Here is a 72,089-nt window from a genome sequence, read left to right as displayed (position 1 = left end):
TTGCTGGCCAGAGTCTTCACCAATTCATTGTGAAGCTCCACACCGAAATTGTGGCTTCTCTCTATCCTTCCTCTCATTGTTTCACCCCAAATTTCATGGTATCAGAGCCTACCGCTTCTTAAAGACCTGCCATCTCACCTTTCAACATCACTCAAACCTTCTACCGCAAATACAGGACGTTGAAGTAGTTTGGAGCAGTCTCAAAGCTCCCAGTCTGCGGTTTAGGGGAAGCAGCATCTTACACTGTATTTTTGAGGTTTTATTAATGGAGTAAGAAGTTTCTAAGAAAGCTTCTCCTTTTGGTTGAGGATTTCTGGGTCTGCAACTTCTGGTCTTTGAGGTTTAGTATTTTTTTTTGGATTTTGATATGTTGAGTTGGCAAGAGAGTTTGTCCAGTTCCCCTTCTTGCGATATACCCTGTTTATGGAAATTTCTTTGCATGACTGAAGCAGATTTTTTAGACCAGAAGTTGCTCACTTCTTTTCGGTGGACTGGGAGTTCAGTCAGTGCCTTTGATCATTCTGGGGAAGAATTTTTTTTTCTGAGGTTGATAAGCTGTCTTGGATTGATTTGCTGTCTCTGAATCCTTCTCTTTGCTGTTTACGAGCTGGTTAGATCTATCAAGGCTATGGAAAATTCTGTTTAAGGGTTACCTATTCCAATTGAAGTGTGTTTTGTGTTAGGGTGGGGTTCCTCTTTCTTTTTCTTTTTTTGGGTGGGTGGGTGGGGGGGGGCATCTTGTAATTTCGGGTAGATCAGTCCCCGAGTTAAGAATTTCTTCCTCTCTATTTTGGGTAGTCTCTTGTTCTGTTAGGGCAGCAGCTGTATTATTGTTCTTGTACTGACTGAACTAATGGGAGAAACTACATCTAGTAAGAATGATAACAAGTGATAGGATCCCAATATGTCAACCAGTTGAACACCGAAAACCACTCTTTACTCAAACACACAGCATTTGAATTCATAAACAAGATTTAAAGAGAGAATGTAAATGACCAATCCATTAACTCAGCGACTGGACTAGATTACAAGACACCCAAATCTGAATACACTTTACAAAATGCCCCAAGGGTCTTCCCCTTGCCGCAAGCAAGCTTGCCCCAAATAAACACTCAACTAATTCCCCACCCCCACCCCCTTCATATCCCTTTCTTCCCCTTAATATAACCTTGACATAATCCTAACAAAGCAATATCCTATCAAACTACTTCCCATGCAGGTGAGAATAAGATTTCTTTCCATGTATGGAACTGATCCTCATATTCCTTTCTTCCCCTTAATATAACCTTGGCATAATCCTAACAAAGCACTATCCAAACAAACTCCTTCCCATATAGGTGAGAATGAGATTTCTTTCCATGTATGGACTTGATCCCTACCACACCTTCTTATTTTACCCCTAGTGTGTACGCCCATTATGGAATAATATCATAACAACAGTGTCATGATTGAAATTGTTTCCTCTCCCTCGGTTGACTGAAAAGAAACAGGAAGGGGTACCAAACTTTCATCAATGGAGGGCTACAGTAAAACTAGTTCTCACTGGACATGGACAGCTAGATCACTTAGACTAAACTAGCACCTAAGGATGATGATAATTGGGCATCTATCGATGCCCGCATACTTGGACAGATGTTAAATTCTATGGCAGACAATATTATTGATTTGGTTGCCCACTTATGTTGTAAAGGACTTATGGGAGTATCTGAATGTATTATACTCCAATTCATTGTGAAAGCTCCACTTTAAAATCATGGCTTCTCTGTTTCCTTCCTCTCACTATTTCACCCCAAAATTTCAAGGAGCAGGAGAAGTACAACATAGCAAAGCTTCCAGCCACCACAAAAGAAGTCCAATCAATATTATCAATTAAGATGTTGTTACCTAATCAGATACCAAACCATATCACCTTACCAGGTTTCACTGAGGACGTATCACTGCCAAGCCAGAACAGTCAGAAATCTGTCTAGTTTCGAATTGACTGTAATGTACAATTTTATGCTAAAAGTAGAACTTAGGTGCATCTTTCAAGACTTTTGAAAGGGCAATAGGATTTGCAAAAGCTGTAACCTTGCTGCTTACCCCCCCCCCCCAAAAAAAAAAAATAAATAAATAAATAAATAGACAGACAATATATACCGCCAACAGAAGCAATATCATTGCCGGTAAAGACAACAAGAATAGACCATTCATCAGATGCATTCTTTTTTGGAAGAAAACTCCAATCGTAAATCAACTAAACCTACAAAATAGGACACACCTCCTTTACATTTTTCAGCTGACTGCAAAATCATAGGAACAATACACATGAGAAGATGGTATTGAAATTTGCATTTCGTCTTGTCGGTTAAAAAAGGAAAGAATGAACAAGAGGACGGGACTCAGCACAACAGTAAGTTTGCAGTGATTTGAGTCAAGAATCAGTGATGTGGGGGTGAGGTTGTGCACACTATGACCCTCCCAAGACCCCAGCATGGCCATAGCCTTGTTCATTAGCACGCCAAGAAAATTAAAGAACAAGAAGTAAGGGGCAGTTAAGGAAAAGGAGCTTGCCTGCAAAGGGGGGAAAATTATATGTATTAGCATGGAAAGAAAGAGAGAACAAAATAAGGTATTTGAGGAGGGGACAACAGGATCTGACTATCCAGAAATTCAGGCCCTTATCCAATCTGCTACATACATTCTGGAAAAAAATATAAGCCCGCAAATGGCCTCTGCCAGGTCATTAGATTCTGTGTGTTAGACAAATTGTATCTATGCCCTTGTGAGACAGCAAGAAAAAGAAACGAGACTAACTCTCTACAGCTCTTATAGGTATCCTTATACAGAAAGACATAACGCAACCACATATACATGTCAAGAAGAGAGTGGCTAATCTTGAGGCTGCTGGGCAATCGAAAAACATATACAAGTAAGCTTCCAATTCAGGAGGCTAAAAGCAATATTTAGAACTCTACAAACATAAGAGGCACAAGCATTCTGCTGAAAAGCTACACCAAGGAAATAATGCATCAATTCTGGAGTTTCCATTTTCCATTTGGCATCTAGGATAGCATTTTACTTTATCGTACCTTCTCAGTGCAGCTCTTCCATTTCCATAGCGACAATAAGCTCATCAGGGTAATTAACGTTACTTGTGTCGGCTGGCACCCAAATCTCATCATCAGCTGGAAAATTGTATCTCTCACCAATAGCTCTAAGAAGCTGGTAAACTTCAAACATTGTAGGTCTTTCCTTTGGAGTTGGCAGGACACAATTGCGTCCAACTTTAAGGAACTGGAAAAGCTCACCATCAAAACCCTTCCTAATCAAGGATTTATCAATGGCATCCTGGAGATTAGAGTTATTGGACAGCTGAGTAACCCACTCTGCCAAATTCCCTTTGAAGCTTTCAGGGGCATTAGCAACGTGGGTAGGTTTCTCACCGGTGATCAACTCAAGAAGAACAGTTCCAAAACTGTAAACATCCCCCTTAGGAGTAGCAACCAGTGTCCGCGGGTACTCTGGGGCAACATAGCCCAAGTCCCCAAACTCTCCATTCACAAAGGTACTCAAGTGAGTATCAATTGGATTCATGAGTCTTGCTAACCCAAAATCAGATATTTTTGGCTCAAAGTCCTCATCCAATAAAATGCATTTTGAGCTTATGTTCCGATGTATAATGCGGGGATTACAACTATGATGCAGCCACGCTAGACCTCTGGCAGCCCCTATCGCAATTCTGAGCCTTAGAGGCCACTCCATAGCTCTCTCCTCAGGTCCCACAGCATGTAGACGATCGTAAAGGGTCCCATTTGACATATACTTATAAACCAAAAGCTTCTCTTTCTTTGCCACACAAAAACCCATGAGGGGAACCAAGTTACGTTGTTTTACATTCCCCAGAGTTGTCATCTCAGAAATAAACTCTTTCTCGGAACGTTGAGAGTCTTGCAACCTCTTAACCATTAGAGTAGAGCCATCTGGTAGTATTGCCTTGTACATCGTCCCTGTTCTTCCTGAGCCAATGATATTTTCTTTATTGAAATTGTCAGTAGCTTTCATCAGATCACTCAACCTCATCTTTGAAAGTGACCTCTCAAACATGGAAACCTGGAAAAAACACAACTTCCCCTTCAGCCCTTTGTAGCACAAGTATCTCTAGAAAAAGGAACGGTGGGGGGGGATCTAATATGCATGTTAGAGTGGAGGTATGCTGAAAAACAGTAATCTTTACAGGATCTTAAACAAGAATTACTAGATGAGCTTACCTTGATGCCTTTGATTCCCTTTAGAGTCTTGGCCCACTTGTTTCCATGAGGATCATCATCCTTCTTCTTAATGGACACCTTACGTGACCAGAAGTAAAGAATAACTCCAACAACAAAAAAGGTAACTGTCACGCCACCAACTATCGATCCAGCAGCTACTGCAGTATTCGATTTACTTTGAGGTGCCTTGCAAACATCCAAAGGTTTCCCACAGAGTCCTGGATTATTTGCATAGCTATCTGCTGTAATTGTAGCATTGAGAAATGTGGGAACTTGCCCAGACAATAGATTATTTGTAACAGTAAATGTCTTTATCCGAGTGAGCTGGCCAAGTTGAAGGGGGATCTGACCAGTAAGTTGGTTGTTGTCAAGTTTGATGACATTCAGATAGGTACAGTTTGCCAGACTCAGAGGGATCTCACCGGTGAAATTATTCGAAGAGAGATCAAGAGTTGTCACATATGGAAGCCTTTTAGAGATGTCCGATGGAATTGATCCGCTTAAATTGTTGGTGGAAAGATCTAAACCTGTCAAGCTAGTGCAGTTTTCAATACCCCGAGGGAACGAGCCCCTCAAACCCATGTCTGAGAGCCTGATGTTTAAGACTCTATTCTCATCAGGGTGCCAGCACTCGATGCCAGTAAATTTACAGATGTAACCCTCTGTATTATTGTTAAAAAGCCATGACGAGCTTAGGTAGCCCAGAGGATCTTCAAGCGAAGCTTTTATGGTCTTCAAGCAATAAATATCAGTAGCAGTACCATAGCATGTGCTGATACTCAAAAAGAAGCAAACAGATACATGAAGAAGCACTGCCAGAGCTCTTTTATTCATGGTCACTTGTATGATTAACCCCTTTGTTTCCACAAAATTCCAAACACTGAAACTAGCTTCACTTGAACTCAATTTCCATCACCCATCAGAATCAACGATGATAAAACTACAACAGCAGATGAAAAATAGCAGAATATAATTATAATCAAAGATATTCTGTAATTCACCCAAATTCACCCAAAACTGATAGCAGAAACGCCTGAACTGCAAAAACCCTAATCAACCCCCAAAAAATAATAAATAAATGACCAGCAAAGAACTTGAAATTCTACAGACTAAATCAAAGGCTATCCAGATGAAAAGGGAAAGGGTAACTACAGTCAAGCAAATATATAGATGAAATCAACCAGTTCACTGGATTTCAATCAGAATTAGAGACGATGATGAAAGCAGCAAGGCTCCAGAAACTGCCTTTTTCAGACCGACCAGACCTCTTAAACCCAACCCGATTCTCGTACTTAAAAAACCCACGAGAATTAACAAAAATTCAGACAAACCCAGATGAAGAAATCGAGAAATTCAAGTAAAATAAAACAGAGTAGTTTAAGAACTGACCTTTTATCGCTATGCCAATCCATATCAGAACTCAGCTAGAAACAGCAGACTTCATAACCCAAAACCTAAAGCTAAAGTCTTCGAATCTGCAAGGAAACATCGCTCATAGTCACGTAGACTTTCTGGGATCCATCTTTCCAACCACCCAAAGACCCCAAAAATCTAGAAGACAAGTCTTCTTCGGAAAATTCAAAGCTTGCTAGTAATAGCAGTAAATACCAAAAGGCAGGCAATTACCGTGAAATGGAAAACAATTGGACAAATGCAAATTTAATATAAAAACAACGATCCCACTCGTTTCAGCTACTTCTTTTATAAACTAGTTGGACTGTTTAGAGCTTTGAACGAAGACTAAGATTCGGGTCAATCACGTCATGCCATTTTTTTCTGGGTAAGCAAAAAAACGACTGGCTGTAAGACGAGTGCTTGACCGTCTAGCTCAGCAGTGACTATCATTTCAATTCAAGAGTTCACACTCCTCCCCTGCTTTCAGATTTATATTCACACTTGTGTGTGGAAATGCTTCTCCATGGGACCCAAATCAAAAGCTAGCCGTGCTCAAAACTCTCATCAGAGTAAACAACAAGTCAGGTCTTCAGCAAGGGACCCCTCATCAACCGGCTTATCAATGTTGTTTAACTTCAGATTATCAAAGCATCCCATTTGATTAGGTAAGGTTGATGGTGATCTATCATTTTGGCTACTGGGTACGTAATATGTTCTACACTGATTAAATAATGTCTTTAGATTTTGACCTTGACTGAGAATAAAAGAAAATCTTATTGGTGGAAAAAATTTATTTATAGAAAAACCCAAACTTGAGTTTTGACTATTATTATTAGTTAAATATAGAAGTGGGATAAATGTTAAGTTTTCAAGAATCTTTAACATATTCATGTCGGATTCTTACCCAGAAAAAGGGAAAAGCATTTAAGTTCTTCATGATTAACAAGATTTTCTCAAAACTCTAATCACTAAATTCAAAGATTTCAGTATGCAGGTGCAGGTGTGAAACCGAAAAAGAAATGAAATTGTTTCGGGCATTACATATGAACATATTGAAAGGGTCATCGTTTTTTCTCAAAATTCTAATAACTAGTTCAAATATCTCAATATGCATGGGTGACAGGGAAAATATCCATTTATATGACAACTCAAACTAGTATATTGATTATTAGTTTAAATTGGATCAATGTTAAATTATCATGAATCTTATTAGATTCTTTTGACCGAACAACTTACATTCCATTTAAGTTCTTTCATGATCAACATGATTTTCTCAAAACCCTAGTAAGTAGTAACTAAATTCAAAGATCCCAGTATGCATGTGCTGAAGCAAAAAAAATATTATTTCGGAGAAAACATCTTCTATTGTGCACATCTCTCTGCTATAGATACCAAATAATAGACTGAAAAGGCAAAAACATCTTCCGATTTTTTTCACTCTAGTATTATGTATATACATCCTGAGATGGTCGTCATAAAACAAATTCTTTCTTGGCTGGGATAGAGATGAGATAAACTTCAAGAGTATCACTCTTATTAGATTTTTTTTTTTTTGGGGGGGGGGCTAAATCTACGAAGTCATGGTTAGTTATTCATTTTTTAAGGATAAGAACAATTGTAAGCAAGATGAATATTATGGAGAAATGGGAAATGTCAAGTAAGTAGACAACCAATAAATTCTCCATCAAGGGAGAAAGAGTGTTAGTTATTTTCCATAAAGAAATGAGGAAATGCTGGAGAGGATTTGGTCTCCGCATGGGAAACTTCCATCATAAAAGTTTCTTCTTTTCTTTTTCTTTTATAGTAGAAAATGACGTTCATTCAATAAGGCCATTTAGTCTTAAAAGGAATGGTGAGTGTCCTGTAGGCTAAGGAATGGGTAATCTCATTTCTATCACAAGAAATAGAAGAGAAATTTGAAACTGATCCTTTGAGGACCTCAATATCAAAGAGGACCCCAGCAATTGGAATTTGGGTGGGGGGTGGTGCATATGAGGGTCATTCTTCTTAGAAGTACCTATCTTGAGAGAAAATGAAGATTAATTGGAATTTCCTTAGAATGGAACTTGTCATCAAGTTTCAAAATCTGAGAACTAATTCCAAATGATATCCTCTGCTTCCAAAGTGTTGTCTAAAGTAGGAAGTCCACACCAATGATTGAGAACCCCCCCCCCCCCCTTCCTCCTGTTGCATATACGTTCATCAAGCATTGCTTGTGGACGAGGAAGCAAGATTTCATCTCTCATTACTGGCAAGGAATGTTGAGGTTCAAAACCTTCACCCAATTTCTTTTTAAAAAAAAAACATGAAATACTGGGTGAATTCGAGAATCAGCAAGTAGTTACAACTTCTAAGCAATTCGTCCAATTCTTTGCACAACTTGAAATGGTCCGTAAAATCACGGGGAAAGTTTAATTTTCCACCTGATGAGATAGTACGCTGCCGGTAGGGTTGGAGTTCTCAAGATTTCATCTCTTATTACTTTGCATTGGGCCTAGAGTTATCTATGACACGTGCCAAATCTCATGTCAAACGGTGATGTGAGAGAGTGGTGACTTATACACCCAACCATGGCTTGACAGGACTTTACCCAACAACTGCAAAGAACCCAATAGATTGTCTCTTGTTGAGGGAGAGTGACTGAGACCGCTTAAAGGAGATTGGTGTTTTACTTAATGTGTGTCTACCATAGAGACTTTATAATAGAGTTAGGAGTATAACATCATAATTATGCATTTATTATGTAATGTCATTACTTACATCATCACCTTATGAATATGATGTGGAAATTGTGATCGAATGCATGACATAAATGTTTAGTTGACATCACTGAGTTCTGTGGAACACATTTCTTTATATGTGTATGTTTCTTCAGATTTTTCTACAAGTTATGAGGACCCCACTCCAATGGAGGATCCGTTGCTGGTAGATTATTATGAGGGTACAATTGGAGAAAAGTAGACGCGCATGACGCTTCATGCTCATGTCAAGATTAATTCCGCTGCAAACAAATTACTCTTTTCTTTCAAACTCTAATATCTTTTTGGATTAACTTTAGTTAATGAATGATTGTAAACTTAATATTTCAAATTTCATGGTTGGTATTTAAACTTGATTTACTCTTGTCCTTGGATTTATGCTATATCCTATGTTTGTATGGAATTGTCACTGAACCTTTTATCTGTAGTGTATCACCCCCATGGGTATTTTGGTATGACCAGATCCAGCTGGGTGGGGTGTGACAATTAGAGATTATCTAACAAGGGTTGTGATAGTTTACCCCTTGTGTGAGAGTGATGCAAATGGAGTGAATGCACGAAGTGCATGATTTGCAACACCAATGACCTTTCAACAATCTTCTATTGCCTCAAACTTTGCTCTAGTGAACTTGCTTTAACACCTTGGTATGTTCTTTAAGGGTGAAGTGAGGGTGAGAGGCAAAATACAATTGATTCCTTGCAATTTGAAAGATTGTGAGTAGTTGGGGAGTATATGATCAATTGGTAAGGTTGATGTTCTCAAATGAGGGTGATTGGGCTTATAAAGATGTCATTCAATTGCCTAGTCAACCTCCCAACCTCCCAATGGCTAAAATTGGGAGTGAAATTTTAGTCCAGACACGCCTTCTAATCAAACAAAGCTCTGTCACTCAAAAACTAGCTATTAAAAAATTTGTCATTAGAGCATTTTTAACTAGATGAGATTGCTTTCTGAATCAAACGGCATGGCATGCTTTCTAGTTAGACAGCTCTTCGTCCACTCATAAAAAAATCCAACTAAGCCTCTATGACCAGACGGATTGCTGGATAGGGCCAGACAGCTCTTCGTTTGCAACCCTGAACTGGGATTCAAAGGAATTTAGGTTATCCTAACCAACCCAACCAACCCTATGTCAACACACATTCTCTTAACATGTCCTAGGTCATTTTAATGACATGATACACATGGTTTTGATGCAAATGAGTGCGATTACATTTGTATGTGCAAGGAGGTGTCCCAAACCCTAATTGACTAAGTCTTCTTGCTTGAGCTTGAGTTGATATTCATTGATGTTCTTGAGTTTTCTTGCACTTCATTCTTCATATTCATCTTGACTTAGATAACTTCATATTTATCTTGGCTTGGTCTTGGGCCTTGATTTGGGCTTGGACATCTGGTGTTGAATTAGATTTGGTCCACTTGCTCTCATATTGAGCTAGACATGCAAAACTCAATATAGCCATTAGTAATTCATGTTTGTTATCATCAAAATTAACGGAGGCTGATGTGGCAATGCTGACATGGCATTTTCCAACTTGTGCACATTTAAGAGGCAACCCTTTAGGTTCTTCAAAAACCTCTTGAAAATGATCCAATTATTTCTATAATTTTAGTGGTGGGGCCACTTTCAAATTTGTAGTTTGAGGAGTCCCAATTGCACATAACTGAAGCAATGCACTCGTGTTTAGGATTATTCATATCATGGTGGATATGTTAACCATCAACCAACTTGTTGGCTGGCTTGCTAGACCCATAAGAGCTATCTCCTTCCCATCAAATTTGAATGTCATTGGCAGCTTAGCAAAATCCCACAAAATCGGGCCAAGAGTCCGCAACCATTGTGCCCCAAGGACTATTTCATATCCACATAGGAAGGATATATAAAAATCAACATGAAATTGGACTCCTTGCACGCATAATTTCATGTTGTTATATATACATGCACTAGTTATCTTTTCTCCAAATGCCACTGTAACTTAAAACGACTTCTTGTTGTGGGATTTAATCCCACATTTTTCACCAGATTATTGTTCATGAAGTTATGGGAACTACTGGTGTCCACCAATATTCTACCTATCACATTGCCTAAATTCCCGTTACTCGCACAATTTCTGGTAGTTGGTAACCACGTATGGCATGCAAAGAAATCTCAGCAACTTCATGTTCTTCAAATGATGGGTTTGTCTTTTGATCTACATCTTCCTCCATGTCATGTCATAGTTCCCTTCAATAAGAAACAATTTTTTACAATGATGACTATGTACATATTTTTCATTACAATTACAGCATAATCCATTGAATCGTCTTTCCTGCATCTCAATAGTGGTGAATCAACAAATCGGCTAGGTTTTAGATTTTGAGAGTGGTTCCTTAGTAGGTAGTAGATTTCTCTTAATGCCCCAAGAAACACTAGTACATCATACGGATTAATTGTGGGCTTTTTAAACCACGCCAATCCAATAGCAAAAGAGACAGTACTTGGACATCTCGAAAGAACATCAACCTTGATAAATAACTAATTTGTCATTCATTTGACAATGAAATTGTGAAATCCCTAGAATCTTAACCCGATAACCCATCATTTCAAGTCCAAGAACACGGAGTGCCAATAGAAGGCAGTTGTGGGCTATTCGAGTTGAGACCATGGATTAAGGAGTTGAACCCATGGATACAAATGATGAAGGAGATAACCCGGTCACCCCAAATTTCTTTAGGAGGAGAGATAAAGCAAACCCATATGGTTTAAGAAGGAGGATTTGGCATGCACGGAAATTGAGGTTGGAAGACCTTAATGCCTTGGTAAATGTTGTCATTGAGTGAAACAAGTCTAGGAGAGTCTCTCGACCAAAGCTTGACGGAAACCGTTTTAGGATGAGAAAGCTAGAGAGGGCAATCTCTCAGAGGCCATTGGTTGAATTGACTAACCACCTCCTACCCAGAAAAAGGACATTTTCAAGATTTCCACTTTGGAAGCCTTTTTTTTTTTTTTTTTTTTTTTGTTGAACTCATAAATGAATTGTTTATCATTGTTGGAGGGTGAGAGCTTAAAGGGAGTGGAGAGAAATGGAGTTGGTGAAATCTTCAACAATTTGGGCTTACCAAAGTGCAAATCAAGTGCTTGAAGGCATAGCAAGGTAAGAAAACCCTCATTCTTACTTTTCCATTAACTTTTGTTGATGAATTTGTGGTGGCAAATGACATTGATGGTGGTGGTTGTGGCAATTTTTAGAAATTTGTTGTTATTTGATGTTTATCTTTATGTTTTCTAACTCCATTGAGTGGTGGATTGTATCAATCTCCCCATTTGAATTTGTTTTCCCATCTAAGAGATGCTCACAGGAAGCCTTTCTATTAACAAATTGAGATGAATGCAAAGGAACTTAGTTGGGTTGTTTAGGGTGTGTTTTTGGGGCATTGGTATTGTTCTATTGCAACTGTAAAACCTCAAAAGTTAGGAGTCCGAAATGGAGCAGGGGGCGATGGACCGGCCCTGGTAGGCCAACCAACCAGCTGCTCTCTGGTTCAATCGAGTAGTAATGTTCGATGCTTATTTTATTTGATCATCCCAAATGTTAACTCCTATATTATCCTATAATGGCTAGCTCTGGGGTGATCGTTTGGCTCCTTAATTAGGCACAATTTGATTTCTTTAGGGAGTGCTAACGCCTTGAGATGTAAGGGATACAATGTCAAGTAATTGCATATTTAATTTAATTCATGTTCTATCTCATGTTATTGTGCTTGCTTGAGTGTGTTCTTATGATTGATGTTGTAGGGTATGCATGCATGGGTGGCAACATAGTTTACCTATCACACCCCACCCAGCCGGATCCGGTCATACCAGAATACTCGTGGGGGTGATACACCACAAAGATCTAGGTTCAATGACAATTTCACATAATAGATGATATAGCAAAATCAAACGGACAAGAATAAATGAAGTTTCAAATATAAAATTATCAAAACCGAAAGAATGATTACAATCATCCATTACTTCAAATCAAAAGGTATAACATCAAAGTTTTGAAAAGAAAATAGGATAGTTTTAAGACAAATTTATGCATGGGTTCCCTTAGTGAAGCTTAAACTATTGTTAAGTGCTCTTGGTACAAAAATTACATATAGATACCAAACCAGCTAATCCCTTCTCAAACTGTAAACCTTATTCAAATGTGGAAGGACCAAACTACCCCCTAAAAATTGAAATGATTTTGTAAAATGAGTAAAATACCCTCACCCAAGCCCCCATATTCCTCCGCACCCATCTACCCTGCCAGAATCACCCACCAATTTTATTTAAAAAAAAAAAAAAAAAACCCACTACCCCACTGTTCATCCTGGATTTTTGGGACCTGTAAGAAAGGTTTCTCCACGATTGAAGAAAGAATAATTCCATCTTTATTTTGGAGAGCTCATCTGGGGGATTTCCTCACACGGATTTTTGGTTTCTTCCGATGATTGGGTGTATGGGTTCCTTCCATCATTGGGTGCAAATCCGTGGCTATTAGAAATTACAACACTACTGTTCCTCTAATTCTAATATCTAACCAACAATCAAGGTGAATGTTAGCGTTTGGAAGGGATGGAGACTCCGAAAAACAGCCTGGATCCTTATAAGAATCTTTAAGCAGCAATAGTATTTCAAAAATATGAGGAATGCAATTCTCTGCTACAAATTCTCTATTGCTACAACTGTTTGATGCCCTAATTTCTATTTTCGCTTTCCTTTTCCTCATGATATCTATATATTTTATGGTATATTTTGTGAAACTTAGCTTTCTTGTATTTGCTAGATTGGGGGCAATTTTTCAGTTGTGGTTAAATTATTAAATCAAATGGGCATACTTCCACCCATTCTTTAAATGTGATTCAGATGAAAACCTTTTATCTGCTTTTAGTGATGGATTTGATAAATTATGGACTCGCAATGGATGTTTCATTTTCGTTTTTACGCAATGATGACAATTGTTCCTTTCATCAATCCATCTCAAGAACTTGGGATCTGGATTTTTTATGGAAATCAATAGGTAATTTCAAGCGTTACTCTCACTAGTAGCCTTCAATAGCAGCTTGGGTCGCCGGTTGCTAACTAGAGACAGAGGTAATGGTGGTGGAAGTCAGCTCGCATAGTTGAAGGGTTGATAGCATAGGCAAGGGTCTAAAGGGTATTTTAGACATATCATATTTAGTAAATAAGTTAGGGGTATTTTGGTCCTTCCATATTGAAAATTAGAATGAGGTTAATGGTTTGAGATGGTGTTAATTAATTTGGAATCCAGACTTTATTTTTTACACTAAGAGACCAAAGTTTAGGCCTCACTAAAACGACTTATGCATAAATTTTTCTAATTTCAAAGAAATGACAATTATGATGATTATAGTATATTATAAATTAACTAAAAAAAAACAGAATCTAATTTTATGAGAATCCAAAAAATATATATTTTTTTCTAATTTTTTTAATTTAAAAAAGAAGGAAAAATTGCCAACCTTAAATTAATGGGGTTAATGAATGCAATAATTAAATATAGAAGCAAATGGTCAAAATTGACTTTATAAAAAATAAAAAATAAAAAATGTTTGGATTAACATTTTGTGAACTCTGGAGGTGAAAATTAGGTAATTCCAAAAAAAAAAAAGCATAAAAAAAAATCAAAATTGATAATTTTCTAATTAAAAGAGAGGGTAGAATTCTCAATTTCAAATTAATGGCATCAATGAATACGATAATTAAATACAAAAGTAAAATGATACATTTGACCTCATCAAAAAAAAAGTCTAAATTGTTCATTTGTAATAAATTATGGGTAGTTTTATTCTTTATAGGTAGGAATTATGATGATTTGTCCAATAAAAGATTTACCACAAAAATAAATGGACAAAATTAGCCTTAGAATAAAATTAAATATTTATTTGAAATTATTATAAATGGAGAAGACCCATTAAGACAACGAAGAAAAATTAGACAAGATGAATCGAACTCTTCTACTGAATTATATGCATGACGTATTTATAGTAGAAATAACATATTATCTGATATGAAAATATCATAGTTTACAAAAAAATACAATATATGATTCTTGCATAGAATACGATGTTCTTGATATGTACGGAAAAATTGTTGTGATCTCAATTAATATGGGAATGTAGATCGCCAATATTGCACGCTGAGGTGGCTGATATCTTCATTTGGAAGTTACATCTTTTAGTATCATGTCTTTTGGGGTGATGGATATCTACAAATAAATATTATTTATAACATTCTCCTTTGGATGTTCATTAATAGATAATATGCTTTGTTAAAATCTTATTAAGAAAAAAAACTTATGTGAAAAAATCTTAGTGGAGGAAAATAAATTATATATTTATAAATAATATGTATTACAAGCTACCTCCTTAAAGACCTTACCAAAAAAATCCAGTGGGATAAAACTTAGGTAAAGGGAAAAAGAGTGCAAGACATATTTACTTTCCTTAATGATAACATTATTGAGTATTTTTGAGTATGCAAATTCCAATCTCATACACCAGTTCTTCAAAATTTGAAATAAATAATGTCTCAGTAAATAAATTTGTCAAATTATCACTCATTTGATGTATTCTCTCTCAGTCGAACTATAATGCAATATTATTTTCATATAATATTGTTGAAACCATTTTTTCTCCATCTTCATTTGCTCTGATGAGTAGCAAAGGCAGCATTGTTTTTTAACTACACACTCAACATCAACTGTGGGAGCAAGTAAAGATTGGGAAATGCCATTGGAGAAGTTGGGATTAGCCATCAAGGAATGTGAAACTGCAATGGCTGGAATTACCCCCAAAGCACTACTTGGAGTACTCACAATGAGGAAGACGAAGACTTGCCAGTGATCCGAAAGAAAGGGGGAACTGGAATTCAAATTGGCTTTGAATAGAGTAATTGAGTTTTCACGGGTGCAAGTTTCAACTAGGGTAAAAATGGATATTTTATCTTAATCTTTAAATCAATAGATGACACACGACAACTTCTCATCACTCATTGGGCACTCTTTGAGAGATTTCCTTCAAAAAGAGGAGCCAAACCCAAGTCTTGTAGGTAAAAAGAATAGGATCATTTTGTCAAATGAAAATTTCTCCACAACTTGTGTATGTACTGTTATATAGTTGTATGATGTATGATATGATTTCCAACAATATTTTGTATTATTTTTTCTATTATAGATTCCTCATATACACAGCCTAATTTAGAAAAGTCATTGGCACATATTAGAAAGCTAGTTGTATATAATTCATGGATCAATGAAAATTTCGAGATTTGAATCCAATTTGGGTTTTTTTTTTTTCTCGGTTTTTTCTAATCAATACTCGATGGAAACCAACACATTTAATAACATTTTGTAACTATGTAGTTATGGTTAAGGATTCAAATCCTCTTAGGACCCAGGGTGAAGTCACTATATATTTAAATTAGATTATATGTAAAAAGTTATCACACTCAGAATGTAGTCAATGTAACACATTTAATAACACTTTGTAACTACATGAGGAGGTTTTTTTTTTTTTGGTAATAGGCAAGGTGCGAAATTTCGCCTGGTTCGCTGGGTTCACCACCCAACGAACCTGGAGATATGGCGAAATCTCGCCTAAATATTGGCGAGATTTCATCCCCATTTCGGGGTGTTTTTAGTCATTTTGCACCTAAATTTGGTATCTACACCAATTTGAGATCAATATTTAATAATTTTAAATTATTTCCTATAAATTCTTCCATGTAAATAATCCTTTTTAGTTACATTTAACATGTTATCTTTTGAGATCTAAATCATTCGAATATAAATGGAAAGGTAACCCGTTGATCTTGAAGATTCTATTACAAAATCCATTCTTATTTTAATTGTTTCCATAAATTATTTCATGTATATACGATTCCCTAAGGCCTGTTTGGTTACATGAGTTTGGAGATTTCAAATATCCAGAGAATTCAAATCTATAAATTTCAAATCTATGGAGTCATAATTTATAAAATTAACTATTTGGTTAACCGAATATGCGGAATGAAATATGTGGATTCATTTGTGATTTTTATGAATGTGCAGATGTTTAGCGTTTTTATAGTATCTCCGGATTTCATCCCATACCTATAAATCTAAAGATTCACGTTTTTAGTGTAATAAGATGAATCTCTAGATTTCATGAATCTACAGATTTTCACAACCAAACAGGTATAAATCTCGCATTCATGAATCCAGAGACTTGATCTCTGGATTCATGTAACCAAACAAGAAACTATATTTGGTACGTTGCCTTTTAAGGCCTAAATCACTATGATATAATTAATAAGATTGCTCATTAATTTTAAAGATTTTACTACAAAATGTTTGCTTAAATTGAATTATTTCCATAAATTATTTTATGTAGATTTTCCTTCTTATACACATTTGGCACATTGCCTTTTGAGTTTTGAATCATTGGGACAAAATTGATAAGATTGTCCATTGATCTTAAAGATTTTCCTATAGAATCGTAAGAGAAATCACTCAAAATAGCCACAATATCAAAAAATTGAGATTTTGTCGATAAATCGGCTATATTTGCGATATATAGCCTAAATTTGCGAAATATTACAGAAATTTCGGCTATATTTTGCAAAACCGAAGTTCGGTTTAGGTTTTGGTTCACCATGAAGTGAAACCACCAAATTCGACAATATTTCACCGAATTTCGGAAATATGTCTTACCTTGGTAATAGATGAGTCTTTGTTTGTTGCTGGATATCTTTTGTTAGACTCTTGGATTCCATTACGCCATTTTCTAGATTCAACAATTATGAATGTAAAGCTAGAAAAGATCATAACTGTTAAATCTCGAAAATACCACATTTTGTGATTTAAAAGACATGTGCAAGATACCAACCCAACAAGAAGAGAAATTGTTATTCCATAAATAATAAATAAAAAAAAAAGACTAAAAAAAAATTTGTAGTATAGGACCACATATAAAGGATTTATTTTTATTTATTAAAAATTCGCAAAATGCAATCTATAAATGGATGTGTGAGATCCATTGGTGCGGTGGTTCAGTGACTTCAGTCATTGGAGAGGAAACTGTACCGATCTTTGCATATTTATTCCCAATCCAATAAAAAGTCACGTGTAGTTGGCGGGAAGATTATCTACTCGCCGACAACGGTCGCGTGTAGCGCGCAAAGTGACAAACGAAAAAGGAAAAAAAAAATTGAAAGATCGTAAAAAGCTACCAAAAAGAACTCAGTGGGAGCTGCAATCCATTTGCAGATTCATTTCCTTTTCAGTTTTACAAAGTTTTCAGATCATCTGCACTACTCTACAACTTCTTTTTGCTTCTTCTCTTTCCTTTTTTTCAAGATTTTGCAGGATTTAGGATTATCAGATTCAATGCACTGTACTAGCTACGGTTCAAACTCTGTCACTTTTCGTGGGTCATTAAATTTCAGAGGCATTTATTTCTTTTAGAACGGTTTCTGAATGGAGAAAGATATATTACAGCGACAGGGCTAACTGGAGTTAGTTTACAAGAATCAGAACCAGTTACCATGGTTATGGCAGAAAGGAGATGAGTTGGATAGAGGATCTTTAACAATGGGCATTCATTTCTTCAGCAAAAAGGCTGCAGAGAAGAACCCTATTCTTAATTTTCATCCTATAGATAGAGAGAACTTCAATTAGAGATTTTCCAAATGCTTTTCCTTTGTTTTGACGCCAAATTTTAGTTGCTTGCTCTTTGTTCTTTTTCTTATTGTTGATTGCAAGGGGCTGTTTCAGATATGAATTCTTAAACTTCCCCATTAATAATCTTTTCCATTTTTTGCCTTCAACGCTAAAGCTGGCATTGTAATGTACCTTCCTTTTTCTGGTGCATTTACTTCTTCGGATTCTCCATATTACATATATAGAAACCAGAAGAACTTACCGTTAGATAAACGCAATATCTTGAGGTCCTGTATCTAGGAGCTTCTGCCAAAGCCTCTAAGTTGGACTTCCAAGTTAAATTTTGATAGGGTTTGCTGTAAAACGATAATGGCAGCCAGATTCTTCTTTCTGGGTTTTTTCTTTGTATGTCTTGCTGTAGTTTGCAATTCTATTGAGGAATTGAATCTATGGCCAGTGCCAAAATCAGTGACCCATGGGAACCAAATTCTTTATATGAGCAAGGATTTCGGACTAAGATTTGAAGGAAGTAAATATACTGATGCTTCTGGTATACTGAAAGATGGATTTTCAAGATTTCTTGATATTGTTGTAGCAGCTCATGTTCTTGAAAATAATACATTGCACTTGGACCCATCTGCACTGCTTCAAGGAATCAGCATGGTTATTTCTTCATCTGATGATGAGGTATTATTAGACAAGATGCAGGTCCATGCTTAAATTACATATTTGATTTTTCTAATTGGTGGATCATTGATTCATTTGTCATTTTTTGTTTCAGTTTGTTGTTTTTGCTTTAAAGAAGTTGATGTTCATTTAGGAAAGGATATGAAATCTTCACAATATTTTAGGAACAAATTTTCCATTGACGTTCTGTTTATAATATGAAAAGCTGGTGTCAGATCCTTCTAACTGAAGATGGTTTAGATTCTGAAATTCACCAGAAGACTCAAGTGCATTTTTGTTGAAAGTGAATAAGGTATCTGGAAAAAGAGAGTGCTTTAATTTCAGTGGTGAGTGGAAACATTAGTTTTATTCAGATCAGATTCATCATACATAGTTCTCTATATGTAGGCAGTCTCTGGTCTCATGAACTGTAAGGAACATTATTTAACAAAATCTTATTGGTCTGCATTTGAGATTTTATTTAACAAAATTTTATTGTTGTGTGTTTGAAATTTTTTGTTAATGAATATGGATTTTGATGTTCAGCTAAGAAATTTGCTTTTGTTTTACTGGAACTTTTCTGCTCTTTGGTCTCTAAAATATAATTTAGTACCTAGTTTATAAATTGTAAAATTAATGAATTCGTGTCAAATATTTCAACTGAGATGAAGTTTTCATTAAGTACATTTGGAATATCAGCATGAGCCATTTGTAGTACTTATCAAGGATCTTTATTTTATAATGGTGGATGATAATTATGAACTGTGAGGGTGGTTTGATCCTAGACGTTCACAATATACCTCTTCCTAGAAACTTCTCTTTTTCTTCTTTTGGACGGAGGTGGGTTGGCGAAGAGAGGGTAAGGGAGGCAGAGCTAATTGTAACACAAAGCAGTGTAAAAATAACCAGTAAATAAAAGGGAAGAAGCAAAGAGAAGAGAATATCAATTTGGTAGAGAGAAAAGAGTTAGCCACCCTAAACAGACTAGACTAGCATAGGTCCAGTTAGACACATCAGCCGTCATTAGTGGCAACAGAGAGAAACATCCATTGGTTTGTTTTTGAGGGATTAACTCTTCCATATACTGCCCAAGTATTGTGTTATCTGGTTATTATGATTCTGGTCAATTGAAGGTGTGTTGATCCTTTCAGCCTACCTTCTCCATCATTGCTGGTTTACTGGTTGTTATTGCCTTGATATTGTGACACCCTTTAACCAGCAGCACTCTCTGGTCCTAAATTGTGTCCATTCATACCCCAAAATAGCTTGGTTTCCAGACTGTCACATTTAAATTGTTGTTCACTTTATACTTGAATAACTTCTTCAACAGAAATTATTTTATTTGGAAATTGCTTAAAGAATCTATGAGATGCTTCCATCTCCCTTTATTTTTTTAGGAAATTTGCGGTTTGTTTAGTTGAACTTATGTTTTTAGCCATATTTTACAGCAGAAATGGCTCTTAGGGAAACATAAATTTTCTTTTGGGATGAATAAACGTAATATATTTTTTTGGTAGAAGAGAATCATGCAGTTAAAATGGTTTGAAACTGAATTACATTCCATATGGACAAGAAAAAAATAAGAAAATAAATGGTTGATATTCGTCTACAGGATTTATAAAAAAATTTCATTTTTGGATAATAATAATGAATGGAGTTTTGTGAAAAACCGGAGATGGTTTGAATATTGAAATTTTAAAGCACATTCTCTCTCATGAAAATTGAGCAGACATGTTGTGTAATTCCATTGGTACTTCCCTTAAGTTCACAAATTACAAGCCTTTATTAGCTTCTATCTTAGCAAATGCACTTTATTGGGTTTTAAGTGACTTCCTGTGTTTGTACTTGTCAGTATAAATTGCCATAATCTGCATGTTGATTTTTGTTTTGCAGTTACAGTTTGGGGTTGATGAATCATACAAGTTGTCAATTGCTGGAACTGGGAGTGTGAAATATGTGCATCTTGAGGTGGGTGTGAACAATATTTTATTACACTTTCTGACCAAATAGAGGTATAATAATACTACTTGATGCAAAGTATCTTCATGGTAAGCCCTTTATTTTCTGTAGTTCTTCTGAAATACTATTCCAAAACCATTCATTGAGTTTTCTGGTGTTCAAATGCTAGAAAATGGAAAGAAACTGTTTGGAAATTTTTGAATATCTATATAAATGGAAGATCCATGGAGTGAACTATGAATTTTGAAGGGACTGGTTTTGGTAGAAGTATGTTGTTATTTATATATCCCTTTATCAGTTCTCATAATAGTACCACTTTTGAATCTCATTAAGGTTTATTTCTATCCATTTGTGCATACACACAAAGTTGATTATATATACCTCTATGTCCATCCTTCCATCATAAGTTGGCTCTACCAAAAGTGCAGGGTCTTGCATGTGATGAGTGGAAGTAGTTCTTACACTGCATATATTGATCACCTATTGGGATAGCAATCACATGACTGATTCTTCTTAATAAAATGTTCTAAGAGAGAGCTGAAACTCTCTCTTTGGATGTTCCATAACTAGTGGTCCAATAGTTAGTTATCTTTTAGTTATCTTGGTGGACACTTGCTGTTGATAGATCAGGTCAGAGTTCTTAAAATTCTTTAAACAAAGACCCAATTGGAACCACAAGCCCGATGCAACCTGGAACCAGAATTACTAGAAAGACAAGAAAGAGAATGTGATTCCAGCTTAGAGAAAAATTGCAGTTATGGAAGAAAGGAGCACCCAAAGAGTCTGTGAACATCAGAGTGAATCAAAGCAAAGAAGACTAAGGAATCACAGAAACCAGCCACTCAGGATCACACTTCAAGAAAGATTGTAGGTTCAAGAAGAAAAATTCTGAAATGGTGCACCTAGCTGAAGACAATGTCTTCTAACTATGATCACATAAGCAAATTTGTTGAAAAGCCGAAGGATTGGGTATTGGATACTAATCCTACAAGACACGTTTGTGGTCGTGTCAAGATGTTTTCCAACTATATGGGTACAGATGATGAAAAAATATATTTGAGAAATTCCTGAAGTGCCTTATCATGGGAAAATGGTAAGGTGACTTTGAAACTCACTTTGAGGAAGACAATGTCTTTATTGACATTCTCCGTTTGTCAGATATTAGGTGGAATTTAGTTTCAGTCCCTTTGCTTAATGAAGTAGGAATGAAATTGGTTTTTTTTAAAAGTGATTAGGCAGCTATCACGAAAACAATGTATTTGTGGGAAAAGGATATCATAGTTGGGGGGTTATTTGTACTTAGAGTTGCAAATGTTGTAATTGAGCAAACTAGTACTTCTTCCACTTATGATGTTGTCTCCACTAATTATTTTGATTTGTGGCATGGTAGGTTGGGCTATGGTAGTATGAAATGTATCACCAAACTATGAAAGTAAGGCATGATCAGTAAGAAGGTGAAATCCTTTATGGATAGATGTAAAACTTGTGTAGAGGTAACGAAAATGTCTCACAAGAGTACGGATAAAAAGCACAATCTTCTCGGAAGTAATCCATAGTAACGTAAGTGATTATAAGTCATATGAGTCTAAGGGAAAAACAATTATGTTGTAGTGTTCACAGATGACCACTCTAGATATACCATGATATATTTACTCAAATCAAAGGATGAGGCCACAAAGACATTTATATCTTACAAAATGGAAGTTGAAATCAACTTAGCGAGAAGGTTAAAAGACTTAGAACCGGTAGAGGGATGTTGCATCCGTACTTGCAAGTGCACGAGATCACCTAAGTAATAGAGAGTAAGAGGGATATTGTTCCCACGAGGATAAAAAAGAGTCAAATTATTTACCAACTTAAAAAACACTTATAATTATATAGTGATAAAAGCTGAGAATTAACTACTGATTAAATTAATAGAATCACAAAGGAAAATACTAAGCAAATCAATTAATGAAAAATAGTAGAGTTTCGATTTCACCAAACATGATATAGATTATTGATCTATTCCCCCCCTCTTATATAACCAATTTAATCTCTACTTTTGTTGACGAGATTCCCTAATTTAGATTACCTCATTTGTTATGCTTGAGGATTCCTAACATATTAAACCTCCTACCAATTATGATTAGAGGTTCAATTTAAAATATCGCATTAAACACAAGAACTCATAGATAACTCGAACAAACCATCTAAAATGTTACACTTTAGATGTAATTTGTCATTCTTCAATCCTAGGTCTAGCATGCTTTTCTTATTGTTACATGATCGAAAAACACCACAAGATTCATGAATATTGGCCAGACATTCAGACATTATGAACAAAATTGAAGAAAACAAGAGGGAGAACTGTATTATATGAAAGGGGAATAAAATCAATAATTATCTCATGTAAGGATCCATCTAGCCCTAGCAATAAAAGTTTAAAACATCATGAAATAAGCATCCTCTGCAATTCTCTAAGGCCCAAAAGCGTTCTCTATTGCTGGAGTATTCTCCCCTTTTATAGAGTGATTTCTTAGATTACATGGGATATGAATTCTGACATAGTTTGAAACAAACTCTGAGTTCCTAATTTGACTCAACCAAGAAATTTGTTTGTTTAGGTGGCGTAGAAATCGCATTGATTTCAATAGCTCAAATGCATAATCCCACCGTTGGTTTTAAAGATCAAGAAGTCGTGAGCTCCCCTCAAAAAATCAGCTTGATTGGACGTCAGATGACCATCCGATGAAGGACTTGATTGAAACTGGATAGAGCACACCCAAAAATGAGATTCTTCCTTTTTCCTTCTCTGAATAGGATTCCCCCCCCCCCTTTCCCTTTTTTGATCAATCTTCAAACTCCACTAATTGCTCCAAGCAAATCCTTGTTGTTGAAGGAGTCAAACGTTGTTCTAATATACCACTTGATATGTGGGGGGAAGCTATATTAATGCCTTAATGGCATGTTATCTATTAAATATATTTCCACATAACAAGATTGGTATGTTTCCATTTGAGAAATGGTTTGGAAAAAACCAAATTTAGTACATTTATGAGTTTGGGCTCTTTTGGCTAAGGTATTTACTAGATTCCATGAAAAGGAAATTAGGTGAAAAACCATATGATTTTGTGTTTTAGGGGTATGCCATTCATGGCAATTAAATCCGTGGATGTTGTTATTGGGACAAATAGTATCATCAAATCAAGGACATTGAGTTCTTTGAAAAGATATTCCTTTGAATTTGCCTTACCTACGAGCAAGGAGAGTCAATTGAGTAATGGGGAAATGGAGTCAAATGAAAGGACTATTAATTAAGAATTGGGTAATAATGATGTATTTTAACCAAGAATGAGCAAGTGACTCCAAAAGTGATTAGTCACTTAATCGTTCTAAGGCTAGTCTAGTAACCAAGGAGCTCAGGAAAAAGTCCAACATTGATTATTTTGACACAGTTTCTCTGATATCTAGAATTGCCTCGATAAGAGTTATTTTAACAATGACGTCAATGTATAACTTGGCCATCCATTAGATGGATATAAAAACCATGGTTCAAGATCTCGTCTCGAGCGAGATCTCGGTTGAGATATGATCTTTTTTTTTGCCAACTCGATGGCCCATCTCAGTGGGTTTTAAGGTCCAGGTTGGGCTCAAACTTGGTAGGTTGCCTAATTTAGGCCTTTTGAACACATTGGTGGCCTTGTATTTATGAGAAAACAATCCTAATTATGAGTTCTAAGTCTACTCTAAGTGTGAGACCGAAATGCTGTAGGATTGGGGAATGCAAGGTTATACAACATGTAATATAGAACCTCTGAGGCATATAAATGAAAAGCAAGTGTATCAAATACATCAAATAACTTAAATGTCATCAAAATTCCATCCATATGAGTATCACAATCTTGACTCTTGAGATAGAATAATAAAATTATACAACCATTAGAAGTTCAATATAAGTCATAACTCATAAGTTGACAAGCATAGAATGATTGATCTTCCTTTGGTGTTGTAGATGTGCTAAGAATAATCACAAGTGAAAAACCAGCTGAAATCCACAAAAAATGGGGCAAAAATTGAGAGTTCTAGCGAGATACAACGAGATTTGGGGAAAGATTGAAGAGATATGGTGAGATATGGAGAGATCTTGAGCAAGATGTGGGAATCTTGCCCATGATCTCGTCTTGCCCTTCATCTCATCTCGCCTTCTTAAAAAAGCAAGATAGCTTGTGAGATCTAAACCCGTGATAAAAACTGCCATTCAAATTAGGAATTTAGAAGAGGAAATATAGATAAAGCAACCAGAAGGTTGCATTGTTGGGTGATGCTTTTACAGCTTCATATAAGCATATGAAATAAGAATAGTGCAATACTAAAATGTGAAGGCCCTAATTTGAATTGAAGATCATGATGTTGATGTATAACCTAGTGAACCAACAATTGAGATCAGGTTAAGTCACACCTTTGGTGCAGCCTTAAGGTAATTAACGCCTTCTACTACCAAGGGTTGTCCACTCTACCACCTATACTAGAAAATGAAGTAGTTATCGTGTTACCTCTAAGGAGCCAAAAGCTTCAACCACAACACCTCTAAACTTACACAAGCTAAAAGAAATTAGAAGAAAAAAGTGAAACTTTGTTTGCAAGAAGTGAGTAAAGATAAGTATGTATTCTTGTGCTTCTGCAAGGAATGGCATTGGGATTAAATAGAACCAAGACCAAGCATTCCATCCCTTGACTTCCTCAAGGAAAAAGTTTGACTAAAGGCTAATTTAATAGGAGAATTAACATTATGGTAGTGAATTGGGAATTAATCCCAATCAATCACCTTGACTCACCATCCCATTAATGGAGATTTAACCCGATGGCAATGTATTAGGAGTCAAATCCATTCAATTGTGTTGACCCACCCCTCCACTCATGGTAATGGCCACGAATGGCCATGTGAAGGCTCATAGGAATTTAGATTTAACAATGTTAAACCATGGCTTAAATTGAAGTTGATCTTATAAATTCCATTCAATAACTTAGCCAACTTTATAACCCATAATCAAGGCCATTTTAGGGTCCTTGTCCTGAATTAGGCCGAAACTCATGGTAAATCTTAAACATATGTTTAATCCACACCCAAAGAACTACTCTAAAATATGCTATTTGAAAAAAAAAATAAAAATCAAATTTGGGGGTAAATTTCACCTTACTTGAAGAACTCCTTCAAATGACCTTGATTGATCTTGTTTTCTTGATTTAATGTGCTAAACCTTGCTTAAGAGTGTTGCAGGTGAAGATCCAATGAGAATTAGGCAAAGAAATTGGGAAAAATGAATGTTGGAAGCTCATTGGTGAGATAAGAGGCGAGAGGCGCAAGACAGAGTCGTAACGAGACTGGATCTCACCTTGACTCAATCGGCTTTTGTTAATCAAAAACTCAGTTGAACCAAGATACCAGGTAGTATCGAGATCTCACTCGAGTTCTATACATTTTTTGGTATTGCGTAGGATCTTGACTCGCCAGGCCAAAAAATCAAGATCTTTAAGTGCCTGAGTTCTAGCTCGGTGATGTGCATTGCTTGGAAATGTGCAATCCATATCCCCAAGCCAAGTACACCCTCACCTTCTTTCCGACTCAATCACAACTTCTTGGTCGAGGTCCCCCCTCCTTTGTCTTCTATGGTTCCGTCATCTAGTCCGATGTGCCCACCCGTATCACCCACAGGTTATGCGGGCTTGATCTCTTGGGTTCCTTCCTACGCATTGATGTTGGGTTAGAGATCTGGGTGGAATATTACACTAATAATGCCTTTTTATATTTCTTAACTCTCCAACCCTACCCCTACCTCTTGTTATATAACTGTTCGCCTCCCTAATGGCCTCACATTAATTGTCATCACTGAGGTTCAAATTTTCTTGGTCCTGATTTTTATCCTACAGTATGTTCTCTATGTTCCATTTTTTCAATATAATTTGAGTCCCATGAGTAAACTAAAGACCTCTTTGAACAATGGTGTTATTCTTTTCTTTTCATGTTCCACATGTCAATGCAGAAGCTGATTGCGTGGGAACAATGTGTAATGGACTATATCATCTACCTTCTTCTTCTCTAACTTCTGTACTTTAAGAAATGGCTTCTCCTGCAGTTCATGGTTATCTGCTTCACTTTGGCACATGCTCCTTGGGCATCCCTCGCTTAGCTGTTTTTCCGTCTATCTTCTTTTATTTCTGATGCTACGATGCATCTTGTAGCCCCTTCCTATTGTGATTTTTACCATTTAGCTATGAAACATGTCTGGCCTTTCCTCTTCAAACTGTTTATTGCACCAAACCGCTCACATTTCATTGTGTATCTGGGGGTTATCATACTGCTTCTCATTCTGGTGCCCATTAATTTTTGACATTAGTAGTAGACCACTATGTTTTAAGTGTTTGGACGTACTTAGTGTGCCATAAGTTTGTTTTAGTATTGCATTTAATTCAACCACTTTATTCCATTGCTCTTACTAAGTTTGCTACTCGCATCCAATGGATATGCACTGATAATGTAATAGAATTTGCTCCTAAACTCCTGCAGAAACTTTTTTCAACGAAGCTTGCATTACCCACCCTCCTTAGGATACCCCCCCCCCACAACAAAAAAAAAAAAAAAAAAGAAGAAGAAATGGCATGGCCAAACATAAACATAACCATCTTCCTGAAGTCGGTCATTTCTTCTGTTTTCCAGCCAATTTGTCAATTCAGTTTTAGGGCTAATGTATCTTAATAGATGCATATCTTATCACCTGCCTTCCCACTCTTCTTCCTGATGACAAGACCCTTTTGAACTCCTTTTTGGCAAGCCACCCAATTAACAGCTTATCATATTTGGTTCTCTTCGTTATGCTCACAATTGTGCTCCTGGTTGTACCAAATTTGAACATCCTGATATTCATTGTGTTTTTGTTGGTCTACTCTTATGATCAGAAGGGCTATAGGTCATTTGAGCTTTAGTCCTAATATTCATGTATGCAGATGTTGCCTTCCATGAATGGATCTCCAAAGGGTTGATGCTACTGCCCAGGGAGTAGAGGATGGGTAAATGCCCTCATGAAATGAGAGATCCTAGAGTAAAAAATGGAGTGAGGTTAGGTCATACAAGCAATTAGGAATTACGGAAATGCAACAAATTGAAGGGGATCAAACCTAGTACGATTAGAAGCATGGTTGTGTGTGTAACAAATATCAGAAAATTGGACCATGCCAATAGCTGGATCAATTGGATGATTCCTAGCTTGTTTAGAACATAGAGAATAGTGGATGAATGACAATGGTGCTGCTGATCCGTCAGTAGAGATAGCTGCCATCCTTTGGGATATCTCTAAGCTTAAGCAATTTTTTTATTCTATCGTTTTTAAATTTGTTCTTAGGAATGCCAAAAGAGTGGCTGACTCCTTATCTCGGTTTGCCCTTTCGATTGAGCTTCTGAAAGCCTGGTCATCGTCCAACTCTTGGCTTCTGAATCTTTGTAATTCAGATGTCAATGTTTGTAATAGCTCAATTTCTCAATGAATTTACCTTTTACCCCCCCCCCCCCAAAAAAAAAAAAAAAAAAAAAGGAAAAAAAAGGGTCTAGAGTGATGGAATATGGAGTGAAGAATGAAGACCTGCTGCTGCTGTAACAATAGAACCCAAACAAAAGTTCAATCTGGAGTAGCCAGTAGTATCCTTTCTTCAAATTAGTTAGTACTGTATGAAATTATAACGAATAAAGATGAGCTGTAATAATAGATCCCAAACAAAAGTCCCTTCTGAATTTCAATTTACAGCAAGGTTCAGACCTGCAAATTACCAAACCCTAGACCCTTCGCCCTGCCCTAACCTTATAGACCTTATTCTCAACCCTATAATCACCCTATTCAGACCTAGATCTACAACCGCAGGTTTCTGAAACCTTAATTTACTGCTGGTCCACTTGAATAAGATCCTGAAGGCTGGCCCTCAGTTTGAGGGTTGCACCAAGTGGTATTAGAGCTACGGATGAATCAGAAGTAGCCAACACCATGGATGCAGCCACAGACACTTACAGAGAAGAATTCAAGTACCCCAAAGATGAAAGAGTAATGTGACCAAAACTTTCCCATGAATGTTGTGACCAAAGTACTGGTGGCCAAACAGAAGAAGAAACCGGAGGAGGAATTGCATCTTATATACTAGACTCAAATCAGTTGATCATACAGCCAAGTTAATCGTTGATAGTATAGTAGTTTGAGTGTAGTGTTTGAGGATTTGTATAAAGGTCTATCTTAAAATTAAGAAGCATCCCCAACCCTATAGATTGTCTCTCCTGAACAGTTACAGGTTGGAAGTGTCACAAAGATGTCTTGTGCCCATCAGCTTCAGTTCCTACTTTTAGGAGTTCTAGTGTGATCTATAGTTCCTATGAGGTTGTCTGGCATTATACTAGGGAGACCATGGTTATATGATAATGATGTTGCCTTCATGGGTTGGGAGAATACTTGTAAATTTATCCATAAAGGTCAGAAAATTGTCCTCCTATCCCTGAACCTACCAGAGGAGATTATGAAGTGACAGGCCTTCAGAACAAATCAGCAGGTTTCCAGCCCTAGGTAGCAGCTTCTGGTGCATCCACCAAAGGAATCTGAATGACCCAGTCAAGAAGTTCAACCTAAAGTCAAGTCCATGAAGTTTAAGGAAGAGTTGATGCCTGAAGTTCTATTCAAGGAAATTTTGTAGGTAGAACTGTAGAAGACAGCACCACAAGTACCTATACAAGCAATGCTGAAACAGTGGAAAACAAAGAGTGGATGCCCAAAGAGCTTGAAGTAACACCCTAGGGGCTGCCCGAAGAAGTATTGCCCCTACCTGAAGTTCATCATGCCCTTCACGTAGAAGAAAAGGAAGTTGTTGCCAGAAACTCTTGAAGTCACACCGTAAGAGTTAACTGATCCAACCTCAATTCCGTGTGACACTAAGCCTACCCTTGGTCTCGAAGAATTTGTTGGAGGAATCACATGAGACAAGATCAAAGAAAGCAAGGCTAACACAGTGAAAGAGAAGGAAGCAATTAAGAGCACTCCCCTAGAAGCATTGGAAGGTCAAGATGCTGTTCTTGAAAAAATAGTGTATTGAGAGGAAGAAAAACAAGGCTGGAGATGGTAATATAGAAGTTCATGAGGGCATGGCAAGAGAACAGTTCGGGCAGAAGTGGTGGAAAAAGAAGACCCCAGGGGCATGACTATTGACCTTGAGTCTGAGCATGTCAAGTACATCATGTCCCCTAGTTGTTTGAAAAGAAGGTCCCTAGACTTTGAAAAATTCTTCCTACTTTGTCAGAGTTTTCCTAGGACTGGTACAAGCTGCAGTACACATGTTTTCTCCAGTCTCGATAACACTACAAAATTCAAGGTTGATTTTTTCTGAAGAAGGGGAGAGCTGATGTAACTGAGGAGGCCCCTGCCCTTTTTTCGTGCAGCCCTACTGGAAAGATGAACTTGAGTGGGGGGAAATCGGTCATTTTGCCTGTATTTAGTGGTCCTACTGGGTCCTATTGGATGCAGAGTACTCTTAGAAGTCCATCTACTCTTGTTTTGAATTTGAGTTAGTCTTTGGTTAGTTATGGAAGAGTCCCAGTCAGGCTAGGAGTCCTAATGACAGAGGGATCTCCTTACTTGCACTCCACTTCCTGCAAATAGTCTAGATCTACTCTTGTTTTGTAATTTGAGTCATCCTAGAATGAATTATGTGAGAGTCCTTAGTAGAGTGGGAGTCCCAAGTCAAGTAGAAGTCCCTCTCTATTTGGATTTCTAAGCTGGATTCCTTCTTAATTTTAATTTACAGCTTCTACTTGTTTAGGAGTTTTTAGACACAGTTTCCTTTCTAGTTGTCTTATGAGTTGAGTCCTAGACTCCTAGTCCAAGTAGACTTCTTTATTTTGTTGATTCCTAGTACAATTTTCTTCGATGTAAAAGAATATAAACATAGCTCCATGTAAAAGGCAGTTGATGATTATTAAATAAAGCTGAGAATTTTAGGAGACTATTTGGGTCGTGGTTGTCCTTAAGGAGGAGAAACCTGTGCTGTTGTATTGTGTTTGAATTTCTGCAAATATTAAAGTTTTTCAGCCCTATTCTCTTCTACAAGCAAGCACAAGGAAGCATTCAAGCCCTGCGGCACCTCTAATTAGTGATCTTCTTCAGCAGCTCTTCAATCTTCTTCAACAGATATCAAGTGAGCAATTCTTCATCCAAACCTTAGAAACACTAACCTACACTTCTCATAACTTTCAATCTACTAGACAAAACCCTAATTCCTTTTAGGATCACTCTCTTACACCCCTCCTAGACCTTCAACCCTAACCCTACTCCTAGCCACTCTTAATTGAGGAAACCCTAGTTTATCAAACGCTGGAATCCCTGAATTTGAATCCGAATTTAGTGACAACAGAATTCAGAATTCCTTAAAACCTAACTCTAAGCTTGCTGGCCCTCAATTTGGGGGTTACATCAGATGGTTCACTTAGACCTTTTTGCATCCAATATTGGGGGTGAATTATGTTATAAGGAAAATGCCTGTCTTTGTGCTACTTCGAGTTTTAAGTCCAAAACTAGTTTACCAATAGAGGGCTCCTGTGAGAGTAATGATCATGTAGGGAAAATACGGAATAAGGAAACAAGAAGAGTATGGCTTGGTATACCAACAAAGCTAGGTAAGAGTTTCACCACCTTTGTTGCACCCATTCACCACAAGGCTGTTGCATCATTGAAAGACACAATAGTTGAATGCCAAAACTGTTGCAAGTTTCTCCTTCACCTGAACTCATTAAAGTATAAACTTGTGGTACAAGAGAAGGGCAATATCATCAAAATTAGGAACTTCTCTGCTGCTAATGGTTTAGCATAAAATGAAAATTAAAAACATAGAACTTTTTGAAAATTGGAATAACCAAATATGCGAGTTTAAATGTGGAGCAAAGTGAGCCTACATAATCAGTCAAAAGAAACTCCAAAGAGCACTATTAGCTGCACAAAGGCATATTTTGGACTCTTTATAGGCTTTAAGTTATAACCTTCAAATGGGGCCAGATGTGGCCCTAGGTTAACTCTACTCATTAGCTATCGTGGGCTTGTTATAATTTAGTTATTGGGTCTAACGACTTGCCCGACTGGGTTGGTTCTTTCTCAATCTATGCTGCCCTTGTACTGCATTGGTGTAAAAAGGGCGTACCCAGTACATGTGGCTCCTCCACAGTGAGTTCTGGGAGGGTCATAATGCGTGCCCCTTACCCCCTATTTCTGCAGGCTGGCTGTTTCTAGTCTTGAACACATACTACATGGTCACAATGGAGTCACATTTACTGTCACACCAGGGCCTGTCTTCATATTGCATCAGTGTGACTCCTGAAAATATTTTTTGGTGGTTTCCTATTTGTTTGTCTTCTTATGTGGGCTGCAATTTTGTGGTGCCAAGTCTTAATGGTTTAATGTAGACTAATGGTGATCCAGAAAAATCCAGCTAGAGACCAGTATAAAAGTCTGTGGAACAGAATATAAGTAATGGAACTAACAACTCATAGATAAAGTGAGCTTAAGCTGCATACCCAGTTTGTGAGATTCCCACTACTGCAGTGTCCGCTTAGGGCATAACATACACAACTCTGCTCCTGCTTGAACCCATGGCTAGTTGGTAACAGCAGAGTATCCTTACTGTTTCACCAAAGCTCTCCAATGAACAAAACTCTTGAATCTAATACAGAATATTATATAGAAAAATGATAGCACCAATCCATGGAAAAAAATGGATTCTTCCATTAAGGAATCTACCTTAGTATCCAGTTGAAAGTTGAATCCGCATTGCAAACAAAAGAATCCACTTACCAAATGTTCATAGGTGTGATTTTACGGATTTCAAATCCATTTTCATGAATCCGATGTTTAATATCCGTTAGGTTACTTTTGTTAAAAGATTTGGTCAGAATAAATAATCACATGAGTTATGAATTTTACCTAAAGTTGGAAGTATATGGATTTCATGGTTTGTGGTTAGATCCATGGATTCCTTGAATTGGAAAAAAAAAAGAAAAAAAACACCCTTCAATCACATAATCATAGTAATTTCCAAGATGAATAAGTTCATAGGATCAAAGTAACCAAATAGTTAACTTTGATGAACTATGATCCTATGGATTTTGATTCCTTGAATTTGAAATTGGAATCAACACAAGCATCACTGGAATTAAGTAACCCAACGCAGTATCAGAAAACTTGAAGTGATGCGAATAAACTTATCGTCGACTTCAATTTATAATGGAGCTAACCTGAGAAAGGATAACATCAGAACTGATTGCAAATAACTTATACTCCAGTTCCACCATCCCCCCCCCCCCACACCCCTGTGCAAATAATACTAATAACAGTAGCGACAGTCCCTTTTTTGTTTTTAGTTATGAAAGACTGATTCTAGTTATAGAGAATATATAGAGCTACTGTAGATGACTAACATCAGGCCTAGCTAAAGATAAAATAATAAATAAGAACTGTAATAGAAAGAACCATACAGCCTACTTTGTTAACATCCTGTATGTATCTTAAGCTCATTTAAGTGACCTATTACAATAAAAACCTTTCAAATTGGAAGGCCTAAAGTGTATGTAAATTGTAAACCCCACCCAAGCCTTATTTTTTCTAAAACAAACCCACTTCTGTGATTTATTTGTGTCAAGGTTACTTTTAGTGATGGTTGTGTATGATCATGGAACAAAATTCTTTCAAAATTTCCCCTTTTTGGAAGCTCAAAACAAAACTATGGTGGACCAAAAAAAAGTCCTAGGTTTCAATCAAAACCTAGGAAACTCCAAGGAAACCATGCGAAACTTGGGAAATTCCGAGAAGGGTTCGACCCGGCTGGACTAGACGGGTTAATGACTTAAAATCCTTTTATTTGCACGAAACTTCGCACTTCGCACTTCGCAGAGTTTCGTGCACAAAACAAAGGCAGAAGGTGAATTGGGAAACCTCATTTTGCCCCCATTTTCGACTCTGCTGAGATCACTTTAGCTCATTTCAAGCACTTTAATGCACTCCTTTCTTAATTTTGGCTCTTCTTGGTGGATATTTCAAGGGCTTTGAAGCTTTGTTGCAAGTTAACTTGAGTTTCCCCAAATTTTTTATTTTATTTGCTTCATTGTCACATGATGATAGATTCTTTTGAAAATTTTTCCATGGCTAGATTTACAAATTTATGTTGTTGGATTTGATTTTTGAAGTGTGCTTCCATTTTTTTATTTTTCTTATTTTAAAAATACGTAAAAATTTACTTTTTTTTTATTATTGTTTCATGCTCAAATGATGTCGAATTGAATTAAAATTAATGTGTTGTCTCTAGTAGCTAGATTTACAAATGTTTGTCTTTGGATTTGATTTTTGAAGTGTTCTACTATTTTTCCTAATTTTTCATGTTTAATAATTACTAATAATTAATATTTGAATTATACAAAGTATTTTTAACTAGGAAAAAAATTCCTAGTGTTTTAGGAATACCTTAGTTTATAAGTAATGTGTGTTTAGGCTAAAATTAGAGTGGTGTTTTTGTGTTTTGATAATGACTATTATGTATGTTTGTGTCGACTGTCGAGCACCCACTTTTGAGTCATAAATAACTATGTTGAACAATGCTTGGTAGCATGGGAGGCCTCTGATAGATGACCCGAAGAAGTTATAGTGTAAAATGCATGTGTCAATGTGTTTGTTATACTCCAATTAGTTTATATGCAGAGTCCCACCCCAAAATACTCCCTAAAACCTGTCGAAACTTGTAGGAAAAAGTCCCAAGTTTCCATGAAATTTCCTAGGTTTCGATCTAAGTTTCACATTTTCATAGGGTTGAAACTTGAGTTTCCCTTTAATTTTTTTCTGTGTATGATACTTAATTGTTGGCGTTGCTGTGTCTACAGAGTTTGCCATGATGTTACTGTATCCCTATATCAGTCCCTTTCAGGCCCTGCTAGGTCATTTGGTGCCTTATGCAATCAACCATGGTTTCTGGTTGATCTGATTGTTTGTTGGGTCTGAATGTCTTAACATGTCTAAGTTATTATTCTGGGTTTTCCCTTATGAATTCTAGTGGTTTTTGAAGCCTGGTTTTGCTGAGTAAATCTGTACTGCTTAGAATCTAAAGGACAGTGTTAGTCTTCCATACTCATAATTATTGTGGTGGATCTCACTGGTGAAAGTTTATTGTAAGAATTTTTGTGAGAGGAGATTATTGTGATGCGTCCTTATATTTCAGTGTTTACTAAGGTGATAAGGGATGCTACAGAACATTTGAGAAGGTTAAATTTCCTTTGCTTGGAAAATATGGATATAGTTGGCCAATTGCTTCCTTATTTACCTTCTAAGTTAATATATTGCATATAAGGCACATGGACCTTCTTACGCCTGACAGAAAAGTAACTGAACCTTTGCTTTTCCAGTTAATGAGATATTATATTTTGTAGTTGACTCTGTCTGTTATAAAAATTGCAGGCACAGACAGTTTATGGCGCTCTTCATGGGTTGCAGGTTACTTGCTGTCCTCATACTTCTAGTGAAATTCAATAAACTAATGTTCGACTTAACAATATACTAAAGATTCAGTTTTGAATTATTTATGTTGAACTGCTCTAGTTGAATGAAATCTACTGAATCTTCATCTATTTTGGTATGAACTTGCAGACACTAAGCCAACTCTGCCGTTTCAATTTTAGAACAAGAATGATTGAAATTCATCATGTCCCATGCACTATTATCGATGAGCCAAGATTTTTTTATCGGGGACTTCTAATTGGTGGGGTTTTTTTCTTCCTGCCTCGTTATCCCTTGTCATTTTAATTTGGCTTGTTACTAATGCTCGCTTTCATGTTAGCAAAACTTGTGTTCATGTTGATAACAATCTCTATAGTTGAATCTTGGAAATGCTAATGTAGTCTCAAAAACCCTCACATTGGAAAATGAAGTACTTGCTCCTATGTTTTGTAGTGAATGTGATGTGAACTGGATCCAAGACCACCAAGGGAGGTTACTAGTACCTTGCAGCTCTACAAACAGCCTTACTATGAAATTTCACTAGATTTCGGCAAAATTTTGTCGAAATCTTGCCATTTTGGTAATCAGTGAAACAAAGCCATAGACGATAATTGAGTTTGCAAAGTTCTGTAGGAAATATCTTTGGAATCTCGAAAATTTTGAGGAAATTTTTTAAAATTCCAAGAGGTTGTACTATACGGGGCTTATGGCTATGGATATGGTGGAGCTCATGGTTGTACTATGCGGGGCTGATTCTAGTAGCTTATTTGTATATGGGTATGGAGATGGATTAGGTGCATCATTTGTGGACTCCATCTTTGGATATCCATCAGGACTAACATAGCCAATTATGCCATTTATGTGATTGGGTTACAGTCCATGGCCGTATGACACATTCCTTAGGGTAGGGTATCTACTTAATGTTGATGATGCTACTTATAGAAGGGTAGTGATGGACTACATCAATAACTTTATCTGTACCATATCATGACCTGCTTATGTCCAGTATTTAAAGTACTCCATGACCCAGGGGATGGATCCAGCCCGACATATCCTTGTATATAGAATTCTACTTGTTGTATTTGTTGTTGCATTTTAATGAAAAATCTTAGTGTGGTTTTACACAATATCCGTATTTACATTTGTGAAAATGCATGTTCCCCACTTCGAGTTTCACCTGCATATAGCCAGCCATGTGCCGATCAAGAACACTACTTTGGATTAGGTTTTAGGCAAACATAATACTTCCCTTGTCTTTATTGGCCTCAAATTAGATTGTACATTAGAAATCAGCCCAAAGACACCAAAAACCCACCGAGCGATGGATATATAGCGTATATATTAACTAATATTAATATTTATATATATATGACTTGAGACTTGGGACTTGGGGACTTGGGACGTGGGTCGTGGGTCATGGATCATGGGCCTTGATCCAGAAAGCCCATTGATGGGTTAAAATATGGAGATGCCTTTAGAGAGGTACCTTCCTATAGGGAAGTGACCCTACCCTTTCGCCCATAGCTTTTGAGCTATATAAACCCAGAATTGAGCTCATTTTTGAACAATGAAATTTTCTCTTTCTCTCTCTCCTTCTCGTCTTTCTGTTTAGCAGTTAATACAACCTAATTGCACCTGAAGTAACCTTTTTGGGGTGCAACCTTAAAGTGGGGCTAACTGATCTTGGGGGTGAAAACACACTTGGAACCTATGTTGCACAAATTGGGGTATTTAAATACCTTAAAGAAAGTACCAATGATACATTTCAACTCCGTCAAGTTCGTGATTACAACACTCTTACAATTGTTCGTTCAAAGTCTTCTACAACAAGTTTCAACATAAACAAAAGAAAAAATAACATCTCCATAATAGCCATAAAGATCAAAAGTCCCAAAGTATACCTAATCTTCCAAGAATTACGATTCAATGAAAATTCTCAAATCAAACTATCCTAAGATATGTAATAGACATGGTGTTCTTCCTCTTCCATGTAACCATCATCCCTTGGTTGAGTTTATCATTTAGAGAAATAAGGGGTAAATTTTGAGAGGAAAATTAGCAAGTACAACCATATAACAAATCAACAAATTTTTTTTTTCTTACTAAACAAATAACATACTTTTTATGCAACATAGATCTAGTACATGTGCCCAAATGATCATTACAATTTCTCTTAAGCCAAGTGTTTCAAGTTTGATGGATGATCCATACCATTACATGGCTTGTGCTGTGCCAAAACCCTATCATCCACTTCACCTAAAACATTAATGCTTACAAACTATCTCAAATTTAGTGGATGAGCATGCTATTATACGGCTTGTGCCGTATCATAATGCTATCATCCACCTCACTTAAGTCAAGACACCTATGCCTCATTTACAATTACCTAAACAAAGGGCCTGAAATTTAATGGATGATCTGTTCTGTTGTATGGCTTATGTCGTACCACAACCCTATCATCCATCTCATTCAAGACATGATGCTTAACATCAATGGATACAACAATGCAATTATGAACATGGCATGTATTGATGAGATATGCAACCAACATAAAATGATATGCTCCTTTGGATGAAAGAAAATTAACATATGGCATACATTAGACCACGTCATGTTTCAAAATTTAAGACAAATACTAGACCATTAGCAAATCAATAAGAACACAAACTAAATCCAATATGATAAAACATAAATAAATCTACATAAAACATGCACCACAAAACACATGCACATAGTAAGGATCAAATAGTAAATTTAAAAGAAACAAACCATGAAGTAAAATATATATTGGCTAGATACAAGGTTTTACTTACAAAACATCAAGTTGAGTGTATAGGGTTGCACTTACAGTGTGAAGTCACAAATTTGAAGCACAGTTTCTCCCTTAGATAGAGGGGTTTTATCTCTAACTTGATACCTTCTTCACCTTGTCTTTTATTCCTTGCTCACTCTACCTCTCTTTCTCACTAAATGAATAAGGGGATGGTTTCAAAATCACCCTTATTTTGTAAACTCTGTCTCTCTCCTTTCACACATAAGTCTGTCTATCTCTCTCTCATGCACATCCAGACTTATTTTCTTTTCCTAGTTTAAATTCCTCAATCATCTTATGTCTTATTTTCTTTTCCTAGTTTGAATTCCTCAATCATCTTATTTTCGTTTCCTAGTTTAAGTTCCTCAGTCTTCTCTCTGCCATGCATCTTCCTTTCTTTTCTTAATTTAAATTCTCAATAATTTCTTTTCCTAATCTAAATTGGATCATCCACTAAATTTAAGATAATTGGGTTTAAGCATTAGTGTTTCAGGTGACATGGATGATAGGGTTTTGGTACGGACAAGTCATGCAACGGCATGGATCATCCAGTAAACTTGAAACAGTTGGTTTAGGAGTGATTCTCATGATCACGTTGTCACTTATATGCATTAAATCTATTTTGTGTAAAAAATTATCTTATTTGCTTAAAAAAAAAAACTTATTGATTTGTTATATGGTTGTACTTGCCAAGTTTTCTTCTGAAGCTTATCCCTTATTTCTACATATAATGAACTTAACCAAAGGGATGGTCAATGGTGATATGTGGAGGATGAAGGAGACCTTGTATTTTATTTCTTAGGACAGTTTGAAAATTTTATTCATGTTAATTTTTGGGAGATTTAAGTACATTTTTGAATTTGAGATTTATGGATTATTAGGGAAATGCTAACTTTTTTTCTTAATTTTGAGATGATTAAATTCCACTGCAAATCAGTTGTATTTTGTTGGGGTAGTTTTAGAAACCTACGTTACGAATATATAAACTCCTCAAGGGTTTCTGGTTCACTACCTAAGTAACATCAATCCTTCACAAATGACGACCTTCTCCTTTGTATGGAGATTGGGGCATCATAGTAAATCTACCACTGCAAACATTACAAGTTGAGAACATCCATGGCAGCCTTCCATCCATTATGAGTTTCACATGAGTGTTGGGGATACTAAGGGACGACAAGGAGAGAAGAACCATGATAGGAAGATGAAAGAACTGAAAGATGAGAACAAAAGCCAAAATAGAAAAGGACTTGCAAACCTGATCTGAAATGCTCTAATACCTTGTTAAAATACCCGGGTATTTTAATCAAGTCATTGAGAAAGAAAGAGAAGAAGAGGAAGAAGAAGCAGACACAAGTCACCAAAGGGAGGAGACCTGTGTTTAGAGTATTCAATCCTCTAGCAGAGGCTTTGCTCAATACTTAATGTTTATTTCCTCAACATAAATTGGACGCATGGCCAAAATACCCATGTATCCACAATTCTCTAATAAACATAGTAAAAACTAAAAACAACAACCTTTAAAACGGAACAGATAAACTGCCTGTAGAACTTATCAGGGATTTGATTTCCAACTGCTTAAGTTAGTGTTTATTTAGATCCCAGCCCACCTCTAGTTAGATACAATTTGATGAAATATTCCTGCTGATTCACTCAAAAAAAAAAAAAAAAAAAAAAAAAAAAATCTTGCTGAAGTTATTGTACAATATGGGTTGAAGAAACTAAGTTGAGTTTGCTAGCATAAGTATTGGGGGATGGAAGATTATGGGTCATTAAGTTACCTGTGGTCAGGGGGTGGTGTTTGCTGAATGTGTTAAAGTTATAGACATGAGGAGGTCTGGCCTTGGGTCCTTAATTTTCAAGGTGTTTGCTGGATACTTTTAAGCTGAATTGTAGGCATGATTTTTCAAATGGAGGATAATGATGAATAATCCTGGTAACTCTGAGTAAATCCGGCATGAAGATGATCTCCCATATATTCAAATTAGCCCTAGATTCCTGTTTCAAAACATGTAGAGGTTTTTCCAGTCTACACAATATATAATGACCATGTGGGATCCTGGGAGGAGATTACATATAAATGGTTCCATAAAAATAACAATGAAGAAAAGCATTCTTAACATGCATTTGTAAAATAGGCCATTGACAGTTGAGAAATGAGCCAAGAGTACGTGAAAAACTGGTTAACATAGCAACAATAGAAAAAGTCTCTAAGTATTCAATACCATATTCCTAATATTTTCATGATGAAAAAAAGCAACGTTTACAGTTTTTTACCGATTAATAGAATCATTAGACTTGAGGTTTGACACCAGATGACTTGGTATTTGGAGTAGGCACAAGATTCCAAATGCCAACTAAAGCTTGAAGTTCAGAATCCAAAGCCCTTTCCATCAAGGAATATAATATGTGTGGTGCTAGGATAATAGGATTTAGGAATACAAACAGGATCTAGTGAGCTTGAGAAAATATTGCAAGTAAAGCAAAAGGATCAAGAGAAGGAGGCAAGGCCATAGAAAAAAAGAAGACCCTACCAAAATGCACAATGCTCCTGCTCTAAGCAAGTAACGGTCAACTATATGCAGCCATACCCTTCTTTCTGCAAAGGCGGTTTTCAGGGCTTCAACCTGCGACCAAGCTCTAGGAGCAGTTACTGAAAATCCATGCTGATGAGGAGGCTTAGAAAAGCTATGTAATGCTGTTGCACTGTATCAGGAGAAGATATAGAAGTCCTAGAATGTCGTCTGAGGTGGTTTAGCAATTTGTAATGGAGGCCTAGGACACCTAAGGAAGACTTTATTGAAGAAGCTAAAAGAGCTGGCAGCATAAAATGACCTTCCCTGAGGTTGTGACCATTTCTGGTTCTTGTGTCAGGTGTGACCTCAAATAGTTCCCATTGGAGAGTAAGGATCCTTGTTGTTTAAGCTGTGTGGCTTAGATTTTCTTGATTTCCTGGGGTATCTTTTTTGTCATACTTCATATTTCAGTTATCACTTCCCTTATCTCATTTGTTCATTTTTATTTTCCGCTCATTTTACTTTCATTCTCTTTGTGTGATCTCATTTTCCCTACTGTTTTTTGAAAGGATCTATGTGGTCAATCCCATTTTGTTAAGTCAAGGTTTAAGTGTCAGTATCCAGTATCGTATTGGTTAGGCGACTTAAGAGACATATCATTTTGTAACAGAGATGCATATCCATAGGTCTAATAATTGCATAGAAGTTGCCAAAATACACATGAAAATGGTCAAAATTTACCAACGATCAAGATGAAGAATAATACATAACCATGACAAGTGCCGATGTAGTACTGTATGTACAATCAAAATAGTCGCCAACCAAGATCATTTCATAGAGAATAAATTCCAGATTTGGGAAGGTTATCAATAACAAAAAAATCATATGGTAAATAGAACTAAAATTTAACCTGATGTATTGTTGGTAACATCGGAAGAAAATTATAACAATGGGGGCAGAATTGTAAATTCACAGCAGAAATAAATCTGTAGGTCAGAGTTGGATCAAGCTAAAAGCAAGTTTACCAAATAGGGATGAAAATTTATGCCTAAGTTCTGGTATGGCTTGGATGGATAGATCTGATTAATGACTGAAAACAGAAAACTAATTACTAAAATAGGTTTGTTAACGAATGAGGAAAATGAGGTAACAATAAGAACAACTAAAATAGCATACAGGTTTCATATCAAAGCTGTAGTTATTGGATAGAAGACTAACTTACCTTGATTAAGCACAAGGGGATTCCATAGGAACAAGATTGCAAATAGCAACTTCAAGTTTCATTAGAAGTATGGTGATGAACCCTTTCATGTAAGTTCCTTTGTATAATCAATCTAAAGACAGAAATTAAATGCATCAACTAATAACTGGCTAACACCAACCAACATGAGTATTAACTGAAATTTAACATTGACTCAACTACTATCCAACTCTTAGCACAGGGAAGCTCCTTTTGACAATGGATTTTCTTATTTTCACACTTCAACTCCTTAATTGTCTTTGGGAAATTTCCCCAATTTCCTTTCATACTAGACTAGACTTTAGGCCTAGCCCGTGAAGACTATAATCTGTGGGCACTCTATCCCACTTCAATAGTCCTGGCCCATGAAAGCCATGGATTGATATAGGTCACGATCTTAGGCTGTTGATTGGCCTGACCCCTTGGGCTTCATTTGCAAGAGCATGTGAGTGACCCTGCATCCAGTGCATTAAAGTGAAAATGTAAGCTACAAGGGATGATGCTTCTTCCTTGTATCACTGCCTCTATATTTAAGAAGAGTGTTTGAAAGGTTCAAACTCGTATGTGGACTCTTCAAGAATAAGGAATATTAGGATCAGATGTGGACTCTTCAAGAATAGGGAATATTAGGATCAGATTGTGTACTAATCAAATATAACAATACGAGACTAATCATAAAACTGAAGGTACATTCAAGGTCGAATCTCTTGTACTACTCTGGAATGGCAAATGTAGGAAACCTACCAAATTGTGTTGTTCTTCATCAAATCCATTAGGATAGTAACTTCCATACATTGAATCAGCCCCATACTAAGTGATTTACTATCATGTGTATTGTGGTTCTCATGTGTATTGTGGTTCTTGTGGGAATGCTTGCCCTTCCACTTGTAATCTGTTGTTTGCCAGCATGATCATCATCTTGGGTTGCATTTGTGTGCCCTACCTCACATCTGAACTTCATCCCATCATCATCACCTTCATCAGTATCATTTTGACTTTGTTCTGTTTTTCCACATTGATGACTTGACCTTCTCCTCCTAAATTTGTTGTAATACAATTACTTATTGCCCATTAATTATTTGAGATTTTGACTGCAATGCAGATACTGCTCGACATTATCAATCTCTGCCAATGATAAAGAATGTAATTGATGCGATGGCCTACTCAAAACTGGTATGTTATGGTGGGACTCATATTTTTGTCCCTTCTTTAGTACTGACTATGATGAAAAGCTGTGTACATGAATGTCCTCATTTGAAAGTATTGTTTAGATATTGTAGTTGTGTATATGTTCCGTGACCTTGGCAATACATGTGATAAAGGCTTTGATAAATATTCTTACCTGCATAAAGTGACAAGATAAGTAGAAACTTGGCATTGGGATGTGTCTAAAGAATAGGCCATATAAGTTCTGATATGAGGACTTTGATAGTGCCTCATAATTAGAGGAGTCTTAAGGTACTTTGCTTATAAAAACTATGTGACTTTCCTTTCAAATCCCTTGTTGTTTTTGTTCTATTGTTTTTTAGGAAGGACAGGAAATGGGGCTTGCAAGAAGGATAGGCATGAATGAATTCCTTCTTCTTGTCCTGATGCAGAGGCATTGACTGTCTCTGTTTTTTGATGTATTGTGGCTAGAGTAGGGTGTGGGGTTAGATAATAGTTCCAATATTAATATGATAGAATTTTCTCTTTTGGTTGGGTCATTTGTAGCTTGGACACAGTTGATCTCCTTTATCTAACTCTTCGACATTCTTCTCTTTATTAATAATGTTAATCATGGAGGCATCAGAGAAATAATTTATCTGGGAAACATGATATCTTGGAAGCATTGCTGTCATTTCATTAATTTCATTTTTGCTTGATGCAGAATGTGCTACATTGGCACATTGTAGACTCACAATCTTTCCCTCTGGAAATACCCTCGTATCCAAATATGTGGAATGGCGCCTTTTCTCATTCAGAACGATATACGATGGCTGATGCTGAAGAAATTGTGCAGTAAGAGTTTGCTGCTTTGAGGTCATGTGCATACATGTGCTGTGTGTTTGCCTTCTTCTTTATTTTAATGTTAAGATGCTGTATTTTGCAGTTATGCTCAAAGAAGAGGGATTAATGTATTGGCTGAAATTGATGTACCAGGACATGCTCTTTCATGGTATTCTGAGCCAAGAATAGTGTGTTAAATTTTTATTTATTATTTTTGTGTTTTTTTTTTCCTCAAAAAACTTTTCCCTTGCATATTATAGGCTAGTGCATTAGTCCCAAGTAGGGTTCTCGATTTGTCAAATTTTGAGGTTTCTTTTTATTTATTTACATCTCAGTACTTTGCTCTGGATAGCTACGCTTTTCTTCTCGTTGTTTCCTTAAGCTGGAGTTACTATTAGTTGGTTCTTTAGATCTTCTTCTTCTTCTTCTTTTTTTCTTTTTAAATTCTGAGTCAGCTAACTTCTATTCAGATTTAAATTCTGGAAAAACTAATCTTAGGAAACTAGTCTATCACCGAAAAGGGAATTAAACTAATCCCTCTTGATAGCTAGACTCAAGAGAGGCTGGATTTTCCAAAATACCCCTATAAACAACACTCTCCCTCTAGTTGGGGCGTGGATATCACACATGCTAAACTTGGTCTAGACAGGATGAAACATACGTCTAGGTAACCTTTTGGTGAAGAATAACTATGATAAATTTTATAGCTTTTCTGGTAGCAGAATAACCAAGAAATATACACCGTAACACATGTGGGTCAAGCTTGCCATGAATATGATGATTTCTGCAAAGGCAACACATCCAAATACTTTAGGAGGGACAATAAAAGCTGTTGAACCTAAGAGGACTTCAAAGGGACAGCAGTGTTGTAAAACCTGGGATGGCATTCTATTAATGAGATAGGCTGCAGTAAGAATGGCTTCTCCTAAAAAACAAGGTAGGACATGCATGGTGAACATTAGGGATCAAGTAACCTCAAGAAGATGCCTCTTTTTGTGCTCGAAACTCCATTTTGAGGTGAGTGTCAACTCAGAACTGGAATCCTGTAAAGGAATCAAAAGGTTCCCTTATTTTGACCATAATTTTGTTTAGTGAACTTGGATTCGATAGTATTGTCCTTTCTTTCAGTATAACAGAAAAACCATACAAAACGGTGAAGTGTTGACCTTGTTAAAATACCAAAACTTAACATGGACTTCTGAAACAAATCAAAGGCCAACTAAGCTAGTTATACTTGTTAAAATTTGTAAAATCTAAACCTAGGCAAATTATGCTGAGACACACATGTCAAATATGCCTTGGTTTCAGGAGATTAATTGTGATATTGATTAGGAACCATCCTGTAGAGTAAGTGGGATTCCCTTATGATGTTTCGGCACTAACCGTTCTGAAATCATTGTAAATTTTGATTTTCAGGGGGACTGGCTATCCTTCTTTATGGCCATCAAGGGGTTGTCCAGAGCCTCTTGATGTTAGCAATGAATTCACTTTCAAAGTGATAGACAGGATTCTTTCAGGTGTTTCTTTTCTGCTTTGAAAATTTGTTGTGTTCTATTTCTCCAGCAAAATAAATGAGCTATACATTATGTGTCTTCTCATTTTATCTTTCAGATTTCACAAAGGTGTTTAAATTCAGATTTGTTCACTTGGGAGGTGACGAAGTCAACACAAGTAATTCCTTTGTCTGGAAATTCTGTGATTTTATTGGTTATTTGTTATTATTCTTTTTCTTTTCCCAATGTTGGAGCGTGTTGGTGCATCTTGTTTCTTTCTCTATAGTCTCTCCATTCTGTTAGCTTACATCTTACATCTCTAGGGAATATGGTTCTTTACTGCACGGTTTACTCTTTGAATAGTTGATTCACATTCATTGATCAATAAGGAAATCAGAAGCACTGGCACCAGCACTTATCCCTTAACATGGATATCAAACAGAGAATCTTCCTTGAGAAAGTGGTTCTATTAGACCATACTGGGGAAATCAGACAGCAATTAGGTGCTCACCAAGAAAAGGAACTAAAACTTATAATCATATTTGCAATTTAGATCCTAACCTGCTCCTGTCCTGTGTAACTTGGTGATGTGAACATCTTTTTGGAAACCAACAAAGACAAGTTTACTGAAATAAAGCTTTAAAGGTACAAGCATGAGAATAGCCTCTCTGCTAAACGGGGGGGGGGGGGGTTAAAGTTGCCTATGTTCCCCCAACCCACCCACCAAAAAAAAAAAAAGAAGCACCCTTCAATAGGAGGTTCATGCACCAGGAAACTTTTGTTTTTAAAGCTAGAAAATACAAGAAGGAAACCAATATAAGTATGTCAAGACCATAAAAAACATACAAAATTGAAACCCAGAGCAGCTCATAAAAGTTCCAAAGGAACCAAAACTAATGAGTAAAAGCACCCAACCAACCATGCATTAAATGGATGTTCAATATTCATTTACTTATAAACCCCTATGCCAACTATGACACCCCCAAAAATTATTCTGGGAGGAACTGTCTTCACCGTAAGGATTCAAAAGAACCAAAAAATGAGTGTGTACAAGGCTCCTACTACTGCATGGTCTGACCAGCGCAAATGAGCCTTCAATCCAGTCTCTTTTCTGAAAAAAAATAATAATAAATAAATAAATAAATTTAGAATTTCAGGTACTAGAAAACTTAGTAATTGCTTTTCCAGAGTCCACCATGAAGGAACTTGTCTTTGATTTTTAGCATCCTTACTTGTGGCCTTCTAGTACTGAACTTTGTGAAGTATTATGGCATCCTTGTGGGTAGTTTATGGTTCAGTCAAACCAATAAGATTGAAGTGAAAAGCTTTCGCTAGTTTAAGTTTATAAGCCTCTTACTCTTAGATGATGGTAGTGGAGGAGTGGTATTTCCAAAGAAGGATTTGGGTATGATATTGTCAAAAAATAAAATATATTGTTGGTGTCCTCTGTAATTGATACATTTCAGAATGACTGAAAGATCTAAGCCTGCCAACTCTGATTTGTGCTTTTTTCCTCTAAGCTTTTAGGTTTAGGAGTTGCCAGGCTTGAATTCACCAATATTGTGTGGCCTATGGCTGATGATTACACAACCGAATTTTACACTGTTATTGTAGCCTCACCTGCACCATATGATGTCCAAATAAGGCTCAGTAATGTAATAAAAGATTGTTTGGAGGATTTCTGTATTATCAAATGTTGGAGGTTGCAGTACTAATCCCCTGAAATGGAGGCTTTCCTAAAGAGATTTTATATCTGTTGACTGCTATGAAACTAACAAGGTTGTTTTTGTTCTACTCCGGGAAAAAAAAAAAACTCCAGGCATGCAGTAATACCCCTATTGGATGCTCATTTTTGCATTTGGGATCTTCATGCAAATGAAACCTCACAAATCAAGTCCACTAAAGTTTGTCTGCAGATTCTTCTCAGCTTCTGCATTATGCTTTTGAAAAACTCGAAGACGAAACTTTGTTGAAGATAAGGGTGTTATGGCATCTAAGCTGCGAACTGGAAACCCGATAATCTTTTATTTTTTCATTGCCATTAAATCTGAGCCCTAACTTTGAAATTATAAATTGGAACACCAGCCAAGAAGTAAGGCCAAAAACCTGCACATAGAAAAGAAAAGAGAAATAGTGAGAAGAGACTTCCTGACAATGGAGAGACCCAGAAGAAAGACAAAAGAACTTCCTCAATCACAATCTTGCTATATAATTGATGAAATAGCTGTGAACAAATAAACATCTTCTGGAGAATGAATTGCTAAAGAATTGGGGATACAGCCTCAGATTAACAATCATATAAGTCTGAATGCCTTGGATACAATTGAATGATCAAACATTGTGGTTGGGATTGAGAAGATGGAAAGGAAACAAGAGTACTACATAAATTTGTTGTTATTTTATTGGTGTTAATCTATATGTTTATATTGGAAACCTGTTGCTACATGAGAAACTTATGTAAGTTTAAAATTTTATTTTGATTTCAGGTTGCTGGACAATAACTCCCCATGTAAAGAAATGGTGAGACTCTCTCTCTCTCTCTCTCTCCTATTCAATTCAAGTATTGCTTCTCTGAAAATCCAGGTCAAATAGAAGCATGACTAAAACACAGACAAGTCATAGGAATACTTTATATTTCGTGGTGTAAAGATGCCAGGGTTTAATTACAAGTTATGGGATTCAGATATTAACCTTTAACCTTCAACAGAGAAAGCATAAAAATCAAATATACTTATGTATCTGCATGATAATGAGTCCACCATCTTTCTGAACTTTTCTTTGGGGTGAATAATAAATCCATTACCAAAGCCCCAAAAAGGGAAAAATGAAAATTTTATTCACCCAAAATAGAAGGGTTTTTTTTTTTTTTTTTTTTTTGGGGGGGGGGGGATGATGGGGGTGGGAGGGGAGGACCACATGGCCTGCTTAATGGTGAACATGACTGATAAATTCAAACCCCAGTCAACAACAATATTTCTATTCCTTAGGTTATCATGGATAATGAGGTCAGGTAAACATTCAAATCCAAGAACTAACATCAAACAAATAGCTTTGCAAATCAAATCAGCTATCCTAGAATCAGATGTCCATCTCCAAGATTCTGCTCCATCTATATGTAAGATATAGAAGCCACAGAAACCAGCTTGCCAATGATGTCACAAATTGGGTTACCTATGAAGGATCTAAGGACCCACATGAATTCCTGGTCAAAACTTCTTATGTGTCTAGTACAGTGCCAAATAGAAGTGATAGATTTCATCCAAACTGAACAAGCAAGGGGAGAAGGGGAAAAAAAGGTGGTCAAGGTGTTCGGTTCCACTTCAACAAAGATTCACTTGGGTGGGACGGGTATATAATAGTGAAGGGGGAAGGCTTAGTTGAAAAGCCAAAGGTTTAGGGTCTTCCAAATGGTAAGGGCGTTGTGAAGAATGTGGCACTTAAACCACACAAGGTGGTGGCAGATAGATATAAAAAGTCATCCGTCCTCTCCCAATGATGATGACAAAGTGAACATGCACGGACACTGACTTTCCTCTCTTGCATCTTCCCCTTAGAATCTCTGTACCAAGCAAAACCAAATAGTACACAATACAAACTGATCCATTAGCCTTAGCCTGGATGGACCTACATGATCCTGTTTCAAACCCAAACAAAGATCTAGCCCTAAATCAGTATTTGGTTTGGGAAGGGTGGGAATGAGTAACATTAGTAATATTATGGGTCACATAGCAGGATGTACATCTCACAATTTTTGGCTAGATGGAACAAATCCCATCCTGTTATTTTTTCTGCATATGTATTGTTTTTTTTGGGGGGTGGGGGGCATGGTCAGATTTAAAACAGTTGGCCCATCCACATCATATTAGGGGGTGGGATTTGTTCCATTTAATCAACATAAAAGAACACATGCATCCTGCATCTTTTTTGCTTTATTTGGTTTATTTTATTGTGGGTCCTTAGATTGCGTAGAGCTTCTCAGGTAGTTTCTTATTTTGTGGATGGGTCATTATGGTTGTTTTTGTACTTCATTTGTTTCAATTTTTTAAACAAGGATTTCATTGTTATCATAGAGTACTTAATGTGAAGTGTGAACCAGGATTTAGCGTTTAACTGATTGAGATAATGCCCTAGGTTTAGGCTTACTCTAGGATCCTCTTCAAAAGAACCAGCAGTCTTCGAGAGTTTAGAATACCTTACGATTGAAGGAAATGGGTTGGTTATAGGGTTTGAAAAGGTCTAGAGTTAGATTCAGCTAGGGATTTTAGCGTTGAGTTTGCTGAACCAAGTCTGAAACCTTGGTGTAATTTTGATTTCAGAAATGAATTCAAAGCTAGAGCATTAGGGAATTAGGGTTCTTTGAGATTCTCGGGTTTCTAGGGTTTAGGGATGATTTAGGGTTGATTTGGGGGGGGGGTAGGGAATAGGTTTCCAGCAGAATTTTTAGGGGTTGGCAAACTAGGGAACTAAATCTGATCATGTGGAATTTCAGTGTCAGATTTGACTCCTGAACTAATGTTTCTAAAATTAGGTTTCCCAATGTGTCCAGGACTCCCGAAGGTTGGTTAGGGTAGGAGTGGGAGTCGAAGGTAGGGATGGGTAAGGGGGGATGATCCCAAAAGGATTTAGGAATTGATGGAGGGAATTAGGAGTTCCAGGATTGTCAGGTTTTTCTGGTTTTTTTCCAGGTTGCAGCAAGTAAGAAGATGAAAAGAAGAAGAGGCCAAAAGGTTGTGCAAAGGAGGGGGGGTCCATGGGGGGAGGATGGGTAGGGATTGGGAAATATCTGTACTTGTAGATGATATTCTTTGAAGAAGTGGCTGAAAAACTGAAACTAGAATGGTTGCTGCAAGATTGGAGAAGATGCAGAATTCTCCTTCGGAACCCACAACTTCTCTAAAGTCTTCCTTCTATTCTCAAATTTATTGATCATCAAAACTGATTTGTTACAATGTAGAGAGGCTTATTATAGCCTTCAGAAGGGACTCAGAATAGGACTCAAACTTAGAAAACAAATCAAACTAAAACTCCTATTTGACTAAGGACTCTTACACACACAAGACTTCTTCATATCTCACTCTATAAGAGTTCAAATTGAACTTCCTTCATATCTCACTCTATAAGAGTCCAAATTGAAATTTAAGAGTAGATAATGGATCCTTGTGAGAAGTAGGACAAAACTAGAGGACTCCCTTACAACTTAGGAATCCAGCAGCCCCTTTTTGGTTGGGAATACTTGGGTTGAGGATGCCCCCCCCCCTCCTTCCCTTGCCCCCGTTGACCCCAATCATGTATCCTTCTCTGCTCCTTCTCCCCTCCCCCCAATCCTTCCCTGGTCTAGTCTTTTCTCGTCTCCTTAGCCCCCCTACAAAGGTTGTCACATATGATCCCTCCTATCATAGATGGCCAAATCATTGTCCTTTGCCCTGAAGGTGTCCTCGATGCTGAAGTTTCGCATTGGAGCCATTCTTTAGTTGGCCACTTCCTTAGCTCTGGCCCCTTTTTACCAAATTGTTAATTCCTCTCTCACCAAACAATGGAAGCCCTCTACTCCCACGGAGACGTTCATGCTTGATCGAGGTTTCTTTCTATTCAAATTTTCAAACCCTGATGATCTTCACCGTTTCCTGGAAGAGGGTCTGTAGATGGTATGGAAGTGGCCCCTTTTTCTCCAGCAATGGACCCATGAGCTCCAGCTCTCTCATGACATTTTCTCTTCCCTTCCTCTTTGGATCACCTTGCCTTGTCTTCCCCTGCACTTTTGGTGTTCTGAAGGCCTAAGTTTGGTTGGTTCAGCTCTGGGAACTCCTCTTTTCACAGATGCTAGAACAATGATGAGGGATAGGTTATCCTTTTTCCATCTCTACATGGAGGACTCGGCTGACTCTCCATTACCTTCCTCCATTCTCATCAGGGAAACCTTCGGTTCATACTTTCAACAATAAGTGCACTTCGAATGGAAGACCGCCCATTGCTTATCTTGCAAAGCTTTTAGGCATTATCCCCTACATGTTGGCCAATACCACCGTGAGCATTGCTACCAACGCCAATGTCCTCCTGTTACTACCACATGCAATGCTACCCTTGTTAATGTTGGGTCTTTGCAATCATCGTGCTCTTCCTTTAGAGGCAGATCAATTAATTGATTTTGGCGCTGGCGTCAGTTAGAATCACCATCAGCTACCCCTTGAACCCATCTCGCCCTCTCAATGTGGTCCCAACCTGTTTCAGGCCATGTCTCTTGATAACAACACCTCTCTAGCTTTGTTCCCTGAATGAGATTCTTACTGCTTCTCTTGTCTATGCCGCATCCTTGACCCCTAAACCCCCTGAATCTTCTGGTGTTCTTGCTTCCTCTCTGTTGGACCCGCGCTTTCAAACCATTTGAATTTTGAATCTTTGCTAGGTTATGGTCTCGATCTTCCCCTCTTCTTCCCTACCAGCCTTCCTCCTGGACCCTCTAGCCTCCCAACTCAACGTGCATCTCTTGAAACCCTCTCTGTCCCTATTTGCCATGTTTATCGCCGTCGCATTACGAACCATCACTATCCTTCACCCTCTTCTCTCTCCCACTCGAACCCTTATCTACCTTCTTCGAGCCTTCAGCTTGCCCCCTCTTGGATCTCTAACTCGTAACCCATTGCTCCCCCCCCCCCCCCAATTTCCCACTCCATGCTGCCCATTCTTTCTCACTTATATTCCCTTAACTCTTCAGCCCTTCCCCCTCTGTGGCCCTTTCCCTCCTTCATCGCAGCCCATTAAGCCTCCTTTGAACCCAAGTGAGTTTACTCCTTCGATCCCCTCCTCTCCCTTTGAGTGTGGCCCACCTATTTCACCCCTTCCTCCCTCCCTAGACTTTTTGTCACACCCCACCCAGCTGGATCCAGTCATACCCGAATACCGGTGGGGGTGATACATCGCAAGACTTAGGTTTAGTGACAATTCCATACAACATATGATATAGCATAATTAGAAGGACAAGAATAAGTCAAGTTCAAGTATAAAGTTATCAAATATGAAATATTAAATGACAATCATTTGAGACTTCAAATAAAAAATTATAACATCAGAGTTAAAGAAAAGAAATATGTTTGTAACGGAATGTTCATGAATCTTGGTAAAAGATACCCTTGCCTCTCTCGAATGAAATCAAAATATAGATATAGAAGAGTGACATGAAAGACACGAGAGATTTCCTAAGGACGACAAGATCTTTATTACTAAAGACTGGCTCCGTAGGAGCAGTCAAGGCACGAGCACGAAGCTTCATGCCCTTCCACTTCTTCCTCAATTGCACTTTCCAAAAAGCTTCCCTGCGACGAATCCTCCATTGGAAGGGGGCCTCATAATCTGTAGAAAAATCTAAAGAAACATACACATATAAAGGAGTGAGTTCCACAGAACTCAGTGAGGTTAACTAACATTCATGTCATACATTCAACCATAATTTCCACATCATGTCCCCAAGATGACAATAAAATAAATGGAAAAATATGATAATGTATGGTTATGATGATATGTTCCTAATTCTACCATGAAGTGTCTAAGGTAAACACGCATTAAAAAAAACACCAGTCTCCTATGGGTGGTCTCAATCACTCTCCCTCAACAAGAGACAGCTATTGGGTTCTCCGCGGTTGTTGGGTAAAGTCTGTCAGGCCATGGTTGGGGGTTATAAGTCACCACTCTCTCATATCATCGTTTGGTATAAGACTTGGCGTGTATCAAGATTATACCTAGGCCCAATGCAAGGTCCTATGGTCTTGTACTACATATGGTCCGGATATCTCCCCTCATGCCTAGTGCCCTTTTGGTTCGATACCTTCCCACCGATGAATGGAATCCTCAACGGGAGGCATCTGTTGGATCCCATTTCTTAACCCAATGGTCATCCACATATAATTGACAGGATGTTCTCCATGTCCTCTCACAGGTTGATTATTTGTCTTGAGCGCCCAGGAGGCAGGACCCTTCTCTATTATATTCAATACCAAACTATGATGATAGTGGGCCTACTTGACACACAGGACCCAACCATTGGCATCACGGGTTAATCGGCTTCAATACCCCTACCGGAAAGGTAGTAATACTCATAGGGATTCCTAGCCCAATACTTCTAGACACCTATCATTCATGTAGTTTGGTCTAGATGCAGTCACATAAGGTCACTAGGCTAATGGGCGAAGCCTAGTTAGTAAAATAGGATAAGAGAAATAATCTCATTCAACATCATCCATCTTATACATTCTTATATCGTTTTCATATCAATAATATAAGATTGAAAATAAAGAATAAAACCAATCATTTCAACCTTACCCTTCGTTCGCGCAAAGTCACACACAAGCATATCATAATAAATATCAATTTAAAGAATTAATATCACCAATAGAATTTAAAATAGCAACACTTAATAATACAAAACATGGTTACTCATTCCTCACCTTTCAATTCGATTCCGTTCTCCAAAGTCCCAAATTTCACATTCACGAATCAGTGATTATAATCAAAATAAACCTAATCATGTACGAAAATTAAGATATTAATTAGAAGTAAATTGGGTTTCAAAAGGTATCCCAAATTCGTCCCACAAAAACCCAATCTGCCATATTGGATTCCAACCCGCCGTTCTCAACCTAGTTTTGGTGAAAAGTCAATATTTCACCACCGATTCGAAGTCGAATCGAAACAAAACTTTGGGAATGTCTAATTTGCGGCAATAGGGTCCTAAAGGTACCATCAATTTGACCCAATTCATTCTAAATCAAAAGGCCCCAAATTTGGCTCTCGCAAGTGCCTGTGGGCGTCTCTGAGAGCCAAAATGCAAAAACTTTTGCAACGATTCACACAAACTACTCACAAACTATAGGGGAGCATAAATACAACTATTTTTGAGCATTCAATATACCTAACATGCTTCAACGACCAAAATCCCACATTCAATGGGAAGAAACCCCACAAACCTTTGTTTAAAGAAGAGGGTTTGAAGGATTCTTACCTTTCTGAACGTTCTCGCGACGATTTGGGTCACAAAGCACCTTTGGGTGGATGGAATCTACTCTTCTCCTTGGTTTCTCCTATTGCCCAAGCCTCAGCTCCACTCTAGCATTAGAAAATGCGTTTAGAGATGAGTTGCAACGTAAAATAGGGTTTTAAAACCTGAATTCCCGATTTTACCCCGTCACTGGGGAGGGGTGGTTGGGTCAAGGTGGTTGAGTCACCCAATTGAGCACTCAAGTGACTCAACCGGTCCATGTTTGGACCCCCATCTAGAGATTTTTGGCTTGAAAGAAAGGTCTTTCAATTATCTATGTTTGGATATATTTACTTTGTCAATTGGACTCTCTATCGTCGGTCCACGGACGTCCCAAAATTGTCTTTTAACGCCATCTTGATTGACCTTCTCTCTCCTCTTAAATTCTAGGAGAGATGTCGAGTCATGACTAGGATCATCCACAATCATTGGGTCCACTTTTGAACCTTAGGGCTCGACTCAAATGGCCCACAATTGTCGCCGACTTGAGGCCGGGTTCGCGGTCCTAAAATCATGGGAGGGTTAGAAATCCGGGGAATTTCACACTTTTGGCCAAGCCCTCCCTTCTCTCCCCATTCCCCTTCTCTGGGTTATGGGCCTGACTTGTCCCCTAATCCCCTTGTCCTCCCTTCTCCTCTACTCTTGGAATCTCTCACATCCTCAAGAGCTTCTTTGGCTACTACTCCTTCCTTTGCCCTTCTGTGGCTTCGTTCCCTAAGCCTTCGGTTGTTGATCTTTCCTTTTCTGCTTCCCAAGGTGACTCCCATTCTCCCAAGGCTTTCTGGCCCTGATGGGGATAACGATGCTCTTGAGGGCGTCCTTGACTCCAACTGCGACTGTTATAGGAGGAGCAACTGTGCTACCAAAGGCAATTGCCACATTGATGGTGATTTCATTGTGGACTTTAAATCCTCTAGGAAGAAAAAGAAAAAAAAGAACAAACGGAGAAATTAGGTCTCCATTTGTATTTCTTTCTTTAGTTTTTGCTCTGCTTTTGGTGGGCTCTCTGCCACTAGGGGTTCTGAATTGTTTTTCTTTGGCTGGGCTTAACCCTAGTTGTACTTTTCTCTCCCCTCCCCCTTTTTTCTCCCTTTGGTTAATAAATTCTTTCATTCATCTAAAAAAAACGCTTAGAAATCCTAACCTAACAAGATATCTTCAATAACTTAACAAATATTGACCCAAAACTCAAAAATAGAAGTAGATCTAAGGTCCCTGGAATATACTGGACAAAATGTGAGCTGGCTTAACTGAAAATTTGCAAAATTACCAAAATACCCCTGGTGTTGGCCGAAATTCCCTGGACTGCTGGTAGGGCCATATGACACTGGTAAGCCCTTTTGGGCTCTCATTAGATGGTCCTGGATTTGGTTTACATCAGTATTCAGTTATGAAATTTGAATAATGAAGTCTTAGCATATATTTGGCAGTGTGTGAGTGTGATCTTCCCTTCCCCCTTCTTCATCCTATTCTTCTAATTTTCTGAGTGAAGCTCACCATAGGAGGCCCTTCTCAGATCTGCACTGTTCACCTAAGTCTGTGGACTCACTCCATCCCCCCACCCCTTCTCTCTCCAATGACCGAAAAACAGGCCTGAAGGTCTCCACAGCACTATACAAATCTCTGATGGCCTCTCATGGTTGGGAGAAGATCTGTGGTTGATACACCACCTCAAACTGACCATATTCAACTCCTTCATATTCTCTTTTTTTTTTCTCCTGTTTATCTTGGTCATCCTCTTCTCTAACTAACTTCTAGTGCAGCTAACCTCAACAGCTTTAACCTTGTCTTGATAATTAAGCCATTATAATTATTTAGAAAACAATAGTGGTTGCAATCCCTGTCTCATTTTTGTAATACATTTAAATGGAAACTAGGTCTTGCTATTTTTGTTAGTGTAGCTGAAGCAAAAAAAATTCTCCCGATAGGAAAACTTCACATATTAAAGAAAGAATAATGTACCAAAAAAGCAACCACAAAATCCCTTTCTAGATAGGCCAAGAAAAATGAGAAGAGGTCCCTTGGCCCAGTAAATTCCAATAGTGTCTGGAGAAACTAAAATTAATTGTGACAATAAACCTTCTTGGCATATCTGACTGAGTTCACTTGTCAAGGTCTACATCAAATTCTTCCAAGTTCATTATGATGTCCAAGGAAGCAGAGACTAATTCTGCAATATAAGTCAGCAAGTTGATTTTGCTTAAGTGAACTGTTGCTTAGTTAAACTCTTATCCAGCTGAAAGGAGGGTGCTGTCTAGCTTGATAAAATCTCCAACTATATTATCAGTTTGTTCATTGGTAGAATTTTAATGTCAAACAAATGCTGAATTTTCATGAGGATTTTTCCACATTTGCATAGTTTCATTCTTATCGATTTAGGACCTATTTTCTTTGTTCTCTGTTTCAGCTTGCTGGAGCAAACTTAGAACAATTGTTTATCCCTGACAAAACTTAGACTAATGAAGAATCGGATGTGCAGGTTAAGAGAGCATCACCTGAATGAATCTGAAGCATATCAGTACTTTGTATTGCGAGCTCAGAAAATTGCATTATCCCATGGATATGAAATTATTAACTGGTAGGAGTTCTTTGAGCTTATGTTTTCCTTTTTTTCATCTTATATGAATTCTCTCTAACTATTCAGTTACAATATGAACAGGGAGGAGACTTTCAACAACTTTGGAAAAAAATTGAGCCCAAAGACAGTGGTCCACAACTGGTATTCCCCTTTTCATTAATTTTCTCAAGGATCTGATGATCTATAACTCCATGTATTATTATCCTTCCTATTCATTCCATAATAATGTGTAAACTTTTTCCTTGAAGAAGATTTATGACAAAATGATTGATAAACCAATCCTTTCCTTCCCTGAAAAAGAAGACAACATCACTTTTGCAGGCTTTCTTCTGAATACTAGCTAGAAAGTCATAGGGCCCTCCCATGTGCATCAAAGATATATTCTTTGGGTTGCTACCAAGTGAGCCTTCAAGATCATCAAACACCATCTCTACTGTGCTTTAGTGCAAAGGGAGCTGAAAAAGGCTAAACAATATGGAAACTTGTCTCTATTGAGCCTACAGAAGAAGTTTGTCCCTTCAAGCAGAAAACAAACGTGTGAAAGATTATCTTGTTCCATATCATGAGTTTGTTGTTCTTCACTTGTTTCAAGATAAGAACATTGTTAGCATGCGGCCTTTGCAAGCTGTACCCAACTTGTTCACCAAGTTATGGACTCTTGCTTGTTCACCAAGTTATGAATTTCTGGTTATGAGTTGTAATTAGGATACTGCACTCCATAAATATCAGTCTAAAATAAAGTAAAGGCATCGAGTCTGCTCACATTGATCGAAGGCTCTTCTCCTCCTCTCTTCCGAATTCTCTCTCTTTCTCATTCTCTCAATCTCTCTCGGTGGTTGTTTTGTTTCATGGCATCAGAGCAGTGTTAAACAGATCAAGAACCCCACCCTCTATTATTCTTCTTTCCACCACCATCCTCTTCTCTTTTTCAAGACGCTTTGTCTGCTGACCAAACTGTAGTTCCTCAGTCTTTAGCGCAGCTTCAAGCTGCAACTTTACTACTCTCTATGATAGATGTGAGAGACAAGATCTATTGATTCTAAACCTTAACACTATTACTTCTTAGACTGTTGTGCTACTTTTACTATGGTGGATTCAATAAAACAATATTCACTTCAGTTGCAAATTACCACTATTAAACTCAATGGAGTTGCAAACTACCTACTGTGGGTGCAGTTTGTCCAAGCTTTTATATCAGCTAAGGGCGAATCGAAGCATCTAAGGGACTCTCCACCTTTACTTGATTTGAAAGATGCTGCTGCAATTACAAACTATGAAACGTGGATCAAGGATGATAGCACCATTTGGATATGGCTTTTGAGTAGCATGGAACCGTTAATCGTTGGTGCAGTTATGTTTCATTCTACGGTGAAGGTTATTGGGGTGATTTGAAGGAGACTTTCTCCCAGGAGAGGAATATCGCTCGTATTTATGATCTTTATCATCAGTTATTTAATCCCAAGCAGAATGGGAACACTCTTCCAAAATATTACAGTTCATTTAAAGTAGTTGTTAAGGAATTATCCATTCATCAGCCAACTACTGCAGATGCTAATGAATTAAAGAAAGAGAACATAATTTTTGGTTGCTAAATTTCCCCCCCCACACCCCCCCCCCCCCCCCCCCCCCCCCCCCCTCTCCCCCCCCCCCCCCCTCCCAAGACTTCTTTGAAGTTCTTCTTTTCTCCTTCTTGCCTTTGCTGCTTCCGTTGGTTATTATTAGATTTGAGATCAATCATAATACATCTAGGTTGTTCATTACGATTAGGTTTCTTTTGAAGGTCCTCTCAGTGGCTGATTTTGTTAATTAATTCGATGGTTTTCTTAAATAGGGGGGATGGTAAGATTAGATTTATGTACCATTCTCTTGGGTGCCGTGGTCACCTCTGCTGGTGTTATATTGTTTCTTATTCAACTTTTATTCAAAGTCTCGTTTTTCTTCTTGAGTTATTCCACCTTGTTAGTAACCTCTTCGGTACCTACATTGCATCGAGCCTCTTCTGGGGTTCTCTGCGGGTGGTGTTCTGGTTCTCTGGGACTCCTGCACACATGGCCATGCGGTTTGTTTGTTCTTTTCTAGATCCTCTCCTTTCGGTCTCCTGGTTCTTCCCGTCTCGCCACCGCTTCCTTCCTCATCTTGTGCCATTTTCCGGGGGTCCTGGGTGGTCCCGCTGAGGTACTTTGATCGTCACTCGGCGTAACTCCTCCCTTTGTTTTGGGTGCGGCCTGGATGATCGCTTCCGCTCGCACCATTGTCATCATGGAAACTTGAGTCATGATCTTCGATTTACTCCGTGGACTCCCGCTTGTTATCACAAGCGTGGCGTTTCGGCTTGGGTTTGTTGCGCGCGGGCTGTGGGTGGTTGGGGTGTTTTTCTGGTTTATAGTGCTGATTCGATTTTTGGCTCACCAATTTGGGCCATTGACCGCCCGTGGGGCTGGGTGGGATAAACCTCTTTTGGCCCACCACTCATCAGCCCAAAATCTAACCTCCGTGTTATTAACTTCAGCCCACCCAACACCATATTAAGGACCAATACGGTTCGGGACCGGAATGCCAGCTTTACGGTTCGGTTCGGCCCCATGTGACCCCGTCTTCCTCTTCCAATCTCGACTCGACTCGGCTCACGGGGCTCGGCGCTCCTTGGTTTCCCGGGTCTTGGACAGGGTTGTTTCGTGTGCCCCTACTCCGGCCATCGTGCCCTCGGCACTGGTTCTTTACTCCCGCGATGTGTCCGGTTGCGGCGGCGGGTGTCGTTGCGATTGGGCGGTGCTTGGCGGACTCTCGCGTACCTCTTTGGTGGGGATCGTTCACCACACACCCAAACTAACGGGCAATATGGCTATGAAGTCATCATTCGATCGATTGTGGAGCCGCCATTTCGTCGCTCGGTTGGTGGGCCGTTGGGTTGATCCCTTTCGTTGCTTTGGGCGTGGGACGTTGCGTCGGGTTTGTCCGTTCCTTCAGCTGGCGGCGGGTCTTTGTGCTTTTTACCCTTTCATTTGGGTAGCTTGATATAATCTTGGGCTGATGGCTGCCCTGGGAGTCGCGGTTTCCTTGGCCTGGCTTTGAGTGCCGCCCGTGCTATGGGGATCCAACCTTCTGCGTTCCATTAGAGTGTCTCGGTCGGTTCCGGTGGTGTGGATCCTACAACCTCGCATCCCGTCGGAGATGATATGGTCGGTCGGCGGTGTCACATTTATTACGCTTTGCTCATTATTTCTGCCCCCCGCGCCCACCGATCGGTTGCGGTCCCACCTAATATTCGACCCTATCGTTACCCACATTCTCGGCGTCGGTTGTCTTGTTCGGCGGGTTGTCCCTGTGTGAGTCCTTACTCCGGTCCGTCTTGTTGGTTCGGGGTGCGGTGGCGTTTCGCGTGGACTATCGTGCCCTGAATAACTCACGGTTCTGACAGTTTCCCATTCTCGTTGTCCTGTTGGATGGCTGGCGAGCCCGGTGTTTACCAGCTTGATTTGGCGATACCACCAAATTGAATCGGGGTGATGACGGCTTTTCGTCACTATGGGCATTCGGTTCCTGGTGATGCCGTTTGGGCTCTCGATGCTCCAGCCACATTTCAATCACTAATGCTGGGTATTTCGAGAACACTTCGATTTATTTTGGTGTTCTTTGACGATATTTTGGTGTTGCGCCTGGAGGAACATTGCCCATTTCGAACCACCTTTATACTTCTCACACACCACCTTGTAGTCAGCGATGCATGTTTGGGGTTCTCCTGGTATTTGGACATATCATATCTAAAGACGGAGTCACGGCGGACCACGGAGATTGTGCTGGTGGGTGGCCCCCTCCAATCTTAAGCCTTGCGGGTTTTTAGATTCCGGGTATTCCCGTTCGTCCGTTATGGTAATTGCCGCTCCACTCACAAACTTATTGAAGAAAGATGCATTTCGGTGGGGTAACGAGGCAACGGCGGCGTTTAATGCCCTCAAGACGCCATGACAACCGTTCCGGTATTGGTGACGCCGATTTCACGAAAGAGTTTTTGGTAGAGGCGATGCTTCGGGTTTTGGGCTGGGTGCGGTTTTGATGCAAGAGGGCCATCCCATTGCCTCTTGGAGCCAAGTGTTGTCCCCTCGCGCACAAACCAAGTGCATGCATGAGAAAGAACTAATGGCAATAGTACTTGCCATTCAAAAATGGCGTCATTACTTGATGGGGAGACATTTCAAAGTACGAACGGATCGAGAAAAGTCTGAAATATTTCTTTGGAGCAGCGCATTGTGCTCTTGATCAACAAAAGTGGGTCTTGAAACTTTTGGGATTTGATTTTGAGATATTGTATCGTCCGGGTAGCAACAAGCCGCCGATGCTCTCTCGCGAAGGTCGCGGGATGATAACGGCTTTATTCGATGACAACGCAACTTGGCGGGAAAGTGAGGGACTAAATACAGCGGTACACGCCTCGGACCGTTACCGAAGATCGTTCAAGCCTTCTTGAAGGGATCCCAGGACTACCCCACTACCGGCTTCAAAAGGGCACCTTACTCTTAAGAATCGGTTAGTCATCCCCGATGGGTCACCATTAATTCCCAAATTACTTTCGAGTATCATTCTACCCCATTCGGTGGGCATTCGGGGTTTTGGGACTTACGGCGTTCATTTGTGGTATCTTGGGTGGAATGAAGGCTCTGTCCTCGAATTTGTGGCTAGTTGTGATGCTTGTCGGCGCGATAAATATCAAGCCATGAAACCCAGTTGGACTCCTTCACCACTACCAATTCCGGATCGCATTTGGGAAGACATTAGCATGGATTTTATTGGTGGGTTACCCGGGACTAAGAGTGGAGATACCGTCTTGTTGTAGTTGACCGGCTATCCAAGTACGCGCATTTCATCGCTCTTTCACACCCTTATTCCGCCAAGGATGTGGCTATCTCGTTCACAGGAGGTTATCCGCTTCATGGGTTCCCTCGAACCATCGTCTCCGATCGAGATCGTGTCTTCCTTAGTAATTTTTGGATGGAGCTTTTTAAATTAGCGGTACCAACCTCAAGTTCAGCGTGCCTACCATCCTCAACTGTCCGTGGTTCCACCTTGATTTCCTCGATGTTTTTCGCTCCCACCGGCTGGTTATTGGTTCCGTGGCCGTATTGGTTCATCGCGTTTCTTCAGCCACAAAATGACTCCCTTTCGGGTTGTGTTGCGACCCCCCTCTCTTCGTGTTGGGGGATGGTCATCTAAGTGGATGGGTTGTGTTTCCTCCGCGCATCGGGTGTTGGGGATCTCAAACAAATCTCGGGTGGCCCGATGGATGTCTTCCGCGTTCGCGTGTGCTTTCGTGGGTGAAGTTTTCTTAAGCTACAACCTTATCGCTTCCGACTCCCAAACGCCCAATGAGAACTCCCATCGCTACTATGGGCCGTACCGATCATTAGCCGTGGGACCTCCCTATCGTCTCGTTTCGTGATTCCGTCCACCGTGTTTCCTTTCCGTTGCCCCCTTCCCCCCTTCCACTTGTTTCTGCGTTCCTCACCCCCTTGCTCAACATTCGTTTCTCTACTCGGGTTCTTGGGGTTTTGTTCTGGAGCTCCCCTTGTGAAAATACTTGAATCTTATCTAATCTCCCACTTTCCGTTTTCACCTTGGACGGTCTTTTGGAGGGTATTGATAGCCCCGATATCAGGTCTATTTCCAAGCACTCCCAACATTCGATTTGAGGTGAGGTCTTCTTTTCGCGAGTCCTGTGCTTCCCCTTTGCTTCCTCCTTGGTTTTAATTGTTTGGGTCGTCTATCATCTGTTGTTCATTCGTTGTTTCTTTTGAGGTCCTACTCGTGGCTGTTTTGTTAATTATTCGTGGTGTTCTTTGGTGGTGGATATGAGAGTTTATGTGAGAGCCATTCTCTTGGTAGCCTAATCACCTCTGCTGGTAGATTATATTGTTTCTTATTCACTTTTATTCAGTCTCGTTTTTCTTCTTGAGTTTTCCACCTTTTAAGTAACCTCATCCCCCCCCCCCCCCCCCCTTTTTTTTTTTTTTTCTCTCCCCCTCCGTGCGGCGCCCCCCCCCCCCCCCCCCCCCCCCCCCCCCCTCTTCTTCCGCCCCCCCCCCCCCCCTCCTTTTCCTTTCCTCTTCTTTTTTCCTTTCCTTCCTCTTCTTTTTTTTTTTTTTTTTTTTTTTTTTTTTTTTTTTTCCCCCCCCCCCGGCGGGGCGGCGCCGTTTTTTTTTGGCCATCACACAAGACCCCGGATGCACCTCTTCACTTCATCCACCCTATTTTGATTCTTTGGGAAACATCATCCTCTATATCACCTCTTTTATTTATGATTGAACCAAGGTACTTAAAACAATCACTCTGAGGAATATCATCGAGTTTCACCACCTCGTTGTCTGCCGATCATGACTAAAGTTACAAGGACAAGGCCAAGGAATTGTCCAATAATGGCCGATTCCAGTGTTGGATACCAGAGGCAGTAGCGGAGGATGGGCAGTGAGCAAGCAAAGAAGAGTTTGAGATTTTAGGTGGGATGAAAGTGAGGTTTAGATTTTCAGCAGTGGAGGAGTGGGTAGAGAAGAGAGAGTTCCAGGGCCATGGGGGATCATTGGAGGAAGGCGGGGGGAGCCAGAGGGCCGGAGGCGCACAAGGAGGAGAAGAAGAGGACATGTCAGGTCATCAGAGAGCATGAGCCTTCTCGATTGTGATAGTTATTTGTTGAGACCTACCACAAATTCATTGCAAATGAACTGCATCCTCTATTTTTACTAAAAATTAATCCTCTATTGTTACCCTTACTATGGGTATCAGCACGGTTTCTTTATCCTCCACCTTACCTTTAAATTCCGTATTACATTAGCCTAATCTCCTATGAATTTATTATCTATAATCAATTAACATGTGCCTTACATTACTCTGTCACCTTTTTTCTAATTCATCATGAATTTCAGGATCTCAAGACAAGGGAGATGAATGGTGGTGGGCATAATGATGTTTGTGCTCCTGTTGTTGATGTTGTTTGTGGTATTGACCCATTTATTTGTTTTGTCCAATTAGGTCACCTTCCCCTAAATCATCTCATGCTTATGTTTCCCGAAATTCCATCTTCAGCATCTTTTCAATGCAAAGCATGTGAGCTAGGGAAACACTGTCGCACTGCTTTTCCCTCTAGAATAAATCCTCATATTAATAGTTTATTTGCTTTAGTTCATTTGGACATTTGGGGTCCATGTCGAATTGCAAATCATAATAATTTTCATTTTTTTGTGACATTTGTGGATGATTTTTCAAGAATAATATGGGTTTATTTACTCCGAGATCATTTCGAGTTTTTATCTATCTTTGAAATTTTTTGTCAGGAAATTTTTACTCAATTTGATACAGCAATTAAATGGCAAAGAACTAATAATGCCCTTGAATACACTCAAAATGCTATTTCTAAAATTTGTGGTACCAAGGGTATGATTCATCAGACTACTTGCTCCTACATTGCTCAACAAAAATGGAATGGCTGAATGCAAAAATAGGCATCTTCTAAAAATTGCTTGTTCTCTTTTGAAACAATTGAATGTGCCCAAATTATTTTGGTGTGATGCTATTCTCACAGCCACTTATTTATTAAATAGAATGCCTTGAATTGCTTTGGATGACCAAATTCCCTTTTCTTTTGTATATCCTGGTTTTTCATTGTTTCGCATTCCACCACGTACCTTTGGGTGTGTGTGTGTTTTGTTCAGATTTTGCTAGCTCTTATTGATAAAATATCTCCACTGGCATGTTTTCTTGGGCTATTCTACAACTCCGAAGGGATATAAATGTTATGGTCCCAAAACTCGTAAGCAATTTATCAGTGCAGATGTAACCTTTTTTGAAAATCACACTTATTTTTCCTCCACTGATCTTTTCCCCTAATGATGTTTTTAATCCACCTCTATAGGTCTTAGTTGATTTTCCTCAAGATAATGAAAATCATACTAATTTCCATGACATAGACCCCCAATGTTTTGATACCTTTCTCGGCATTACCTCCCTCACTACCCCCTGGTGACCCTCCCATCCCCCATGCTACTTTGGACCTTGGTGCACCACCTTTTAGCAACTCGGCCCCATCTACTCCTTCACAACCACTATTTATTTATTTTTTCCTCCCAACTAGTACCCTTAAAGCAATATGCCAGGAAGAACAAACATTGTTAGACTCAAACAGCTGGTCCGCCTTCTACTTTTATGCCATCAGTTCCTCCTATGTCATTGGATCTCGATGTTCCCATTGCAGCCTACAAAGGTAAGGTACCTACCCACTGCGATATCAAGCTCATATTGTTTACCCTATTCAAGATTACGTTACTACAGCCCATTTACCCACTCACTACCGAACTTTAGCAACATCTTTATTGGATACTTTTATAACTACTGATGTTGATAATGCTCTCGTTCACCTTGGTTAGCGTGCCACCATAAATGAAGAAAAGTCTACTCTATATGATTGTCATACTTGGTCATTGGTTGACTTGCCTCCTAGGAAAGAGTTGATTCTATGTCGAAGGGTTTATGTTGTTGAAGCATAGGGTTGATGGGAGTATTGAGCTCCTGAAAGCTCGCTTGGTGGCCAAAGGTTTTTCTCAGACTTATGGCATTGATTTTTATGAGACCTCTCCTATTTCTTGTATCCAACCTATGAGGGTATTAATATCTTTGGCGGCTAATCTTGATTGGCCTTAATGCCAGATGGACGTTAAAAATGCGTTCCTCTATGGTGATTTACATAAAGAGGTATACATAGGAGCGACCTCCTGGGTATGTTGCTCGAGGGGAATGTTTGGTAAGGTACGCAGATTACATAAATCTATTTATGGCCTTAAGCAGCCACCACATGTTTGGTTTGATAAATTGACTACTTCCTCACTTCTGCTGGTTTTAAGCCATGTTGTTCTAATTATTCAATGATTGTATACAATTGGGATGGTGCTATAACAATTCTGGCTTTTTATATCGATGATATAATCACTTCTTGAAATGATATCATTGTGATTGTTGAAGTGAAACAATTTCTTAATCAGAAATTTCAAATGAAGGACTTGGTAAATCTACAATATTTTCTTGGAGGTGAGATTTTGAGAAGTAATAAAGGAATAGGACTATCTCAATGCAAATATGCATTTGATCTATTAAAAGAGATTGGAATGTTTGGTTATAAACCAATGGAAACTCCTATGGATCCCTATCATAAACTGATGAGGGTATCGACTTTTATGATCCACAACGGTATAGGAGACTTGTTAGTAAGTTGATTTATTTGACTATTACTGGGCCGGATATTCCATATGCAGTAGGAGTGGTGAGTCAGTATATGTAGAAATCCCAATGGTGCCACTGGGATGCTACATGTAGAATACTACAGTATATAGAGAAAGCACCAGGCCAAGGACTCATATATAAAAGAAATTTGAGCATTACTTAGATGACATATTCAGATGCAGATTGGGCACAATGCATTTGATGATTGACGCTCTACTTTTGGTTATTGTATATTTTTGGGTTGTAATATCATCACTTGGAGGCAGTTTACTGTGGCCAGGTCTAGTGCTGAAGCAGAGTTCCGTGTTGTTTATACGGTCTCTGAAATTTTATGGTTTCGCTCTCTACTTCAAGAACTTAGTTTGGGTATACAAAGTCCATAAAAATGTTCTATGATAGTCAAGTTTTGATATATATTACGACTAATCCAATGTTTTATGAAAGAATAAAACATGTGGAAGTGGATCTTCATTTTGTTTGTGATGCTGTCATGAAAGGAGTGGTGTCTACTTCATTTGTTACGTCTGCTGATCAGATTGCTGATGCTTTTATAAACGTATTGTTTGGTCCTTCATTTAATAAGTTAGGTGTAGGAAACTTGTATGCTCCGGCTTGAGGGGGTGTGTTAGCATGCAATCTATACAAGCCATACCTAACGTATTCACCAGGTTATACACTCCTGATTATGAGTTGTAATTAGGGTTACTGCCCTCTATAAATATCAGTCTAAAATAAAATAAAGACTTCGAGTTTGGTTCACATTGAGTGATGCCTCTTCTCCTCCTCTCTCACGATTTTTCACTCTTTCTCATTGTCTCACTCTCTTTCGGTTCTTGTTTTGTTTCATGGCTTCAATTCTCTTACCTACCAAATGAAGTGCCTCATGTTACTCTAATGTCACATGAGTTCATGATCTTTATAACTACAATAATTACTAGTGATTTTATCAAGTTGTGAATTCTTTGGCAAATCTGTGTACCAACCACTAGATAAAAATATTTAGCATCCAAAATGCTTCCAGATCCAGTTGAATGCTTATCCTGCCATGTTGATTACATTTTCATGGTGAGATCTTAATTTCTTTCAACTTAAAAATTCCCTTCTTTGCGAAGACACACACTTAAAATCATTTGTGAATTTGACTAAAATATGAGTGTGTTAGTTTGCTTATGGGATTTTTTCCAATTTGTAGCATTGCGGAAATACAGGATTAATAACTGCTACTTCAGGCTTTGAAAAATATCCTTTGAATAGTGATGGAGGTTTGTTCTTTTATTGTTATTCCTCAAGCTTTTAATTTGTATTATAATGTCCTGGACAGGCTAGGAGGTGGTGTTGCTCAGCAAGTGGTTGCAGCAGGCCTGAGGTGCATTGTCAGCAACCAGGACAAATGGTACTTGGACCATTTGGATATACCATGGCAAGAATTTTATATGAATGAACCACTCAGAAATATTACAGACCCCATGCATCAGAAATTAGTTATTGGTGGTGAGGTTTGTATGTGGGGTGAACATGTTGACGGATCAGATCTTGAGCAAACCATATGGCCACGAGCTGCTGCAGCAGCAGGTAATTGTCAAATGTCATTTCTCTTTCAATTTTGCTTTAAAGTGAGTTCCACCCCAAAGATTATCATAAATGGTTGTCGTGCAAGATATCACATCTCATGGTTCCATGCAAAGGTTTACTCCCAGTTTAAATTGGCACAGCATAAAAAACCAACCAAGCAACAATTAACCTGGTGTAATTTTGGTAAGTCCTCTGTAATCCTTCCCAAGAAAGCATATGTTGATAGTCTCAGCAAAAATATATTGATGAGATGGTTATGATTGTCCAAATCTTCCAATCTTGCTCTCCAGGCCCAAGATTGCTTCAATCCCTAGCATCAGGTGTATGCTTCCATGTTTCCACATCAATAGTGACCCATTAGATCCAACGTGAGGATATGAGTATGACTGTGGAGTTTAGTTTCTAATTGTTGTCTGTTGATTACTTTATTTTTCAATTAGATCTTTAAATCATTTAAGAATAATGTTCAAAATTGTAATTGTAACTCATAAACACAATATTTATTAATAGAATAATATAATAATTATCATTAATTGATTCAAAAAATCAACTCAAAGAAAGGAAAAAAATACAAATTAAAAAAAAAATTACATAAAAAATAAATAATTATATTCAATAAAACATCACATGTGCTTATGCACGTGCGTCATTACTAATGGGTTGGTAAACTCGTGCTTCGTCACCAAGTCAAGCTCCCTTGTCATGTGGCAGACATGGATAAGGGACATTGAGTGCTGGTCTATTGTGGAGGATCCCAAACCAATTACAGATTAAATTTATATCCACACCAAGTAACATATGTTTGTTAACGATGAGTTTACATTTTAATGAAAGCCAATAATGGCAGTTACTGTGAAAATAGTCTTAAGTCACATATAGTAGTTTGGTTTTAACTCACCTTTGGGTTTTTCTCCTTGTTTTAGAATAGACTTGAGTAGTAGGATCAGTGGAATCACATGTATTCACCCAACTGGGTGGTAAGAGACCAAGCATTTGACAACATTTAAGTAGACCCAGTAAATAATTATTACCTTCTTCAGTCAGAGATTGGGTAAATTACTTGATAGCATTACACATGAACTGTTGTGATCTTCTGTAACACGAGTTGCGTGTTGTGAGTTTAAGATTCAATAAAACCCATAAACAAATCTTGAATCCACTTTAACTTCATGAAGCAGCTTGATTCTATTTACATAATTTAATTGATGCAGTATAAAAGAAAAAGTAATTGAAGAGCTAATACTTCACATTTTTAAATCTTTAATGACCAAAGCATCTGAATTGCTTCTGAAACTCTCTCATTCCCAAGTTTTATTATTCTAGTGGACCATAATTAGATCACATTCTTTGCCTCTTGCATCTAGCACTTACAGGTTAGTGTGTGTCACTGTGGGCTTTTCTTGTTCAATATGCTCTGGCTAGCCTCTTCTTTGTCTTTCCAATTTCTCTGATAAACAAAATGGCCATCAATCAAATTCTGTTACGATTGTGGTTTAGGGGTATGGGTAATAAAAGGCGTAAGGTCTCTAGTAGTGTCTTGGGAGAGTTAATTCTAAGGGAATATTTGGAGTTTGAAATGTCATTTTGAGAAGTAGGATGTTGGATGTTTGTGTGGTCTAACATATAAAATGTATTCGGGTATGGCAATGTGGGAAGTGAAGAAAGTATCCTCCCAATTTCCTAGTTTCTCTCACTGAACTTCATCTTCCTCCCAATCCCCTTCTTCTACTTGCTGTTCTTCCCCCCTGAATTTCCTCTGCTCTTAAGTTTCAATATTGGGGTTCGTGACAAATTCTCTCTGCTTCCAGTTGGAAGGGAACTCAAAACAATCTTTTGAACCTAAGTCTTTGTATTTGGAAGTCAATTGCAGAAGAAATCATGCATATATAGAGTGGTGCCCTTTATTGTTCTCCGTTTACCTTACATTTTAATTGTTTTGTGATGTCCGAATGAAGAGCGGCTGTGGTCCCCCTATGACAATCTGGCTAAGGATCCAAGGCAGGTTACTGGAAGGCTCGCTCACTTTAGGTGTTTGCTGAATCAAAGGGGAGTTGCTGCTGCCCCATTGGCTGGACTAGGCAGAGAAGCACCTGAAGAACCAGGTTCTTGCTACAAGCAGTAGGAAGCTGAACAATTCATGTACCTAGAAGGTGAACCTTGTGAAGCTCTCCATGTGACCTGAAGGCTGCAGCTTGTCCCAGATCCCTTGGTCTTCCGGTCAATATGGAAGCTCTTAAAGAATTAAGAAGATTCTGGTGTTGTAGCAACATGTTTCAAAAATAAATCGTCATGAAATAAAGTTGTAGCAACAGATTGAAAATGATGAATGTTAAATTGGAAAAGTTCAAAGGTTAACCAAGTGAATTCTCTGAATCTGTCTGTGTTATTACATCATTTCACTGTCTCATCTATCTTTCTGAGAACATTCAACCAACCAAGAATGAAGCCGATTTAGTTAGAGGGCTGGATTTGATTTCCTTGATCCATGAGAACAAGAGTTGCACTGTTTTCAAATAAGGTGGAAAGTGATAACAGAGAATTTTTATTCTCAGCCTTTTCAGGAGTTAAATGCAAGTTAGCTTTCGTTGCAGAAGCTCTTGTTTTTCTGAATTTCAATTCCCTAGCAGACAGCGAGTTTATCAATAGTATGGCCTTATTGCAACAAGGTATGTCACCCACATGGATGTTGCTCAAAAATCACCTCTGTTAGAAGTTAAATACGATAAGAGGAGCACTTTATTGATAAATTGACCAGGTTAGGGGAATTCGTATAGAGCTGTAAATGAATAACTAAAATCCGCTTCTGAATCTGCATGCATACTCATGTAGGGGAATCCAAATTTGCCCAAAAACCAATGACAGCAAATACCCCTTTTTGAACTATTATTTAATTAAGTTACCTCGTTTTGATTTTCTTTGTAACTTGAGATAACATGATTATTTTTCTGTGTTTCGAAATATTATACTATCATACTACTCTATAAAAGAAAAACTTGAAATCATACTATCATAATCATACTATACTATACTACTGTATAAAAGGAAAACTTGAAAAAGTTGTGGTATGTATTTTGGTTGACTAAAATACCCCCTGAGTAGACATGTACCCGTTAACAAAACCCAAGAGCTACCAACTCCCACACAGGCACCACCCAAAATACCTCCCAGAATAGGTATGTACCTTTCCACACCCCATATGCAACAAAAACCCCACGCACATGACACCGAAAGGGTCTTAATCAAACCCAACTGATGGCATCCCAACCAAAATTAGTAATAAATCTTATTTGATTAATGAAAGTTATACTAAATCTCATCCAGAAACCCAAACGACATTTCAATGGACCAAAATATCCTTCACAAAGAACATCCGGTTTCCAAAAATTCAAACGTTGTCTCCGTATCATTTCAATAAAGCAAACTCACAAGCCAAGTCCGTATGAAACTCAACTGTGGTCTCCAAAGACCCAATGCAATGAACATGCTATCTAGAACCTTGTTGCTAAAAGAGCAAACCTGACGACAAAAATGAATGGAGATTCAGTTGCAGCGTTTTCTCCGACTACCTTCTCCTATGCGGTTGCAACATCAAGATTTGTCGAAAGAATGGAGAACCCTATTGTCATCTATGCGACACAAACCTAATGACAAAAATGAATGGGGATTTCAGTTGCAAGGTTTTCTCCAATTACCGTCTACCTATGCGGCCACAGAGAAACAATGAAGAACACTTTTGTCATCTATGCGACACTTTAGGCCCAAAAAAGGAGGGGAAAAAAAAAAGAAAAAAAAAAAGAAATGGAGCAATGCCCTCCATGTTCTCTGCAAGACCTAAGGAGTGGTACTACTAAGTTCAAGACCTAAGGAGTGCTTCTACTAAGAAAATATCTCCCCCCTAAGCCTTACATTTGTCTCTTAATTGGAATGATGAAATTCCCAGATCTACTCTAAGAATTCTTCATTACAAAATTATTATCAACTGCCAGTGAGGGGTCCTTCAGTTTCAAGAACCAAGTGTCCTTCTCTCCTCGGGTTAAAGAGTTGAGACTTGCCTCATTGCCTGTTGCTTATTGCCTACTCTCTTCCTCACAGTGCATAATCTTGATTCATCCTCTGGTTGCAGCAATTTTTTATCTGCTTATTTTAATGGCATTTTTCTATTTGCATCCAGAACCTTTACAAGTCCACCAAAAGCTACAGTTGATGCGGTGAAGTAGAGGATATCGATGCCTTTTATGGTTTTTCTAGAACACTTTGCCTCTACAATGGCTATACAAATGAAGTAACTTAAAATTTAAATTACTCTTTCTCTCTGTGTGCTTGTGTTGCTACTGTTTAGGTTTTACAATACGTTTTTGCATTCTTGTTTGTTTGCTT

The 72,089-nt window shown here is 38.2% G+C and overlaps 2 protein-coding genes across 5 annotated transcripts in view; one reads left to right on the top strand and one right to left on the bottom strand.

Moving 5' to 3' along the window:
- BIR1 (BAK1-interacting receptor-like kinase 1) overlaps positions 1 to 6,096 on the bottom strand; it is an 8,111-nt gene extending 2,015 nt beyond the window's left edge. For 3 of the 4 annotated variants that reach the window (XM_089161699.1, XM_089161698.1, XM_089161697.1), the window contains exons 1-3: positions 5,640 to 6,096; positions 4,251 to 5,190; positions 3,072 to 4,092 (exon numbers count right to left, since the gene is read on the bottom strand). In XM_089161699.1, coding sequence (XP_089017825.1) covers positions 3,076 to 4,092; positions 4,251 to 5,084 — 1,851 coding nt within the window. In that variant the 5' untranslated portion in view covers positions 5,085 to 5,190; positions 5,640 to 6,096 and the 3' untranslated portion in view covers positions 3,072 to 3,075. Of the gene's footprint in view, positions 1 to 2,904; positions 4,093 to 4,250; positions 5,191 to 5,639 lie in introns of those variants that run through there. The other variant, XM_089161696.1, reaches the window with a different exon arrangement.
- An 11,510-nt stretch (positions 6,097 to 17,606) lies between these two features.
- Positions 17,607 to 70,199, top strand: HEXO3 (beta-hexosaminidase 3). Its single transcript, XM_089161276.1, has 14 exons — positions 17,607 to 18,760; positions 20,633 to 20,707; positions 35,191 to 35,226; positions 35,380 to 35,491; positions 42,897 to 42,967; positions 43,665 to 43,795; positions 43,887 to 43,952; positions 45,200 to 45,300; positions 45,395 to 45,454; positions 47,763 to 47,796; positions 56,784 to 56,882; positions 56,964 to 57,023; positions 67,462 to 67,712; positions 69,668 to 70,199. Exons 1-14 carry the CDS (start codon positions 18,443 to 18,445, stop codon positions 69,832 to 69,834), a joined length of 1,581 nt encoding a protein of 526 aa, XP_089017402.1. The 5' UTR covers positions 17,607 to 18,442; the 3' UTR covers positions 69,835 to 70,199.
- The last annotated feature ends 1,890 nt before the right edge of the window (positions 70,200 to 72,089 follow it).

This window comes from Hakea prostrata, chromosome 7 (assembly GCF_041222555.1).
Source record: "Hakea prostrata isolate BN-2017 chromosome 7, UWA_Hpros_2, whole genome shotgun sequence".
In the NCBI taxonomy this organism is placed as follows: domain Eukaryota; kingdom Viridiplantae; phylum Streptophyta; class Magnoliopsida; order Proteales; family Proteaceae; genus Hakea; species Hakea prostrata.
This window is presented reverse-complemented; position numbering and strand designations above follow the sequence as displayed.

Bases quoted from the DNA above. Each gene is read 5' to 3' on its own strand.
- HEXO3 (XM_089161276.1), top strand. From the start codon at position 18,443: ATGGCAGCCAGATTCTTCTTTCTGGGTTTTTTCTTTGTATGTCTTGCT. The intron at 35,492-42,896 runs GTGGGGTTTTTT...ACTGCAATGCAG, and splicing joins TTATCGGGGACTTCTAATTG to ATACTGCTCGACATTATCAA. The intron at 45,301-45,394 runs GTGTTTCTTTTC...TTTATCTTTCAG, and splicing joins GATAGACAGGATTCTTTCAG to ATTTCACAAAGGTGTTTAAA.